The sequence below is a fragment of the Puma concolor genome, chromosome D4 (genome assembly GCF_028749965.1).
Source record: "Puma concolor isolate L17-30 chromosome D4, mPumCon1.1.hap2, whole genome shotgun sequence".
In the NCBI taxonomy this organism is placed as follows: Eukaryota; Metazoa; Chordata; class Mammalia; order Carnivora; family Felidae; genus Puma; species Puma concolor.
The window spans coordinates 50,580,429-50,652,517 of record NC_141679.1 but is presented as its reverse complement, the minus strand read 5'-3'; the positions used below and the strand labels follow the sequence as shown (position 1 = coordinate 50,652,517).

Below are 72,089 nucleotides of genomic sequence, written 5' to 3'. Positions count from 1 at the left end.
TTTTGAGGTGGTGTGTAATTAGTAAAATAAAAGAGCAAAGAAATTTTTAAGTTTGTTTATTTAGAGAGAGCCGGGGACAGACAGACAGAGAGAATCCCAAGCAGGCTCTGTGCTGTCAGTGCAGAGCCCAATGTGGGGCTTGAACTCATGAACTGTGAGATCGTGACCTGAGTAGAAGAGTCAGACACTTAACCAACTGAGCCACCCAGGCGCCCCAGCAAAAAAATTTTTGACAGCCTTACTTTTTTTATCCAAATTGAAGTGTCCTGATATCTGAGGAGGAACTTGACCCAAATCTTGAAAGATAGGTGTTAACCGATAATAAGGGGTCCTGAAAGATAGGTGTTAACCGATAATAAGGGGTCCTATGCATTAGGCCTTGAGCCAGTTTTCGATATTCCTACTAATTCACATGCACTCAGGTATAGATCTTAAAAACCTATGAGGGGGCACCTGGGTGGCTCAGTTGGTTAAGCTCAGTTCATGATCTCATGGTTTCTGAGTTCGAGCCCCGCATTGGGCTCTGTGCCGTGAGCTCGGATTCTGTTTCCCTCTCTCTCTGCCCCTCCCCCGCTCATGCTGTCTCCCTCTCTGTCAAAAATAAACATTAAAAAAAATTCAAAACAAAAAGTGGTTAATGAGCATATCAATAGGCATACAAATATATTGACTTGATATTTGTTATTTTGAAATGCACTGTGATGCAGAGTTGAGAATTCATAGCAGAGCAGTCTTATTTTGCACAAGAACTGTAAAAATGAGGGACATAAATTGTTAGCCAATATATAAGATTTCCTTCTGCTGTTATACTCTGTGATTTCAGTACAGAATACTATACAATTTGGTAAACTTATTTCTTAACTCTTCCCTTCCCCTTTCTACTGATTCAAAAATGAAGCAATCTGTTTAATCTTTTTTGTACTACAGTGTTGCTGCATATGAACAACAGTCCAGTTTTTGTGGTTTTTTTTTTCCCTTTTTTCCTTTTGCCTATTAGAGTCTTTATTGTCAGGATCTTTTGGTAAGTATACTGTCTAGAATTATTCAAATTGGTGCATAAACTTAAGTTATCCTTAATTTACTGTTTTATTTAATTTCAGGATAATAAGTAGATGATTTTTTTTTTAATTCTTTTTTTCAATGTTTATTTATTTTTGGGACAGAGAGAGACAGAGCATGAACGGGGGAGGGGCAGAGAGAGAGGGAGACACAGAATCGGAAACAGGCTCCAGGCTCCGAGCCATCAGCCCAGAGCCTGACGCGGGGCTCGAACTCACGGACCGCGAGATCGTGACCTGGCTGAAGTCGGACGCTTAACCGACTGCGCCACCCAGGCGCCCCTATTTTTAAGTTGATAAAGGTTTTTCTCCCTCAAGGCTTAAAAATGGAAAAACAGAGCTCTCCTTTCCTATTCTTTATTCTTGGTATTCTGAAATTTCTTGATGATGTGTCAGAGAATGAACCTTTTTCAACCTTTGAGTTAATCACTGGTGAACTTTTTTAGTGGGGAAATTCAGGTCATTTAGTTTGGGGAAAATTTTTATTTTATTTTATTTTATTTTATTTTATTTTATTTTATTTTATTTTTTATTTTATTTTATTTTATTTTTTATTTTATTTTATTTTATTTTAATTTAATTTTTTGACTTTCTATAATTTATTTTTTATAATTTACATCCAAGTTAGTATATGGTGCAACAATGATTTCAGGAGTAGATTCCTTAATGCCCCTACCCATTTAGCCCATCCCCCTCCCACAACCCCTCCAGCAACCCTATTTGTTATATTTAACAGTCTCTTATGTTTGTCCCCCTCCCTATTTTTATATTATTTTTGCTTCCCTTCCCTTACATTCATCTGTTTTGTATCTTAAAGTCTTCATGTGAGTGAAGTCATATGATATTTGTCTTTCTCTGACAAATTTTTCTAATTTTGCTTTGCATAATACCCTCTAGTTCCATCCACATATTTGCAAATGGCAAGATTTCATTCTTTTTGATTGCCAAGTAATATTCAATTGTATAGATATACCACATCTTCTTTATCCATTCATCCATTGATGGACATTTGGGCTCTTTCCATACTTTGGCTATTGTTGATTATGCTGTTATAAACATTGGGGTGCATGTGCCCCTTCAAAACAGCATACCTGTATCCCCTTGATAAATCTCTACTAGTGCAATTGCTGGGTCATAGGGTAGTTCTACTTTTAATTTTTTGAGGAACCTCCATACTGTTTTCCAGAGTGGCTGCACCAGTTTGCATTCCCACCAACAGTGCAAAAGAGATTCTCTTTCTCCACATCCTCGCCAACATCTGTTATTGCCTGTGGTGTTAATGTTAGCCATTCTGACAGGGGTGAAGTGGTATCTCAATGTAGTTTTGATTTGTATTTCCCTGATGATGAGTGATGAACATTTTTTCATGTGTCGGTTGGCCATCTGGATGTTGTCTTTGGAGAAGTCTATTCATGTCTTTTGCCCATTTCTTCACTGGATTCTTTGTTTTTTGGGTGTTGAGTTTGATAAGTTCTTTATAGATTTTGGATATTAGCCCTTTATCTGATATGTCGTTTGCAAATATCTTCTCCCATTCCGTTGGTTGCCTTTTAGTTTTGCTGATTGTTTCCTTTGCTTTGCAGAAAATTTTTATTTTGATGAGGTCCCAATAGTTCATTTTTGCTTTTGTTTCCCTTGCTTCTGGAGACGTGTTGAGTAAGAAGTTGCTGTGGCCGAGGTCAAAGAGGTTTTTGCCTGCTTTTTCCTTTAGGATTTTGATGGCTTCCTGTCTTATGTTTAGGTCTTCCATCCATTTTGAGTTTATTTTGTGTATGGTGTAAGAAAGTGGTCCAGGCTCATTTTTGTTCATGTCACTGTCCAGTTTCCCCATCACCACTTGCTGAAGAGACTGTCTTTATTCCATTGGATATTCTTTCCTGTTTTGTCAAAGATTAGTTGGCCATACATTTGTGAGTCCATTTCTGGGTTCTCTGTTGTGTTCCATTGATCTGAGTGTCTGTTTTTGTGCCATGGGAAAATTAAAAAAATTTTTTTGTTTATTTATTTTTGAGAGAGAGAGAGAGGGACAGAGCACAAACGGGGGAGGAGTAGAGAGAGGGAGACACAGAATCTGAAACAGGCTCCAGGCTCTGAGCTGTCAGCACAGAGTCTGACGCAGGGCTCGAACTCACAAACCGCGAGATCATGACCTGAGCCAGATGCTCAACTGACTGAGCCACCCATGTGCCCCAGTGCCATGGGAAAATTTTAAATATTACTTCTTAGATACTGAGTTCCTTCCCTCTATTTTTTTTTTCTCTATTCTCTGTTTTTGGAACTCCTTTTATTAAGATACTGACATCTAGCCTGATTATTAATTTTTTTACTTCTCATTTTCTGGTTTTCATCTTTTTTTTGTACTTTCATATTTTCTCAATATTCTTTTCTAGTTCTTCCATTGATTTTAAAGCTTTTTCTATCATTTTTAATATCTCAAAGATCTTTAAATTTTTTATTCTCCAAATATTTCCTTTTAAAGGTAGCATTATGCTCATGTGTCTGTAGGGCAGTGGCTCCACCCTGGAGTCCAGGTGACCTTGCACGTATCCTGGTAGGCCATGCAGGCAGAGTTTGTACCTCTGACCAGCCTACAACACAGGTGCAACAACCTGTGATCCTCTTATGAACATGGTGGTCTTGTGAAGAGTAGTCATAAGAACATTTTATTTGCCTTTCTTTCATGAGGAAGCCTCCGTGTCTTGCAGAAAGATGTCTTGAAGCAGTTTTCCCATCTGCCTCCTTGGTTTCTTTGAAACTTGAAACTTTCTGTCATGCTCCACTTAGGACATTGCTACAGGCTAGACAGTTGCTTAGCTACAGCATGGCATTAGCTCTTCAGCAATAGAGTGTCCCGTTAGTCCTCTTCCATCTGGTCCCTTTTTCTTTGGTGTCACCCTGCATAAGGGCCATGAGGAATTGGCCCCTTTTGGCCACTGTTTTCTCACTGTAAGTAATAACCTGCCTGAATCTAAAAAGAGCTCATTGTTTTTCTTAACTGCCTAAATTTGCCAGGTCTTATTTGGCCATTGCCTTGGCCCTTGGTGGACGTAACATTTAAAAAATTTTTTTAATGTTCATTCATTTTTGGGAGAGAGAGACAGAGCACAAGTGGGCGAGGGGCATAAAGAGAGGGAGACACAGAATCTGAAGCAGGCTCCAGGCTCTGAGCTGTCAGCACAGAGCCCAGTGTGGAGCTCAAACCCATGAACTGTGATGTAATGACTTGAGCTGAAGTCAGATGATTAAACCGACTGAACCACCCAGGTGCCCCAGTGGATGTAACATTTTACCTGACGATGTTAATGTTAGTATTGGTTGTTTTCAAGTCGTCTTCTGTTTTTTGTCTTGTATTTTCTTCAAGTTCATATTTTTCTTGTTCTCTCTGATGTTTTCTCTAATTTTCTTAAGTCTTTGGTAATGTTTGGCTACTCTTAAGACCCTAAAAAGCTGATTGGAAGTTCTTCTTATGGACGAGGCCCTTTAATGAGTGCAGTTCACTTTTTGGTGGGTTGGCTAAGGATAATCCACAGTTTACTCTCAAGACTCTTTATTTAATCCCCAATTTCGATAGGCTAGCCCTGTTCTTTTTTTTTTTTTTTTTTTTTTTAAAAAAAAAATTTTTTTTTTCAACGTTTATTTATTTTTGGGACAGAGAGAGACGGAGCATGAACGGGGGAGGGGCAGAGAGAGAGGGAGACACAGAATCGGAAACAGGCTCCAGGCTCCGAGCCATCAGCCCAGAGCCCGACGCGGGGCTCGAACTCACGGACCGCGAGATCGTGACCTGGCTGAAGTCGGACGCTTAACCGACTGCGCCACCCAGGCGCCCCAAGCTAGCCCTGTTCTTAACTGCTTGGTATGTCTGAGTTTAGATTTCGTACTTCAGCTTTGCTCATATATTCTGTGAAGTTGGTGAATCATTGGTTGCCTTTTGTGAGAAGATCAACATTCATGTTTCATCCCTTTGCTCTGTCTTTGGGTCTTTGTTACTGAGCTTTACTTGCGTTTGTATTTAGAATCAAGTTGCTCCTCAGTTTCATCTCTCGATAGGCTCTTAAGTTGCAACCTTCACCAGCAAGATCAGTGCCACTCATCTGTTTGTGCTCCAGCTTCCCAGATTTTTTAACCCATCTCTGTCTTCTCTGCCACTGTCTATCTGAATATGTTAGTGCTTTTAATCTCTGTACTTGTAATTTTAGTGGACTTTCATAAAGGAGTAGTGGCAAATGTGGTTTTTAGTAAATTTGTTTTAGCAGTTACTAGTTTTTTTTTATCTAGTTTTTCTTTTGTCAATCTTAAGGTTTTTTTGTTTTTTTTTTTTCTAAATTCCGTGTTTAGATTAATGTAGAATCTGAATTGATTGTAAGTGGGATGGCGTGAGAAAGAGAATAGACAACGATGAAAGCTGATTAGCATCAGTGATAAGGACTGAGGCTGGTAAGGACACTATTGCTTAAAGGTGGCCATATTTTCTTTCACTCCAGTAGTTTTTTTACTAGAACATGTGTGGGTGTTATTCAGTGTTCATGTTCTCAGACATTCAATGTGCTCTTCCGTTAAGTAATTTCACATCATTTCTTTTTCATTTCAAGAACATTTACTTGAAGTATTGTTGTGTTTGTCCTTTTGACTTGCTTTGGTTTTCTGCATTTCCTATGATTTGCATTGAGTCTTGTATATCTTCAATATATGTCACTTTTTTGTGAATTGTTTTTAATCTTCATTTTGAGTTTAAAATCTCCCTTTTCACCTATTTCTTTAAGGCATTATCTGTTGTGTTTATGCAGTCCTGTATTCTTCCTTTAGTTTTCATATCTTAAATTTTTTTAATTTCTAATTTTTCCCTGAATTCTGTTACCTCACATCTAATATTTTTTTCACTATTTCATTTTGAGAGAGAGAGAAAGCATGAGCAGGGGAGGGGCAGAGAGAGAGGGAGAGGAAATCCCAAGCTGACTCCACTCTGAGTGTAGACTGGATCCCACCATCATGAGATCATGACCTGAGCCAAAATCAAGAGTTGTTGCCTAAGCAACTAAGCCATCCAGGCGCCCCACCTCATATCTAATTCTGATTCAGAGTTGTTCTTTTATGGCTTTTGTCATTTTTTAAATGACTGTCATTTTATTTTATTTATTTATTTTTTTTAATTTTTTTTCAACGTTTTTTTATTTATTTTTGGGACAGAGAGAGACAGAGCATGAACGGGGGAGGGGCAGAGAGAGAAGGAGACACAGAATCGGAAACAGGCTCCAGGCTCCGAGCCATCAGCCCAGAGCCTGATGCAGGGCTCGAACTCATGGGCCGCGAGATCGTGACCTGGCTGAAGTCGGATGCTTAACCGACTGCGCCACCCAGGCGCCCCAAAATGACTGTCATTTTAAATACAAGTAATGGTTTTAATATGTTTTGTGTGTCTTTCTGGTGAACTTTTATTTCTATATGCGTGTTCTTCTTATTCTCTCTTTTATAACACTATTGCATAGGATATGACCTTGATGTTTTTGTTTCCCCTTTTTTTAATTAAAATTTTTTTCTAATCATTTTCTTTATGTTTTTATTTTATTTTTGAGAGAGAGAGAGAGAGAGAGAGAGAGAGAGAGAGAGCATTAGCAGGGGAAGGGCAGAGAGAAAAGGAGACACAATCTGAAGCAGGCTCCAGGCTCTAAGCTATCAGCACATAGCCCAACATGGGGCCCGAACCCACAAACCATGGTGGGATCATGACCTGAGCTGAAGTCAGATGCTTAACTGACTGAGCCACCCAGGTGCCCCTGTTTCCCATTTTTTTAATGTGAAGCTCACTTACTTTAGAAAGAACCTGGTTCAGATTAGCTTTTCTACCTTCGTGGCCCTTTGACTTTTTCTTGTTCCCTAATGTTCACTTATGGTGGCTTGTTTTTTGACATTTCCTGGTTCTGTTTTCTTCCTCCACTTTTACCTGGACTTCTCTTTCCATCCTGTTGATATTCTCTATCCTCATTTTGATTCCATAACCAGTTTATTTTTCTCCTTAGTGTGGAACTCTGTCCTGGAAGGGAGCCCTGGCTGGTCAGTTTCAAGAGTTCTTAGGGGTGAGACTTTTCCAGGTTCTTTAGACCTTCTTACATTTTGCCATCACCTGCTGTTATTAGAGGCAAAACCTCTTCCAATTTCAGTTGCTGTGTCAAATTGATTTGCCATGATTTCTACTAATTTTGAATTTCTCCTTTTATCAGGTCTATTAGATTCCCAACTGGCCTCCCTTCTCCTTCTCCCACGGAAATGCTGATACTATGTTTTTATGACTTGTTAGTGGTTTGTTCTCACCTGCTTCTATTTTGGGGTTGTGAGGATACCTATACTTAGTTGGTATATACCTATACCATATACCTATACCTTACCTATACCATGTTGTCCGTGGCTTTTTGTTTTTCTTTCTTTTGGTGAGCCTGTTATGTAGGGACTTGAAGAAAAATAGAAACTGTATTTCATACTAAGGAAAACTAATTTATATGTAAAATATCTTACCGAATTATTTGCAAAGTATTCATATTCTTAAAATTATTTGATTAATTTTGACAGGTCTGTTTTTTAAAATATAAAATGATACGAGAGTTTTTATTTTAATTCCAATTAGTTAACGTACAGTGTTATATTAGTTTCAGGAGTACAATGTAGTAAATAAACAGTTTAAAAAAATGAATTAAGTTTGACAAGTCTTTAAGATTTTAAAGTTATTCTAAAACTACCACCTGTTTATCTTACTGGATTGAAGCAGTTGTTAGCCCGAAAGTAAAACAAATCAGTATTGCTCTTTAGTAGTAGAGGAATTTAGGTTTATTAGGTGTATTTTCATACTTGATAGTTACTGTCAGTTGAAAGATTTTTTAAAATCTGTTAAGGTTAAAAGTAATTTATATAAAAATAAAAAGACATGACATTATAGAGTTAAAGGACCAATATTTTGATGTTTTAAATTTTGGGGGAATAGAAGAATTCACTGTGTGACCTTTATTTTTTTATTTTTATTTTTTTAAGTTTATTTCTTTTGAGAGTGAGAGAGTATGCACGTGTGAGTGGGGAAGGGGCAGAGAGAGGGGGACAGAGGATCTGAAGTGGGCTCTGTTGAGAGAGCAGAGAGCCCAATATGGGAGACTCAAACACAAAACTGTGAGATCATGACCTGAGCCAAAGCTGGGCACTTAACTGACTGAGCCATCCAGGTGCCCCAACTGTGTGACTTTTAAAAAGTAGTTTGTTGGGGCGCCTGGGTGGCTCAGTCAGTTGAGCATCCGACTGTGGCTCAGGTCATGATCTCGCGGTCCGTGAGTTCGAGCCCCACATCGGGCTCTGTGCTGACAGCTCAGAGCCTGGAGCCTGTTTCAGATTCGTGTCTCCTTCTCTCTCTGACCCTCCCCCATTCATGCTCTGTCTCTGTCTCAAAAATAAATAAACGTTAAAAAAAAAATAAAAAAATAAAATAAATAAAAAGTAGTTTGTTCCTTTGAACAATTTATATTTTTTTCACTACTCTTCTGTTCTAGTATATTTTCTTTGCTTGGAACACATTTTCTCAAAGTCCAAAAGAGAACTGCAAGTTTTGGCAACCAATTTTTTTCCCTCCAAATACATTTGATATAAAATTAAAAAAATTTTTTTTTAATGTTTATATATTTTTGAGACAGAGAGAGAGAGGGGGAGACTGAGCGTGAGTTGGGGAACGGCAGAGAGAGAGGGAGACACAGAATCCCAAGCAGTCTCCAGGCTCTGAGCTGTCAGAGCCTGACATAGGGCTCAGACTCAAAACCGGGGGATCATGACCAGAGCAGAAGTCGGACGCTTAACTGACTGAGCCACCCAGGCACCCCTGATATAAAATTTTTAATCAGCGGGGCGCCTGGGTGGCGCAGTCGGTTAAGCGTCCGACTTCAGCCAGGTCACGATCTCACGGTCCGTGAGTTCGAGCCCCGCGTCGGGCTCTGGGCTGATGGCTCAGAGCCTGGAGCCTGTTTCTGATTCTGTGTCTCCCTCTCTCTCTGCCCCTCGCCCGTTCATGCTCTGTCTCTCTCTGTCCCAAAAATAAATAAACGTTGAAAAAAAAAATTTAAAATTTTTAATCAGATTCTATCCTTAAGTGTGATATTTAAAATCACTAAATTAATGGAAATTTGGTATTGTTGCCTATCATGTGTATCAGTCTGTCACAACAGGATCACAAACAAACAACCTGTCTGCTGGAGATGAGATTCAGAAAGTATCTGTATACACTCTCACACAAAGTTTTTCTCTCTCTCCCCTAGTGGAAACGATATAGTTGATAGCTATGAACCAGTTTTGGTATTGAACACCTATGTGATAAATAGATTATGTATTGTGGGATTTTTTTGTGTTAGTAAACAAGGAAGAGGAGAATATAATATCAAGAACACCAAGATGCCAAATTAAAATGTGATTAGGAAATCCTTTGGCTTATCCATGCTTATTTCAACCTTTGTGGTTATTTCTAGTACATCGCAGTGTGTAAAAAGGAAAAAGTATGTGTTATGTTTATCTTATTTACAGCCAAACATAAATGTTAAAATGCCACATTTTTTTTTTTCTGGTCAAGTTGCATGTTTTATAGTTCTTTATTGCCATTAACATTAAAATATGTAAACAATGCTTTCACATTCTGAAGCTTGCAAACAGGTTTTTGCTGCACACTAGTTAATCAGACTGCTGCTGTAGTCACCGGAGAAGGAACTGAGACAGCCACTGTAAATACAGCATGGTTATGAGACTGGAGGACAAGCAAGTTATCCCTGTGTTTTTGTGTTTTTAAAAAATATAATTATACCATCAGCTATTCTCTTTTAAATCTACCCTAAGGTATCTTTTTTGACCTATGACAAAGTCAGTCTTACATAACTTAGTGTTTTCTATGCTGAATTAAGTGAAATCCATTCCACTTGTAGAACATGTTTGTATCAACATAGGACAACTGTAAGAACTCAGTATTCATATTTACCTTTCTATATTAATGTCAATTGATTTTTTTAAATGTTTATGTACTTTTGAGAGAGACAGAGTGTGAGCAGGGGAGGGGCAGAGAGAGAGGGAGACCCAGAATCCGAAGCAGGCTCCAGGCTCTAAGCTGTCACCACAGAGCCCAACGTGGGGCTGGAACTCACGAACCTGAGCCGAAGTTGGCCGCTTACCCAACTGAGCCACCCAGGCGCCCCTTAATTGATTTTTTGTTAAAAGCCTGCCAGCCATTAGTGAAGGATAGGAATTTCATTGATAGTTATTTTTTTAATACCCCAAATGAGCCTTTATTCAGTGCATTGATTTGGAATTCAGGAACCTTTAAATTGTAGCTCTTCCTCAAAGTATTTAAACACTGAGTTTTCTCTCTTAAGCGCATTTTCTTGTGAATTAGTTTGAAATTACGTGCCTTTAGAGGCTAGATGTTAATGGAAAATAGCGTTTTGGTTGGTAGAAAAGTGAAGTCTATGTTTGGAGCTTATGGAACCATGACATGGAGAGGAGGCAGAGTGATGCAGGTACCCACATTAGCTTGGTTGGTGTGTCTGCCTTGAACCAGTCCTACCTGACCTACGTTTTTAGTCAGTCTCTTTTGCTTCTTTTCTCCCCCTTTGCCCTTCCAACTCACTATTAATTCTTTCCTTTGCTCTTCTGTCATTTCCCTATCCTGCACTTTCTTCCTTAATCGTTATTTGACACAAAAGCTTTTTTATTCTTTGTTGTATTCTCAACAAATATGCTTTAAAAAAAAGAAAAATACATGTCAAAAAACATTGCTTAAAAACATGTTTTTCATTTTTAAAGTATATAATTGAGAATTTTATAATCCTAGAAAGCTGGAGAAACAATTTTCAGGTGGATGGGATAGTAAAGATCTAGTTCAAAACACTAACAATTAGAATGTTTATTACATAGGATTGTCAAGATTTATTTTTTGATTACTGTCTTTTTCTGTTACAAGAAAAGATTAAAGTTTTTGGTCATGCCGCTTCCTTCCCCCATTTCCCACAAATATTTCAATGCATATGTGACTCAATACTGATTCTCTTCCTCCTATCTTTCTCTTACAACTTCACTTTATATTATCAAAAGTACATGAACACTAGGCAATTTTGAGTTCAAAGGATTTTTTAAAATTTTGTTTCCTAATTTCTCATTTTCAGTTTTATTGCATTTGTAGATTTATTGCAAGTAACTTACACAGAAGAGGAAAGTATAGAGAGAAATGCTATAGATGTAATCTAGATGTAGCCTGTTAGCTGTTTCGCTTTGTTCTCCAATATTTAAAATCACCCGTTGATCAAATTAGCAGTAAACAGACACATACACTATATGAACTACACAGTGTTGCCAAGAATATAGGGGTATAAAAAGATGAAAGGCACCCAATCTGGGGGAAAGGCATTTGCACAAATATGAAAGCCATAGTTTTGATATCCTTAAGATATCAAGATCTAATACATATAATCAAGAAATCACAAAGTGTTAGTATCCTAGAATTATGGGTTAGCTCTCTATGGTGGCTGATTCTTCAAGGTCAGAAGGGAAAGGTGGGTGTGTCAGAGCCTGGAGTTGTGCGGGGGAGCATATACAACAGGGGGAAACAGCTCGCAGTGAAAGAATTTTGAGCTATGTGTATGTGGTCCTTGAAGACGGTTAGTGCAAGGACAAATAGCATCACACTCAGGAGTTTTTGTGTAAGAATCACATTACAATATGATAATTGGTGTTTCTTTTATTTTTTAATGTACTGATTTTGAGAGAGAACATGTGTGCAAGTGGGGGAGGGGTAGAGAGAAAGAGAGAGAGAGAGAGGGAGAGAGATCCCAAGCAGGCTCCTGCAAGCACTGTCAGTGTGGAGCCCATCGAGGAGCTCAAACCCATTTGAGATCGTGACCTAAGCCGAAATCAAGAGTCAGATGTTCAACTGACTGAGCCACCCAGGTGCCCCCCGATAATGGATGTTTCTAATGAATCTGAGCCTGCAAGACTTAGAGTTCATGTGCAAATAAGGTTTGTTGTAAAAGCGTATAAAAAAAAATGTTTTGGTGTAAGAACACTAGATACGCACTTCTTTTCTTGATTTACTGGATAAGTGAGGCATCATCTTCAGGCAACTATTTGAAAACACCCTAGTGTGTCCATGTATATTTAGCTTTGAGTCCTACCTGCAGTCAGACTCTTTAAGATTGCTGGAAAATACATAATTTCTATTCACTGAAACAATAGAATAAAGCAAATGTACTTGTGTACTTTGTGGTAGATGGCTAGTTACTGTCATTGGAAGCATAAGATATGTATATCACAAGAAGCTGAAATTAGCCCCAGAACTCGTGGGCTGTGTTTGACACTTTAAAGATATAAACTCAATGAGGAACATAATTAGAGATAATGGGCTTTTATGCTTGACAGGGGTAGGTGGCACATTTACTTAACATACATTGCCTAATATTACTCTCTTGACAGGTCTCCAAATATCATTTTTTTTTCCCCATGGCAACATGTGCCCCTATATGTCTGGTACTTAATATGAACAAGATTGTTTTTCACGGTTGATTGCAGTTAAATGATGAGACTCCTGTGCTGTGGTCAAAGTGACATACATATACTTTGTATGTAACAAGTATGAGCATTATAACTTATCTGAAACAGTTCAATTATACTAAAATAAAAAATAAAATCAGACTTATTAGCTGTGAGTTTGCCGTCTCTGGCTTCCTCACAATTCAAGGCAGTGTTGCAATGAACACTTTCTCTGAGTGCCTTGTTTTAAATTTTTGTGTGTTTGTAGTATCCTGAAAGGACAGCTTCCAAACTATATTTTCACATCTAGTCTCTGTAAACTTTTAAATTTAACTAGCGAAGCGATGAATAATCTTTGTTGCAGAATGTTTAATAAACAAAGCCCGAGTAAAAGAATAGGAACACAATAAACTGAAAATGTTCTTTTAATGTTTTAAATCTGTGTCATTTCTTTCTTTCTTTCTTTTAAAGATGGGGGTGGGGAAGAAAAGAGAACTTCGGATTTTATATTTAATTGAACTAACAGCATGTGCTGACAAGTATAAATAACAGCCGTTGGAAGTGACTAAATAAATTGGTTTTCACCAGCAATGATTCATCTTCTGTCTTTCATAGCCATCAGGCTAAGAGACAGCTTCTTTTTGTCAGCTTATAGGAAAAATAGTTGATAGTATAACAATCCTGTTTCTATTCCTGCAATAGAAGCTCATCATTTGCTATACCAGTTGCATTTTAAAATATTTAAATACAATAATCAAGTTTACATTTGGTTGGTCGTTTCCCTAAAACTTTGCGAAGCTATAATTATATTGCTCAGTCTTCGTGGTGTTTTACAATATTCTGGTAGGTTCATTTCCCTCTTGAGTTTTTCCTTGACTCGTGGGTTATTGAGAAACGTGTTACTTAGTTTGCTAACATTAGGGGATTTTCTAAAGATATTACTATTATTGATTTTTAGCTTAATTGGATTGTGCTCATAGGACATATTTTGCGTGACTTGAATCCTTTGATATTTATTGAGATTTGTGTTATGGCCCAATATATGGTCTATGTTGGTAAGTATTTCTTGCACAGTTAACATGCATATTCTGCTGTTGTATGGTGGGGTGTTATATAAATGTCAATTAGGTCAAGTTGGTTAATAGTGTTCAAACCTTCTGTACTCTTACTGATTTTTCATCTGTGTCTTTTTTACTTACTGAGGGAGAGCACATTAGTTTTGTATTGCTGCATAACAGATTACGACAAATTGGGCTTAAGGCAGCACACATTTATTACCTCACAGTTTCCACGAGTCAAGATTCTGGGGATAACTCAGCTGGATTCTTTGCTGAGGGCCTCAGGAGACTGCAGTCAAAGTGTGGGCTGCAGCTGTGGTGTCATCTGAGGCCTGGGGGCCGGTTCCAAGCTCATGTAGTTGTTGACAAAATTCACTTCCTTGTAGCTGTAGAACTTGTGGCCGCCGTTTTTTGTTTTTTTGTTTTTTTGTTTTTTTTTTTTTTGTTTTTTTCAAGTCCCGTAGGGTAGAGTCCCCTGGCTTCCATGTCTTACCTCAAGACTTTACTTTAAAGCTCCCACATGATTAGGTCAGTCCCACCCAGGATAATCTCTCTTCTAATTAACTCAAGGTTAATTGATAAGTGACCTTAATTACATCTTTAAAATCTCATCACTGGTGTCATATAGTATAACGTAATCAAGGGAGTGAAATTCCATTATGTTTACACATAAGTCTCTGCCAGGAATTATACAAGGCATCTGTAGCAGGGGGTGGGAATCTTGGGGATGGATTTGGACTTGTGTACCACAGAGGGGCATTAAAATCTCTAACAGTAGCTGTGGATTTGTCTATTTCTCCTCGTAATTCTATAGTTTCTGCAGCAGGTAATTTGAAGCTCTGTGGTTAGGTAGATAAATGTTTAGGATCATTATGCCCTCTTTAAAAATGCATCTCTTTATGAAATAACATTATTGTCCCTGGTAATGCTTTTTGCTCTGAAATCTGTTTTATCTGTTAGTAATTTAACCACTTCTGCTTTCTTTTGAGTAGTGTTAGTATAGTACATCTTTTCCAACCTTTTAGTCTATTAGTGTCTTTATACTCAAATTTTGTTTCTTATGGGTAGCATATGGTTGGGTCTTCCTTTTTCCAATATGACAGTCTCTACTTTTTAATAGGGTTATTCTGGCCATTTGCACTTTTTAAAATGTGTTTACGGTTTATTTTTTAAGCATAGTGTTTGTACGTAGCATATCATTTGTAACACTCTCTCACCTTTTAGGTATCTTCCACAATATTTCTGTCATTTATTTTGGCAGCTTTGTTGATATGTCATCCAGTTACCATAAAGCTCGCCCTTTTAAAGAACACAGTTCTGAGGTTTTTAGAATTGTACACCCATCAACACTATCTTAGTTCCAGAACATTTTTGTCACTTCAGAGAGAAGCTTGATACCCATTAGCGGCACCCACCATGCCCACGTTTCCTTGGCCTCTGACAACCAACCACTGATACAGTTTCTGTCTAGGGACTTGCCTATTCTAGACATTTCCTATAAGTGGGATTATACAATAGGTGACTTTTTGTAGCTGGGTTCTTTGTTTTGAAGTTTCATCCGATGTGTAGCATATGTCAGTATTTCACTCCTTTTTGTGGCCAAATAATTTTTCTGTTGTGTGGATACATCACATTTTGTTTATCTGTTCTTCGGCTGGTTGACTGTTCAGTTGTTTCTGCTTCTGGCTATTGTAAATAATGCTGCTATAAATATTTATGTACAGTTTTTTGTGTAGATGTATGTTTTCACTTCTCTTGGATACTTAGGAGTGGAATGACTAGGTCATGATGGGAACTTTATGTTTAACTTTTTAAGGAACTTGCAGACTTCTTCCCAAATGAATGCACCATTTGGCATTCCTATCAGCAATGTATGAGGGTTCCAGTGTCCTTGCCAACACGTGTTATTGTCTGCCTTCTTTCTTTTACTATTTTAAAGATGTTGCTTCACTGTGTTCTTACTTGTTTTCCACTGAGCTAACTCCTGTCATCATTGTTCCTCTGTTCATTCTTTCTCTGCTTTTAGGGATTTCTTTATTACTAGATTTTTATTTACTCTATTACTAGCTCCAGTGTGGCTTAATGTAGTTTTCTTCATGTCTTTTGTGCATGGAGTTCATGGTATTCTTAGATTTGTGAGTTTTTAATTTTTATCAAATGTAGAAAATTTTAAGCCATCATTTATTCAAATATTTATTACCCTTTTATCCCTTTGGGGTTTCCAGTTGCACGTAATAGCATACTTCAAGTTTTTACCCTAGCTCGTTGAGCCTCTGTTCATTTTTCTTAGTTCCCTTCCTTCTCTTTCAAATTCACTGTTCTTTTATTCTCTTAATATCTAACTTGCTATTAATCCCATCTAATACATTTCTCATAATATATATTGTAATTTTCTTTTTTATTTTTATTACTATTTTTAAAATTTATATCAACGTTAGTTAGGATATAGTGCAGATTGTAATTTTCAATTTAAGAAATTTGGTTTGCATCTTTATTATGTCTTCCATGTCTTTGCTTAATATTTTGAACATGCAGAAATAGTTATAATAACTTTTTAAAGTCCTTGTCTACTTATTCTGTGTCGATTACAGGTAAGTCTCACTTGATGAGTTTTTGTCCTAATGATGGATTATATTTTCCAGTTTCTTATAGGCCTGGTAATTTTTGATTGAATGCCAGACATTGTGAATTTTACTTTGTTGGGCGCTGGATATTTTTGTTCATATGAATAGTCTGGAGTCTTTTTTACTGAGACATAGTTAAGTTACTTGCAACTAGTGTGACCATTTCCATTCTGGCTTTTAAGATTTGTTAGACCCAAATGGAACATGCTTATTCTAGGGCTGAGTAGTCCCAACAACTGATGAAATACCCTTCTGTGTACTTAACGACCTGAGAATCCTGAGGCTTTCCAGTCTGGTTGTTGTGAATAGGCACTACTCCTAGCCTTGTGTGGGCACTGGGCGCTGTCACCTCCTGTCCTTACCATGATTCTATCCCTGCCTGGTAGTTTCCCCACATACGTGCCTCGTTCACTTCTTGCCTGAATACTGGAGAGGCACCCAGCAGCTCCCTAGAGTTCTCTCCCTCTGTTGCTTTCTCATCTCTGGTCAAGAGTGTACCTCAGAGTTTGTCTTCAAACTTGTCTTCAAGACTTTTCTTTGGCTGGTTTATTCTGCCTTCTGTTCTTTAGGGTGTTTCTCTAATCTTGATAAATTTGGGTCACAACATACTCTGTTCAGGAGATCCTTAGCCTGTCTCTCTCCTTCTGCTTACCTCTATTTTCCTCCATTCCTGCCTACATAGGAAAGAACTGTCTTTCTGTGTATCTTATATGATGTATTATTTGATTCTGGAGGCATATTCTTTTCTGTGTTTTGAAGAAGTAGAGAACTAAAATGCTAATTTGTTTATTTATGGTCTGTTATTCCGCAAGAAGATGCTTGCCTGTGTGAGAGTGTTTGTTAGTGGAACTGGCAATTGGTAGTTGCTCCTGTCATCCTAATTTATTTTAACAGTGTCAATTGTGAGTTGGAACATCAGCTTTTCCTCTAAACTATTTCCTCGAAAGGCGGTAATTGATGTTGCTAGTAAAGTTTTAAAAATCTCTTTAAGACCTTCTTCATTTACAATGAAATACTGTATTTTCATCTGTTTTTCTTAATATTGTAGGTAATGAACTTTAATTTTTTTAAATACTTTTATTTTATTTTTGAGAGAGAGAGACAGAGTGCAAGTGGGGGAGGGGCAGAGAGAGAGGGAGACACAGAATCTGAAGCAGGCTCCGGGCTCTGAGCTGTCAGTGTAGAACCTGATGTGGGGCTCAAACTCACAGACCACGAGATCATGACCTGAGCTGAAGTCAGACACTTCACCAACTGAGCCACCCAGGTTGCCTCTAGGTAATGAACTTTAAAAAAAGAATTGAAGTGATGGTAACTTTAGGCCCTTATTAAAGTGGCAAAGAAGAATTTGGGGGGAATAAATGTACAATTCTATGAATCATTGCTTTCTGGTTGTAAAATAATGTTTATTTGTATGATGTTTAAATAATTCAAAGGCAGATGGTTAGTAACTCCTATCTGAAGCCATGAAAGTAAAATAAATTTGTTTAATTTTTTTTTTTAATCAAATGACATGTGGGGAATTAATCTGTTGCTATCTTTCATTGGGAACAAATTTAAAATGGTATAAAATATTTAGAAAAATCTCAGTTGTGGAAAATAGTTTCTTATTTTGCTTCTCTTTCATACCTCTTTGTTCTTGTTGGAAATGCTGAAGTACTGAAATACTTCTTTTCTATAGAGGATGGTCCTCCCTCTTATCCAAGAATAGGTTTTGTAGCAAATCACTGCGTCAGCAATGATTTTGACTCTAACTGAAAGAGATAAAGTTCCTAAGAATTTATTATATATGTGTCTTGCCACTGAGTGAGCAAGAAAAATACATACCCATCAGTGCTGACTGGTTGGTAATTTCTGAAACACGATGCCACGGTTCCTCATAAATAACCGAATAACAGAATCACGGAGAATTTGGCAGAGATCAATCTCTAGATGGATGAGTTAGTCTACAAGCAAATAGCTACTCAACTTCTTTTGACTTTTAAGAATGTTCTATGCATTTTCTGATCCAGATCCTTGGATCTCACTGAGTCCCTAGAGATCAAGTAATTTTTATAGACCAGCAAAGACTTAACAAGTCAGCAACTGTGCATTGGTGTATGGAGGTACATTTTTATTTCAGTGGGAGACCTCCTGATGCTGCTTTTAGAAACTCTCCTCCTTAACTTGATATCACATCTATCTGCTGTGACTGGCCAGTGCACTGATTTGACCCTGATGTCATGGGCTGAGAAAGTATAGACTTCATCAATGATCAGCAAAGACCTGCCAGTAAAATATTTGTACTGCCTGGTTGTTTTATTTTTAGCATATTTGTGAGACTGAGTTAGACGCTGCATTTTCCATTTTGTCAAATGTCAATTAACATTTATAGAAGCATAACCTTGGTAGCCAAAGACATTTCAAGTCCTTGCCATATTTCTCCAGTCACTGTGCCCAGGGACTGTAAACTTGGAGGCGTCTGATGGGCATGTGGCTTAATACTCCTGCTTCCCTGTTTTGAACATGTGAATGTTTCCCGACTCCATAAATGAACAAGGAGATGATCTAAAAGCAAGCGAATATGCTTTGAACTTTCAAGTGAGATACGAGCCCAAGCACTCCTTTATCCTTCTCTGTAGACAAGGGACGTGGTAACAGGAGGTGCCTGGAAATGGCCTCCGAGGCCCCATCAGCCATCATCTCAGGTGTCTGGCAGGTGCAGCAGGCAGGGCGGTTACAAGTCTGAAGATGGCTTCAAAAATGATGTCACATTTTAAATAGTCTATACAGTGTTTGCTTCACTGTACTGCTTCTTCTAGCCTTTCTACAGTAGGACAAACTGAGGTATTTTTAAAAGGGTTTTCAAAAAAAGAAAAAAAGTGTTTTCATCTCAGTAGGTCATTTCGCAAAACTGTTGCATGGGGAGCATTAACTAATTTGGGGATGGATGACCTTAGAAATAAGCCAAGTGCCTTCCAGGCAACCCACTGCCTCTTTCAAAGTATTCGTCCTGCTGTCAGGACTTGTGGTATCTCTACTGGCCCCCAAAAGGGAAGAAATTCATTTATACAAAGGTAATAGGGACTTCATGTGTAGCTCATATAAAGAGTGACGTTTTAAGAGACAACCAAGGGAAATGGCAATGCTAGCAATAAAGGTAACAATAATAATAATAATAATAATAATAATAATAAATATGATGATGACGATGATGAATTCCCCGCTGTGCATCAAGCTCTGTATAAGAACTTTCTATACATTGTCTTCCCTCCTGGAAGCAACCTTATGACCAGTGATTGTTGTCTCTGTCTCATAGATGCCACACCCACAGTAACACTGGAAAATAGAGCCATGTGCGATGCCAGAGCCAGGCTCTTGCCTTTGTGTGACGATTTTCCATTATGAATGGCTGATAACTGGAATTTTGGACATCCCAAAAGGACATAATTTTAGAGTAGGAACTCTTTTCAGCTCCCTCAAATTATGGAGTGACAAAGTTAATTCTGGAATCAGCAGCGCTTTCACACACCATACAAATGTTTTGCTGGCTCTGAGGCTGTGGATAGATTCCAATGTATAATAGAGCTGTGAGCCAGTGACAGAAAATAAACAAACTAAATACCTTAACAGTGATAGGAGGTTTGGTCTGACCACTGGGAAGCATGGCACCCATGAGCCGCTGACGGTTTTGCCCCCTTGTACCTGAAAGCCCTCAGTGCCTCTCTGTGAGTATCAAGGGAACAGCATCTCCCTGCTCGAGTATCTTACACCAAGCATCTTATGCCAAGAGGGGTAAAATCATCTCTAATCATTGATGAAGGCAGTGTTTTCTAGCTCTTCTGATCCTGTAACATAGAGGTCACTCATCGTAGGTTGTCCATAAGAAGGTTCCAAGTGGGTATTCTCATGTACTTGGGAAGTAAAGCAACAGTAGGGAATTGACAGCTGTATACAGGTCTCCTTTTAGTCCCTTGTCAGTTTTTACCAAATAATGGGAAGGCTTGCTCTGAGCACTACCTAAAAATGGATTCTGAGCCCCCCACCTGGAGAGCCATGATCTATGAATGATTTGGCCAAAGGTGCAGGTAGGGGTAGTGAGTCATGAATTTGCCTTCTCTTGTTAGGTCATTAAAATACATTCCATAAAGACCCTCAGATACCAGGTGGTTTTCTCAGAATACTAATTCTGAGAACTGAGAAACCAAATACTAATAACCAAATACTAATTCTGCTCTGACTACTTGGGTTCTAATCCTGGCTGTGCCACTTTTGTGACCTTTGGCCTCAAATTTCTCTGTGCCTCAGTTTCCTCAGCTATAATGTGGGGAGTAATAATAGCATTTACCTCAAAGAGTTGTTAGTTTAAGTAAGTTAATACATGTAAAGTTTTTAAAACAATGCTTGACACATTATAAATATTCAATACATATTAATTATGATTAATAAAAAGACAGTTTTGAGTGGGTATTATGTATAGGCATATTCTGGGTTTATGCAACCCCTTGACCTTAACCCTCTGCCCAACTTAGGATAGTATTTATTGAAAGTGCTTTTTTTTAAAAAAAATTTCTTTTTAAGTTTATTTATTTTGAGAGAGAAAGAGAGAGCACAAGTGGGGTAGGGACAGAGAGAGAGGGAAGAGAGAGAATCCCAAGCAGGCTCCGCACTGTCAGTGCAGAGCCCGACGTGGGGCTCGAACTCAAGAACTGTGAGATCATGACCTGAGCTGAAGTTGGATACTTAACCGACCGAGCTACCCGGGTGCCTCTTTCTTAAACTTTTTTTAAAAATGTTTTTTATTTTTGAGAGCGAGTGTGAGTGGGGGAGGGGCAGAGAGAGGGGGACAGAGGGTCTGAAGCCGGCTCTGTGCTGACAGCAGAGAGCCCAATGTGGGGTTCAAATTCATGAACCATGAGGCCATGACCTGAGCCAAAGTCAGATGCTCAACCGACTGAGCCACCCAGGTGCCCCCCCCTCCATTCTTCTTTTAGGCAGCTAGGCAGATGACAGTATGCCTAAGATGTGTTTTAACCATCAAGTACTAGAGACTGTTTATTTATTTATTTATTTATTTATTTATTTATTTATTTATGTGGGAAAAGCAGTATTTAATTTGGGACGCTTACTTGGAGAACTCTGAAGATCTGAAGTCCTGAAGTAGAGCAATCTGGGTGTAGAAAGCATAAGGGAACAAAGAACTCTCTCTATGTTTTCATCTCTGTCTGTCTCTGTCTCTCTTTCTCTCTGTCAGAAGATTTTCCAGGAACTTTCCCCCTTATCTTTTGTGAAAAGGTCTGTGATAGTGTGATAGCTTTGTAGACCCATCTGGCTTCAAATCTTGGTTCCTCTACTGTTTGCTATAATGAATTTGGACAAAGTCACTTAATGTTGCCTGGGGTCGATTTTCCAGACTATAAAGTGGGGTTTATAACACCCACTTGGCGGAGTTGTCATGAACTCTAAATGAGATAACATGAATAGTACCTCATATGTAGAAGCAGGAAAATAAAAGTTACTTCCCTCGCCACCTTTTTGGAAGATCTGTTTGAAGTAGTTGAAAATTGAACAGGATCATAGATTCCCAAACCCTGGTTTGCTCTGAAATTACATGAGGACCGTTTTAAAAACTACTGACCTACTGAATCAGAATCTCTCAAGGGTAGCCAAGAAACCTGTATTTTTTAGGCAACTCTCAGATAATTCTGCTGCCTAACCAGGTTTTAGATCAATAAAGTGTATGAACTCTCGTTCTTTTTAAAAATGTTACTTTTTAACATTTTTAACATTTAAAAACATTTATTTAAGTTTATTTATTTATGAGAGAGAGAGAGAGAGAGAGAGAGAGAATGAGCGGGGGAGGGGGAGAGAGAGAGGGAGAGAAAGAATCCCAAGCAGGCTCTGAGATGACAGGGCAGAGCCCAATCTGGGGCTTGAACTCAGGAACCATGAGATCATGACCTGAGCCAAAACCAAGAGTCGGATGCTCAATTGACTGAGCCACCCAGGTGCTGCTGAACTCTCATTCTTTTGTGTTGCCAGTTTCATTGCTCAACACTGTTTAATTATCTTTTCTCCAATTTGTGGACACTGGGACTGTTTCTAGTTTTGGGCTGTATGAATAAAGCAGCTATAAACATCACAAGTCTTGTGGATGTGTTTTCTTTTATATTGTGTAAATACTTGTGTGGGGGCTGCTGGCCATAGGGAAGGTGTGTGATTCATTTTAGAAGAAACCTACAGACATCGTCCCAGTGTGGTTGTGTCATTTTACCCTGTCATTGATAGCCTTGCTCCAAGTCTGTCACCTCATCCTTGATTGGAGTCAGTCTCTTTAAATATAGCCATTCTGGTGGTTGTGTAATGTTGTCTCCTTGTGGATTTATTTATTTTTATTATTTTTTTCATTTATTTTTTTCTAAGTGGGCTGCATGCCCAGCATGCAACCCAATGCAGGGCTTGAATTCAAGACCCTGAGATCAAGACCCAAGGTGAGATTAAGAGTCTGCTGTTCAATTGACTGAGCCACCTAGGCGCCCCTCCTTGTGGTTTTAATTTGCATTTCCTTGATGACAAATGACACTGAGCAGTTTTTAATGTGCTTGTGGGCCATTCATTTATGTATACTTTTTGACTCTTCAAATCTTTTCTCCGTTTTTTTTTAAGTTTATTTCTTTTGAGAGAGAGAGAGAGAGAGTGAGAATGAGCCAGGGAGGGGCAGAGAGAGAGAAGGAGAGAGAGAATACTCAGCAGGCTCTGTGCTGACAGTGAACAGCCTGACACGGGGCTCGAACCCACAAACTGTGAGATAGTGACCTGAGCCGAAACTGACAATTGGACGCTTAACTGACTGAGCTACCCAGGTGCCCCTTTTGCCCATTTTTAATATGCTTGTTTGCCTTTCTGTTGTTAAATTGTCACAGTTCTTTGTAGATCCTGAATAACAGTCTTTGGTCAGATATATGTTTTGCCAGTGTTTCCTTCAAGTGTATAGCTTGCCTGTTTATTTTCTTAATTGTGTCTTTTGATGAGTAGAAGTTTTTAGTTTTTTTTTTTTTTATTTTTTTTTAACATTATTTTTGAGACAGAGAGAGAGAGAGCATGAACAGAGGAGGGTCAGAGAAAGAGGGAGACGCAGGATCTGAAACAGGCTCCAGGCTCTGAGCTGTCAGCACAGAGCCCGACGCGGGGCTTGAACCCACAGACCGCGAGATCATGACCTGAGCCAAAGTCGGACGCTTAACCGACTGAGCCACCCAGGCGCTCCTAGAAGTTTTTAGTTTTTTGATGAAACCTAATTATTTTGTATGGTTATTACTTTCTATGACCTAAGAAATCTTGACTATCCTTAGTCATGAATACATTCTCCTACACATTCTCTTTGAAAAGTGTTTAGAGGTTTACCTTTTGTATTTGGGATATTTATTTTGCCTTTCACAACTTTGCACAACTTCTCAAGGCTAGACCTTCTAAAAATGTGAAGTAATACCCAGTTAAAATTACTTTTATATATAAAAAATAAATGAGGCTTAATCATGTTAGGAGAAACCTATTATAATGGCTTTCCTGAGAAAATACGTGCAAATGTGGAATTATTCAAAACAGCAGACCATCTTCTATATTCATGTTTTGTTTCCAAACATATAATTTAAGAAGAATGGATTCTCTGATTATAAAGCAGCCTTGACTTAAAGAGGTGTTTTTTGGGGCGCCTGGGTGGCGCAGTCAGTTAAGCGTCCGACTTCAGCCAGGTCACGATCTCGCGGTCCGTGAGTTCGAGCCCCGCGTCAGGCTCTGGGCTGATGGCTCAGAGCCTGGAGCCTGTTTCCAATTCTGTGTCTCCCTCTCTCTCTGCCCCTCCCCCGTTCATGCTCTGTCTCTCTCTATCCCAAAAATGAATAAACGTGAAAAAAAAATTAAAAAAAAAAAAAAAGAGGTGTTTTTTTTCCCTAATATTTATTTTATTTTTGGGAGAGTGCAAGCAGGGTTGGGACAGTGAGAGGGGACAGAGGCTCTGAAGCAGGCTCTGTGCTGACAGCAGAGTCCAGTGCAGGGCTCAAACTCACAAACCACAAGATCATGACCTAAGCTGAAGTCCAATGCTCAACTGACCAAACTACCCAGGTGCCCTTAGAGAAATTATGGAAAGAGACTAAATGTCCATTAATTGACTAATGGATAAAGAAATTGTGGTTTATATACACAATGGAATACTACTTGGCAGTGAGAAAGAATGAAATATGGCCTTTTGTAGCAACGTGGATGGAACTGGAGAGTGTTATGCTAAGTGAAATAAGTCATACAGAGAAAGACAGATACCATATGTTTTCACTCTTATGTGGATCCTGAGAAACTTAACAGAAGACTATGGGAGAAAGGAAGGAAAAAAAAAGTTAGGGAGAGAGCCAAACCATAAGAGACTCTTAAAAACTGAGAACAAACTGAGGGTTGATGGGGGGTGGGAGGGAGGGGAGGGTGGGTGATGGGTATTGAGGAGGGCACCTGTTGGGATGAGCACTGGGTGTTGTATGGAAACAATTTGACAATAAATTTCATCTCAAAAACAAATTTAAATGTTCATTTATTTTTGAGAGGGTGGAGAGGGGCAGAGAATGAGGGAGACACAGAATCCAAGGCAGGCTCCAGCCTCCACACTGTCAGCACAGAGCCTGACAGGGGCTTGAACTTATGAACTGGGAGATCATGACCTGAGCCAAAGTCAGACGGTTAACCGACTGAGCCACCCAGGAGCCCCTAAGAAGTGTTTTAAATATACATTTGTTGAGTTCAAAGAAAATTGGTCGCTATATGCATCTGTACCTACTGGTAAATGGCAGGGAGAGAGGAGTAGCCTTACACCCCCCCACACATGGAATTTGAGAAGAAAGTGAAATCAGAAACCGTTTCCTCCTTGATAACATGGGAGAGAGAACCTTACTCTGCTTGTTCCCAGTTGCTTCCATCCATAGTTGTTCTCTTCTGTCCCACATGTTCAGATCTGATTGTCAGAAGATGACTCTGGCCATACTGCTTCAGGCAGAGAATAACTTGCGTTCTTTTGCAGGGCCTGGCTCCCAGCTATTACCTCCGTAGCGGAATCTGACACACTGATAGATGACAGGCCATCTGATACTCTATCCAACAGAGGACAGTGGCTCATTTCCGCTCTCACATAACATTTGCTCCAGAAATGGATTTTCTGAAACTTTCCACTTAAAAAGCTGTGGATTAACTTTAGTGAGGCCAACATAGTGGAAACTAAGCAGAGCATATAACCTCAGACCGTTGGACAGGCGCACTTTGTCACAGCTCTGCCTTAATTCACTGCGTATTACTTTCTTTGGAATTCGCAACCAGATTCTACACCATTCACTTTTAACATCTGGAAATATGCAAAGCATTTGGCTATTTGTTCACCTTGTTTAAGCTGTCCACCTACGTCAGGTAAGAATATATTTGCCAAAGCAAAGTGTACTTGACTAAAATATTAGACTGCTTCTCCTAACTTAGATAAGCCATAGAATGTTAGTGATCGTGTTTTTATGCAATCCTATGAGTGATAACATTACATGTTATCATGCCTTCCCCCAAAGTTTTATTTTTTTGTGTGTGAACTTAGAAAAGTTTCTAATATAAAGGTTATATTATCAATGAATGCTAGTTTGAAAGAACCAAATAGGATTTTGAAGATTACCCTTCTTTAACAATGCCTTAAATTTTTATCTCCTTATCCATTCCTCATTGCTTTCTTTCTCAAGACATTATGGTTTATTGTGTCTCCACTAGGTACCTTGCATGTGATTTACACAGTGAATGGCCCTGCTTTCGGAGCAAGTTAATGATATAATATCCCCATTTATATTCAGAGCAGTCAACACTTTCCAGCTCTCAGAATAATAAAAGCACCTGCATTTAATATACATGGAAGAATGGAAAGGCAAATAGCAGATAAGGCACAATCAGGTAAGTGTAATCAGATAAAATATCACAATATTATAGTAGATCAGCATCTGGTAATGACTTGAATTTTGAAAGACTGACAAACAGCCTGGCCTAAAGCAGCCAGGCATACCTCATTCAGAGCAACTCTTTCCAGAGCTGATTGCTCCTCTCATGTGTTTTCTGGCAGATTAAGCAGGTAGGGTGTCTTATTTTAACTCTTCTGGAACTGTTTTGTTCCACTGGAAAAACACTGGCAATCTTCCTTTTGAGCCCAGATCAGAAACAAAAACAAATGACGTGTCCAAAAATAAAGCCTTGCGTCTCCCGGCAGTTATCTCAAATTGATCCAAATCAATTGTATTAAAAATAAAAATAAAGCCCGCGGCGATAGGAAGAGTTTTCATTTCCATCTCTGCGCTTGCCTGCATGGCGTTGACATTTTGTGCTAATTTTTTTTTTTTTTTTTTTAAACAGGGGAAGACAGTTTATCAGAAACTGATGTCTCCGAGAACTTCCTCACTTTTGGCCACTGGCAGCTGGAAACCTAACTGTGTATCTTAGCCTTGTGTGGACCCTAACGCAACACAACCATATGGAGTCAAATGGAAAGCTTCGTATTCGCAAGTCAGAACTGAACAGACCTGGTTTGTAGAGTGGGATTTAGCACACTTTCTCTCCTTTTAAGTTACTCTTTGTTGGAGGCCAGTGATCTCCTCACTGAACTCACTGGGCCTCACCAGAGACCATGAGGACACGGGGAATATAAGGGACAAGGCACAGGGAGGGCCCAGGTGCGGAGGGGCTGTTGCACGAGCTCGGGCTGGCCTGCAGTCCACCCTGGTGTTGACGTCTTTGGTGGCAGGGCTCCAGCTCCTTCCCAGAGGGATCACAAAGTGCCTTTGCTCTTCCCTGCTGCAATTGGAGTGGGATATCATGTGTAGAAAATGCAATGGACTGCCCCATCTTCTGAGAAGAGCTGTAGTCACTCTCTTGTTCCTCCATTCTGACGCTTTCGTTTGCTTTTCTAGAGTAGTAGCCCTGGGCACTGGTCAATAGGTGTGTATTTACATGAAATTTTCCTAAGTATGAGCATGAGGGAGATGAAATAACTGTCCACTGCATTTAGAGCCACTCTATTTTTATGGAAACGACTCTTCCCAAAATATCTCTGTCTCTTCAGCTGGTTTAGTCAGCTCAGACTGTGATAACAAAATAACGTAGGTGAGGTGGCTTAAAGAACAGAAATTTATTTTCTCTCAGTTCTGAAGGCTGTACGTCTGAGACCAGGGTGCCAGCACGGTCGGGTTCTGGTGAGAGTTCTCCAGCTGGTTTGCAGATGGTGGGCATCTCAGTGTGTGCTCACATGACCTCTTCTTTGGAAAGAGGGAAAGCAAGCTTTGTGGTCTAAGATGTCTTCTTACAATGACACTAATCCATGAGACTCTCCCCTCATGAGCTCATCTAAACCTGTTTACTCCCAAAGGTCCCATCTCCAGGCACTATCACACTGTGGGCCAAGGCTTCACCATAGGAACTGGGGGGGCTATGGGGTACAATTCACTCCATAGCATTACCCAGTAGTAGCATTGTGGCAATGGTAGTAAGGCAGAGACAAAGAGAGTGACTGCCTGGCAAAAAAAAAAAAAAAAAAAAAAAAGGTTGACATGAAGAGTGTTAGTAGTTCACTCCACGATGGAACAAATGTGAATTATTATCCATTCTTTTTTTATTATTTTTTTTTTTAATTTTTTTTTTCAACGTTTTTATTTATTTATTTTTGGGACAGAGAGAGACAGAGCATGAACGGGGGAGGGGCAGAGAGAGAGGGAGACACAGAATCAGAAACAGGCTCCAGGCTCCGAGCCATCAGCCCAGAGCCTGACGCGGGGCTCGAACTCACGGACCGCGAGATCGTGACCTGGCTGAAGTCGGACGCTTAACCGACTGCGCCACCCAGGCGCCCCTATCCATTCTTTTCACACACGCCACCCCTCACTGGCCCACTCACCTACATACCCACTTGAGACTTAAAGAGATCACAGGAGAAGGCGTTGTGTCAGGGATTAAGTGGAAAAGTAACAACTTTCAGGATGTTTATGATGTCAGCATTCTCTTGTCTTTTCTACTATACTTTCTACCTTCCCCGTAACGGGGACCAATAACTGGTTTCAGAATGATGGATTAACCCACAAGGGGGCTTCATTCACCAAGACGGTTCAGTTATGTTCTAAATACCAAAGATGACAGAACTAATTTTCAGAAGATTTTTAATAACAGGAGTGAAAGTAAAGAGTTTGTGAGGAAACATGGGTTAATTACAAGCCCCTCTTTTCAGAGTGTCCCATTTCATATAATGTTCTCTTTAACGGAATTCATCATTGAATGCTTTTGGGGAAGTGGGCTGAGATTTACATTTTACAACTGGAAAACTGGAAGCTTCTTCAAGGTCATTAGAAGAGATCTGGATTCTCAATTTAAGCATGAACTACACAAGACTAAAAATTAAAAAAAAATTTGTTTGGGTTATTTTTTTGTTTTGTTTTCTTTTACATTTTAGTTGTGGCCTCAGAGGAGTAAGACTGTTTTAACTTGTCACTTTGTGAGTCTGGGCCATGAAAAGCCCAGCTAGTTGTGTTCAAAAGAGGTGTATCACTATCTGATTTGTGATAGAGAGAGCCTTAGATAAAGAACAAATGGGGATATTTCAGACACTACACTGAAGGCATTTCTACTTCTGCCTGAAGTCTCCTTAAGAGGTATTTAATAAATAGTAATGGTGATAATGCAACCAGATTATTTTCAGGTCCCATCTGCATTTCTCGCCCTCTCTTTCCTCAGCCCTCTTCGTGGAGGGTGTAGACACTACAGTAAGTAAGTAGTAACACAATATCTGAAGGATGGCATAAGCATTGACTCACCTGGAGCCTTTTGATATAGATTGTGCTGTATGTAATGGGGTATGATGCATAAGCCTTTCTTTAAAAAAAATTTTTTTTTAATGTTTATTCATTTTTTTTTGAGAGACAGAGAAAGCACAAGTAGGGGAGGGGTAGAGAGAGAGGGAGACACAGAATCCGAAGCAGGATCCAGGCCCTGAGCCAACAGCACAGAGCCCAACGCAGGGCTCAAACTCATGGACCGCGAGATCATGACCTGAGCTGAAGTCGGTTGCTTAACCAACTGAGCCACCCAGGCGCCCCTGCATAAGCCTTTCTAATTTAAGACTGGTCGATACATTTTGCCCCCACCATCCCATTTGGGGGCAGTTCATATACTGATCTCTTAGAAATGATAGTGGAAATAGATCGAGGAGAATAGAAAGGCTGGAGAGACACGTGTGTGATGGCAGTCACTCATGAAGAAGGATGCGAATCGTTCCCTGAAGAAGGGATTTGCAATTACTTCTTAAGGACTACGTGATTTGTTCTTTTCCTCTATACATAATTTGTGTTGAAGGTTTTGAGTGACAAGAAAAAGACTTCTTAGTTACCTTTGCAATTCTATGTAAGTCATATGCTCTAAGGGGAATACCTGAGTCTGCCTTTGTTCAATGTACACCCCAAGTGTAAATCTCAAGCTTCTGAAATGAGAAAAGATTAGATCTTCATACATGTTAGTTGTTAGAAAGCCGATTAACTCTTTGCTTCAGCTTTCTCATTTCAAAAGCGGGCACATATTATTTTCTGCCAGATTTAATAATCTATTCATTTTCTTAGCTGAACTCTCTAGATATTTGTCAGAAGATTTTGTCATTACGTGATGGGGCCCCACAATTGTTTAATAAATTGTTGCTATAAAAGACATTATAAAAAATACATATATAAATAGACTTCTAAGAAATAAGGGTGCATCGTTGGAGATGATACATTGTTAAATATCAGAAATGATTAGTGGGGAAAAAGCATCTGAAAAAATAATAACTTAGCTGAGTAATGAGTGCTGTGATTAACATATTCTACAAATCTATCAATAGTATGGCTCAGCATGTCCTTGTTAGTCTCTAAAATTAATAATGACAGATACCAAGACCCTATTGATATTTTAATAGTCTAATAGGCACAGGCAGGCATGTAGCAGAGAAGAATGTGAATCAGTGGGCAGGGTTGCAGGGCCGTCTCGAGAGAGTCTGTCAGGTAGGAGAGTGAAGTCCTCATGTGGCTTTCTTCTTCCTGTGTTCATTCTCCTATCAGCACCCAGGTTCAGAAAATGCACTAATTTTCAGCAGAGGGATGTGCCAGTACAGGGCAAAACCCACAGAGTATTTAGTAGTCTTTATACCCACTCTGTATTTTAAGAAATCCTAATGTTCCTGTCAGTGTGTATCCTGAAATGCCCTGTCATCTGAAAAATAGGAATTCTTACAAAGAATATATATTCTGGGAATTTGAAGAGATAGGTTTTGAGATAGGTCTTTCCCGGATTCTGGCATCATCAGTCTCCTTGCTCGAATCATCTCCAAATTCATCCTCAGTAGAAATGATAGAATGTGCACAGACTACTCTGAGGTACTTAAAAGAATAAATCTGAGTGAAATAAGGAAAAGAGGAAAGCAAAACATTAGATAACGCATGTAAAGTTCTTATGGTGGTGCCTAGCACGAAGGAGGTCCGCAAGCAATGTTGGCTTCCTGCTCTTTTTTTCTTCCTCTTTGGATTGAGGGCCCCATCTCTAGAGTGACCTTTACCTGACCTTCCTGTGTGGCTCACAACGTATTTTGCAGCACTCATAAACTTTTCCTCAGAGCTGACTTTGGATTTGAAAATGTAATGATATCTCCCTCTTGTAACAACATGTCCCTACAATTTGACACCCATAGAGAGGTGGTTCTTCAGAGAAGGAGGGTCTGCTTCTTGAAGGCTGTCTGTCAGTGCCTCATCACCAGGCAGTTTTGAAGGATCATTTCTTAGAGGCTACAGAGGACCAACAAGATCACATCACAAGAGACTGAGTATTTTCCAGTTGAAATTTCTAATCTAGGTACCACAACTGATTTCTAAAGCAAGAAAGAAAAAGCCAGAAGAAAAGAGGCATGATTCCAAAAAAGGAGGAAGAAAAAGCAATTTTTTTTTGGCCAGGAATTTGTACGCTCGCCCCAGGATTAACACCCTCAAAAGTAGGTTTGGTAGCAGCTGCCAGAATCTGTACGAGACCAGTACCAGTCTTGTTCTTAGAGTTTTCTTACAGCTCAGCTGGCAAAAATTCACTTTTTCTTTTCTTTTTTCTTTTTTTATTTGCGATGATTCAGTTTTTTTTTTTTTTGAATGTTTATTTATTTTTGAGACAGAGAGGGACAGAGCATGAATGGGGGAGGGGCAGACAGAGAGGGAGACACAGAATCCAAAGCAGGCCCCAGACTCCGAGCTGTCAGCACAGAGCCCGACACGGGGCTCGAACTCACAGACCTTGAGATCATGACCTGAGCTGAAGTCAGTCAACCGACTGAGCCACCCAGGCGCTCCCGCGATGATTCACTTTTAATCATCTGATTCTAGTTAGAGTGCAGAGACAAATTCATTTCTTCTCTCTCTCTCTGTTTTTAAAAATATCTCCTTACAACTTAAAAGAGGTTGGTTTGTACTTTGGTCTTGGACTCTGCTGCCAGCTTGCCCGACTGGTTTTTCTCTGCAGAAGTCCAGCCCAACTTCCTCTTCTACCTCGTGCTTACCATATTTTCTGGTAATTTTCCCTAAGCGATTGTGCCTGGCACAGACCAGAACTGGCCACCTTTTGTCTCTGCCTGTTGACCAGCTATTCTGTCTCCGGCTCTCTTCCCACATCACCTGGCAGTGAAGTTTCCTTTTCCTAACCTCCCTCTCTAGGTCTAAAGAGTTTTATTCTCTTTAATATCACAGCACATCGACCGTGACAGAGTGTACTTAGAGGATTATGCTTATTTGTAAGCATGTTTGTCTTCTTTGGATTGTCGGCTCCTTGACCACAGGGTCTGTGCCGTTCACCTTTATATGCCTGGCCATAGTGGGTGCCGACGGAGCATTTACTGGACAAATGTTCAATACATTCTCTTTTGTTACATGCAACAAGATAATTTGAAGTTAGTAGGGAGCTTTTGATGTGAAAGAGATTAGTGAAAAGAATAGAGCTTGTATTTTCCTGTTCATTCCAAGACATGGAGAGCAACATATATTTAAGAAATATGGGTAGGGGGCGCCTAGGTGGCTCAGTCAAGCGTCAGAGTCAGATCATGATTTCAGCTCAGATCATGATCCCCGGGTGGTGATATCAAGCCCTGTGTCAGGCTCTGTGCTGACAGTGCTAAGTCTGCTTGGGATTCTCTCTCTTTCCCTCTCTCTCTGCCCCTTTCCTTGGTTATGCTCTCTCTCTCTTTCTAACAGAAAGAAAGGAAGAAAAAGAAAAAGAAAGAAAGAAAGAAAGAAAGAAAGAAAGAAAGGGAGGAAGGAAGAAAAGGAAGGGAGGGAGGGAGAAAGTAAGAAAGAAATATCGATGAAAAGAATTGATTTGGTGATCATGGGACAAACCATCTTGGAGGATGGCATAATGAGGTACAACCAGTTCTCTGGCAGAGTTCTAGACAGAGTTTTCCATAGAACCTGACTATAGTACCTGGAGCCTCCCCTTTCTGGATGTAATTTTCTCTTTTTGTAGAATGGAGACAGGGGAGGAGATCATTTTACATGAATTTCAGGTGATTCAATCTCTGAAATCCTGTCATCCATCATACAATTACAATTGATTTATGGCCCATCTCTCTAGCCCCATAAAAAGGCACCTAAACATTTCTTATACCCTATCAGTCCTCTAGGTCCTTTTTCTTAGTTTCCTCCATTCATGCTCTTCTTCCCCTTCCTCTAGACCTGGTAAGTTTTGCCCTGAAGCTACAGGATTCTTTGAACACGGTTTTACATGGCTCTCCCATTTTTCTAGAGGGGGACCCTATTCACCTCGCCCCTGCCCACCTCCGCTTCATGACACCAGACAAGCCTTACCTCTCCAGCTAGCCCTTACCTCCAGCTGGCCCAAGTAAGGTTTGACGGCCTCTTTGCCTTTTGCCCTGTCTTCATTTTTTTTTTGTGAAGAAGCCATATTACCATAAAACTCTGCAGCCGCTTCCCCATCAGCATACCTCCTTTCTTCTCTTTTTCAGAATGCCCCCACCTTTAATATGACAATAGTGATAAGTGCTGATTATAGAAGGTTTACTGCTGCCAGGTAATTGTGATAGATATTTAATCACATCACTGTCCTTGCAGCGTTCCCAAGGGTAGACGTTTTATGTTAATTTTGGAGGTGAGGAAACCAATTCTCAGATTGTTTAAATAACTCGCCCAGATTGTCCATTTCCAAAGCCGGTGCTATTTCTGCTGCACTGTGTTACATTTCAGCATATGGAGGCCCAGATCAATTTTTGTTGTTTTGTTCACATCAGCTCTTTATGTGTCTATGTGTTTCAGAAACAATGTTGTATCGCCAGAAAGAAAAACATTCCACCACACTTTACAACATATCAACTTGCTATTTTATTTTTATTATATACTTTTCTACTCCGTTTATCTTCACACATATTTTAAAGAGTTAGGATCATAATATGAATATAGTCCTTTTTCTAAAAATAATCCTATAGCCACTTTCTTTGTTGCTTTTGTCCTCATTGTCATCTTTTTTTTTTTTTTTTTCAACATTTATTTATTTTTGGGACAGAGAGAGACAGAGCATGAACGGGGGAGGGGCAGAGAGAGAGGGAGACACAGAATCGGAAACAGGCTCCAGGCTCCGAGCCATCAGCCCAGAGCCCGACGCGGGGCTCGAACTCATGGACCGCGAGATCGTGACCTGGCTGAAGTCGGACGCTTAACCGACTGCGCCACCCAGGCGCCCCTTTTTTTTTTTAATGTTTATTTATTTTTGAGAGAGAGTGAGAGAGAGCGTGAGCAGGGGAGGGAGGAGAGAGAGGGAGACACAGAATCCAAAGCAGCCTCCAGGCTCTGATCTGTCAGCACAGAGCCTGACGTGGGGCTTGAACTCACGGTTCATGAGATCACGACTTGAGCCAAAGCCGGATGCTCAACCGACTGAGCCACCCAGGTGCCCCTCGTCCTCATTGTCATCTTAAAGGCTGCATAATTTTTGTCAGATTGGCTTATCATAGTTTTTAAAGAGTGTTTTCCTGATGCAGAGCATTGAGGTTATTTCCATTTTGTGCTGTGATCAATTATGTTATAATAATGATATTTATGGGGGCGCCTGGGTGGCTCAGTCTGTTGAGTGTCGGACTTCAGCTCAGATCATGATCTCACACTCCGTGGGTTCAAGCCCCGTGTCGGGCTCTGTGCTGACAGCTTGGAACCTGGAGCCTGCTTCAGATTCTGTGTCTCCCCCTCTCTCTGCCCCTCCCCTGCTCATGCTCTGTCTCTCTATGTCTCAAAAATAAATGAAAAAAAAACATTAAAAAAATAAAAAAATAATGATATTTGTATACTTTTTAAGATTAATGGTAATACATTGGTTTTTAAAAACTATTTTATTGTGGAAATTTTGAAATACTCACAAGAGACTAGAAGGGACCTGCCTTTATCTGTTATGCCGCTTCAATAATAATTAACATTTTGCTCATGGTGTCTCAGTTACTCCCCCACTTTTTTCTTGAGAACATTAAATTTGTCATTTTGTGTCAGGATAGACTTGTAACTGATGAGGACTTTCCCCAGTGTCATCTAGAAGTCTATGTTTAAACTTCCCTGATTATCATCAGAGTGACTTTTCACACTTGGTTTGTGGCAAGTTAGGATCCAAATACAGTCCAGTTGGTTGTTACATCATTAAAGTTTTATTCATTCTAAATCACACACACACACACACACACACACACACACACACACACACATTTAATGCCATCAGTTTGTTGGAGAGATGATGTCAGAATTTCTGTAGAATGTCCAATGATCTAAGGTTGGTTCTTTCTTCAAGGTAGCTTTTAACTACCATATATGTCTACTATATTTGTTTTAACTGATAGATGTGAGAGCTTAATAAGATGGTGGTTCAATTCTTTTTTATTTTATTTTATTTTTTTGTTTTTTAAAATTTACATCCAAATTAGTTAGCATATAGTGCAACAATGATTTCAGGAGTAGATTCCTTAGTGCCCCTTACCCGTGTAGCCCATACCCCCTCCCACAACCCCTCCAGTAACCCTCAGTTTATTCTCCATATTTATGAGTTTCTTCTGTTTTGTTCCCCTCCCTGTTTTTATATTATTTTTGTTTCCCTTCTCTTATGTTCATCTGTTTTGTCTCTTAAAGTCCTCATATGAGTGAAGTCATATGATTTTTTTCTTTCTCTGACTGACTAATTTCACTTAGCATAATACCCTCCAGTTCCATCCACGTAGTGGCAAATGGCAAGATTTCATTCTTTTTGATTGGTGAGTTATATTCCATCGTACATATATGCTGCATCTTCTTTATCCATCCAAACACTGATGGACATTTGGGCTCTTGCCATACTTAGGCTATTGTTGATAGTGCTGCTATAAACACGGGGGTGCACACCTTCGAAACAGCACACCTGTATCCCGTGGATAAATGCCTAGTAGTGCAACTGCTGGGTCGTAGGGTCTATTTTTAGTTTTTTGAGGAACCTCCATACTGTTTTCCAGAGTGGCTGCACCAGCTTGCATTCCCAGATGGTGGTTCAATTCTTAAGAAAGAATACTTTGTAAATGCGGTCCTTTTCACCTTGAGGTCAAACTTAGCATACCTCTTAGAACATTTTACTACATCATAAGCTTCTTCTCTTTCTTGTTCTGCCAAAAAGCCTCTTGTAACAGGCAGTTTATTCATATACAAGCCCATTCATATCAGGTACATATAACTGGATCCCTGCTAATCCCAGTCTCTTCTGCCCCAGGTACTGGACCCAGTGTTAACATTAACCAATTTCCTTATAGTCCTTTCAACCTTACTAGAAAACTAGGAATTGCCTGAGATACTTTTGAAAGCAGTTAGTGGTCCAAGAAAAACCTGGATTTGAAAGAGAAATAATTGAGAATTGAGGAAGGATGCCTCACCTGTAGACACTGAACGTTCTGTTTCACAGATTAAGTCCAAGTAGATCAGGCATGACTATCATAATGATGCCTTTACATGTTAAGAGAAGGGTTGAGACCTACACCTGTCTTTATGCCTCTATCCTCTTTGAGCTTAGGGTAGTTTGAGGTTTCTTTTTCTTAAGAGTGTTAATTAATGTGAAACACCATCATCATAAACCACTAAGTTCTAATGAGTTTGGTTCCATCATACTGAATCCCTGGTCTAGAACAGAGGAGTAGGACACTTGCTTTTCTCCCTAGAACACATTCCTCCTTGTTTTATTTATTTATTTATAGTGTGGGGGAGGGGTGGAGAGAGAATCTTAAGCAGGCTCTACACCCAGTGCAGAGCCTGACATGGGGCTTGATCTCAGACCATGATATCATGACCTGAGCCGAAATCAAGAGGTAGATGCTTAACTGGTTGAGCCACCCAGGCACTCCTCCTCCTTCTATTTTTAGATAGTGTTTGAGGGTCTCTTCAGGGCCACACATAATAAATACCCAGAGTGCCACCAAACAGAACAAAGACATGTCCAAGGTCTGAGATTCCCATAATTGTTCAGGAATTGGGAGAGGCAGAGTGATTTCTCCTTTCTTTCTGGTCCCAGGAAATTATAAGGCATGTGTAGCTTACCCTTTAGGTCATTAGGCAAAGTGAGATCTTCCACATCCTGGTTTGCCCAACTGTTCCAACCAACTACATCTTTACACTCCATAGGTAAAGCCATAGCATTACTGGGCAAGAAGACGTAAGGTCCCACAGCAACCCTCTCTATCATCCCTGCAACTAGAAATGCAGATGAGGTGCTATTACATTTCTCAAACATATGCCAAAGGCAGTTATGTTACTGTGTTAATGGAAACATGGGTGGAAACAGCTCATGACAATAGCCTCAGAGAGAGGAGGGCTGTGTGGTGCTTTATCTAATGGGGTGACTTTTCTTTGGGGATTAAATTCAAGGATCTGAATGTTTTTCTTTTATCTTATCAGGCAGGCTGTGGACTGGAGACTGAATTTTGAACTTGAGTTGTAGGAATACATAGCCTTTCTTCATTCTTTTAGCTTCTCGTTGCTCATTTGTTTTATTCACTAGCACTGTATGATCCAGGGAGCCTCACTGGAAGGTCAGTCACAGAAATTGAGAATCTGAAAATGGGGGGGGGGGGGGGATGATTCAACATTAGGTCATCTAATCCTGTAAATCATTGTTTAAAATTATTTTTGGCAACTTGATCTTTCCCCTGTTAAGTTTAAGCATTAACTGTTTTTTCCTATTTAGGTTTCTTAAGAAATGACTCTGCTGTGTATTAGGTATTAACTGAGAATCCCCTTCTTTCTTTTTCTTAATTGTCGCCACATGTGCCTCTTTGGGCATAGCAAACAATCCTTTCTCTTTCTTAATTAACCTTTAAAATATTTAGAGCTTTAAAAATGGACACTTGGGTACTCTGCAGTCTATTTCCAGCATCTGTTCTTTGACTATATGATTCTTATTACTCTTTGATAGTTCCATAATGTGTGTGCAAATAGTAGTGTGAGTACAGTGAGTAATGTGTGTGCCCTGTTGGAAAATTGCCATCAATGAGAGGAGAAAACAGTGTCCTACCTCTTTTGGTTCTGAACAAATCACGTAAGGAAAAGAAGTAAAATTGAAAGGGAAATGTTGCTCTAATCTTGAGTTTATATAAATAACTAATCTACGGATCCCTTTAAATGTTAGTATTTAGTATTTCTCAGGGGTAGCAAGACCTAGGCTAGAAAGGGTACTGTTTTCTTAGACAAGCCAGTAATTTGTCAGTTAAGCATACTTGGAAGTTGGAAATCTATTTTAAGGATCTGAACTCAATGGAAGGCCATAGTATCATGGCGGGTGGAGTCAATCATAGTATGCCCTAAGAGATCACACTGTTTAATACTCTTACCTTGTACATGATAAAACTGAATGAAGCTCCTGAGTTTTTCTAGAGCAAATGGCTGTTAGTTGCTGAGCATAGTCAAGTTTTTTCCCCTGATATACTCAAGTTTCCCCCTCCCCAGTTGTTATGTCTAGTCAATACTAAGAAGGAATGACCTTAGGAATTACTAGCTCTCTTTTGCATCTTTATTTTATTAAAAAAATTTTTTTTTGTTTATTCATTTTCTGAGAGAGAGAGACAGAATGTGAGCAGGGGAGGTGTAGAGAGAGAGGGAGGCGCAGAATCTGAAGCAGGCTCCAGGCTCTGAGCTGTCAGCACAGAGCCCGATGCAAGGCTCGAAACCATGAACCGCAACATCATGACCTGAACTGAAGTTGGATGCTCAACTGACTGACTACCCAGGCGCCCTGACTCTTTTGCATTTTTTTAAAAAAAACTTCTTATCATGGATTATTTCTCATTTTACAATAAATGTTAGTTTTATGTTCAACATTGTCACTTAGTAGTATTATTTGGCAAATACCAAAGAATCAATGTGGTAAGGCCCTCCAAGATGATGTCAGATATGTGTAAATCCTTTTTCTGGTCATTTTGAAATTGCAAAAACAGTGACCAGCTCCATTACATCGTTCTGCCTGACTTTCCGTCAGCATCGAAACTATATGTGTTCACTAATGCAGGGAGGACAAAAATCATTCAAGTAGTAAATGAAGGATGCTGGTAACTATTTCCAAGGTCAACAACAAAAATTTGCCCCTCACACTTTCCAATGGGAAATATAAATAAGTTGGCACCAAACATGCATAATCCATTTTTGCCTTGAGATCAGGTGTGGACATAAGTCTTTGCTAGAATAGGAACATCTCCCTTCCATTCTTCTTCTGTGTGCTTATCCAAATTTTGTCTTTTCCTTTCAGTGCCTTCCACTTATTTAATTCTCTTGCTTCTTTGTTGTTGTTACAAAAACACTTTATTGTAGAATGATTGACATGTAAAAAAAAAACTGTACATATTTAATGTACGCAACTTGAGTTTGGAGATAAGTGTCTGCCTGTGAAACCATCACCACACTCTATGCCATAAAGCTGTTGATCACCTCCAAAAGTTTTCTGCTCCCCTCTTCACTTATTTTTTTCTCATCTATTTAATTCTTATCTTCTGGCAGTCTACTTTTGAAAAGAACCTTTCTGTTATCCATGGATATCATTTGCTCTTTGTTTTATCATGTTAACTTGCTGTCTCCTACTCTTTCCTTGTGAATATGTACAACTAGTAATCTGGGGAACTGGAATGTCCTACCCAGGAGTGCCCAGTCTATATTCATTTTCTCCTATTGCATAAGCAATTCTGGCTTCTAAGCAAACAAAGGAGTAAACTTCTGTGTATATGGATGCAACTAAAATAAAAAAGCTTGACTATCAGACATGAATCAAATGTGCTATACAGACTAATCCATTATTTGAGTATATCTGGGACTGCAGGAATTAATCTTAATCATGTTTATTCTTTTAAAAACATCAGCAGTTAAAAATTGCATATCTCATTATTAAAAATGGTTTTGGAGCTGAGATGTAATCTCCTAAATTAAAGAATTAAAATAAGAGCAGGATGATCCAGCTAACCATTTTTCTTCTTAAAACTTGAAATAAATGGAGATCAAGAATGTTAGACATCTTTAAATAAATCAGAGGTCTTATGACACTTCTAATATTTTATTAACAAAGTTTTGGTTTGATTTATTGGTGTAAAATAACTAGCAAGGTATTCTCTAAGTGCTGAAACGTAAATTACAAACACGAAACCTTGATTTATGTTAATGGCGGATAATATGTGGGACATGGCAAGTTAGCACAGATTTTACACTATTCCCTGAGTTGGGGGATGGAATCAGAGAAAAGTGCTGGAGAAAGGGCTGCCTTAGGCTCCATTTGTTGATATATGGGTGATGGCTGTCTTCTAAGAAATGATATAATCCTGATGATGGGAACTTTCACTTCTATTCCAGCCACCTCCAGATTTTAGTGAAATCTGCTCAACATTTCCGAGTCCCTAGGAAGGGTCAAAGGCATTCAGATCTCTGCAAGAATGGCAGAGTTCTGAGAAAAAAACAAAAAAGTGTCTGCATTGGTAAATATTGGGTCTCTCTGATCTCTTGCAGGATGTTAACATTTTCATATTTCTCAAAGTACTTTCATCTCCCCCACCTCCTAGACCCTCAGTGACACCCACTGCCAATTTCCAATTCTGTGTCATTCCAAAATAGGCCCTCTGTGTTGTTCACCTGGACTGCTGATCATTGCCAGGGAGAAATTGCATGGTTCTGCAAATCGGCGCCAGTCCACATTTTCGTTTGTCAACCTCAATACTGTTGTCTGCCTCATGTGTCCTTGTTCCTTGCCTGGCTGGCCTCTCCTCATCTTTTAGGTGTCAGCTTAAACTTAACAGCCTCAGAGAAATGCTCCATGATCTCCTCATCTGATAAGACTCCCCCCTTGCCCGATGTCCTGTTCATCTATTTCATGACACTTTGGACTTTATAATTCTTTATGTAGTCTTTGCCTGACTGATTGTTTGTCTCCACAACTAATTTCTTGTGCATGGAGACAGCATCTGTTTTATTAATTCCTGTAGTGTAGCTCTTCTGGCATACCATAGGTAGTCAGGACGAATTTTTGTATAAATGAATAAATTGTAAGATTGTGCTTGAAGGAAAAGCATTCCTTAATTAAAAAAAACAACAAAAAAACAAGTTTAGGGGCACCTGGGTGACTCAGTCGGTTAAGCATCCAACTTCGGCTCAGGTCATGATCTTGGGGTTTGCAGGTTCGAGCTCCACGTCAGGCTGTGTGCTGACAGCTCAGAGTCTGGAGCCTGCTTCAGATTTTGTGTCTCCCTCTCTATGCCCTTCCCCCGCTTGTGCTCTGTCTCTCTCTCTCTTTCAAAAATAAATGAAACATTAAAAAAAAAAAAAAAAAAACAAGTTTGAAGAGCATCTCTTTCAATGAATGTGGCCATAGCACAAGAGATATCCTTACCGATGTCAGGTTGCGTATACGTGCCACATAAACTTCTTATTTGTGGTGACACAAATGGACTCTTGTGTTCTGACTTTGGAACACGCGGCAGTTGCTAAGCCTTTGTGACAGTGGTTGTCAGCCTCCTTTTGTCTGCAGGCACACACGGGCTGATGCTCTGTGGCTGTGTGCCACGAGAACCCAGACAGCCAGTGAACGTGGCTCCCAGGACCCTGCCTCTCCCTGCACTTCTTTCTCCCTGACTTGAGAAACTGTTTGGGGATGCAAGTGAGTGGGTGAATGTGAGTGTAAGGCTGTTAGAAGGATTATCTCAAATCTGTTCTAATTTATATTAAAAAGCAAAAGATAAACCAATTATAGATTTGGAGTTTTTAAAAAAAAATAGTAATGAGTCACTTGCTACATATCTCACAGCCAATCAGGGCACATCAGTGTGGCATGACATGTGTTGGTGTTTTAGAAATTAATCCCAAGCCACTGGGGAGAATTTTATTACTCGTAACTTTTGGAGAAGAAGAAAGCACATGAGTTGAGATCATAAGATAGCCAGCCCTATTAGGAGAGGAGCTCATGGAAATAAAAATTGCATAAAAGTGTATAGTGTTACTTATAAGGTATTACCCCTGATGCCCTCCCTCAGTGACTAATGTAAAATACTTATTATTTAAGTTGAACCATATGAATGGAGATATGGGACATCTTTAGCTAAAAATGCAATTTCATATGGTTCGAACTAATTAGTTTGTTAATGTTTTCTATTCATCTAAAATGCACTTGGAAATGAGCTATAAGCACTTGCAAAAATGAGAAAAGCAGCATAACGCTGTTTTTTTGTGTGTGTGTCCCTTTTAGTGACTTTTTTTCTCAGAACAAGTATGCTCATCAATGAGCCTGTTGATCTTGTTTGCACATCCTTAGCCCAGCACTGGTTTGTTTAAGAGCTCTCTTGGGGATACGGAGATGCCCGGGGTATCACTGGGCAGTGCTACAGTCCAGATGCAAGAATAAGATACACCTGGAAAAGAAAACATTTGATACTTACTAAATTATGCAGTCCTGCGCAAAAAGAATGGCTTGTCTGTCACTGTTGTTCCTCTTGTCTGGCCATATATGTATTTTGAAAAGCTTTGTATTTCAAAAAATAATTTTATATTTATGAAAGAGTTGCAATGATTGTACAAAGATACACTCAGCTTTCTGTGATGTTAACATCTTACATAATTATGGTACAACTATCAACCTAAGATATTACCGCTGGTACATTTACTATTAACTAAAGTACAGATTTTATTCCAATTTCATAAGTTTTTCCATTAATATGCTTTTTCTGTTTCAGGGTCCAATCTGTTGACAGTACAACATTACATTTAGCATATATGTGTTTTAATAATGATCCTATATAAAAGTAAGAAGGAAAGCATTTTACCCATACTCAGATATCACTGCTGTTAATATTTTGGTACATTTCTTGCTGACAGCGTGCACATAACCACACACATCAGGATCAAACTACATACCTGTTTTGGTACTCTAGTTTTATCATTTAACAAATCATAAATATTGCTCTATGTTATTAGTTACTGTTTGAAAATATGTTTAACGTGTATATAATTTTTTATCATATTGATATGATAACAAAAGCTATGTTCACATTACCAGGTTATTGAATGCTCGTGTCCATTTTTGCTCTTACAAATGTCTCTGTGATGATTTGCAGTGCACATGAGCTCTGGGCAGTTTTCATATTTCTGCAGGGTGATGACAAGGAAGAATATATAATGTGAATATCTATGGATTTTCCCCTTTTATTATTTTTTTATTGAGACATCTTTTATTGTATTTTTAAATTCAAGAGCAACACATTTAAACTACACTGAAATCTCTAAAATTGAAAATGAAATCTTCTCTTACTCTGGTAGACTGCCTTCCCTGAGGAAAACAAAGTATCATGAGGTCTCTGGCTTTAACTTGAACCCGTGTGCCCAAAATTATTAGGGGTGTTTCCGGCAACGGTGTAAAAATGCAGCTTCAAACCTGAGCTTTTCGTAAGTGTGCAAAGTTCCCATGGGCTCTCAGGAAGAATATCCTAGCCCCATTATCTTTTGATTTGTGGCCAAAGGCGCCGTGCATTGGACATCCCCTGTAGTTCTGGAAGACCATTTTTATTTTCAGGATTTTGCTGCTTATTTGTTGCTGAGGAGTCAGTTTCATTACTCGGTAACAGAACGCAACACCAGGGAAAAAGGATCCCCTGACTGTCCCTGCCTTCTGGAATAGATAATTCATCCGTTCCCAGGACGCTACGGCTTGCAGGGGGACGAGGCCAGGAGCGGCCATCAGCTGACACTGTTGTTGGCCACGAGAGTATCAGGGAAGCATATTGGGACCCCTGGCTCCTACAGGCACTAGCCATGGTGACTAGACACTGGAGCACATTGTTGATGTCAGGGCTTACTACAACCAGGGAACAGAGCACAGGTAATGAAAAGGATGGCCTCTGAAGTTAGACAGCCTGGGCTCAAATCCTAGCAGGTAGGATCTAATGCCTACTAGGGATTCTCAGCTTTAAGCAAGTAACTGAGCCCCTCTGAACCCGAGCTTCTCAACTGTAAAGATGAGATTGTTATACAGGCTGTTATATAATTTGAACAAGATGTGAAAATGTTTGGTGCAGTGCACTGGGCACATAGTATGCCATCAAATAAAAGCTTGTTAAATGAAGAGATGAATGAATGACTCATGGAGCCAGTTGAACACCCTACTTTTAAAATAGCATTGTGGTTGGGGCACCTGGATGGCTCGTCCATTAAATGTCTGACTTCAACTCAGGTCATGGTCTCGCGGTCTGTGAGTTTGAGCCCTGTACCGGGCAATGCGCTGACAGCTTAGAACCTGGATCCTGCTTCAGATTCTGTGTTTCCCTCTCTCTCTGCCCCTCCCCCACTCGTGCTCTGTTTCTCTCATTCTCAAAAATAAATAATAAAACATTAAAAATTTCTTAAAAATTAAAATAAAAACAATAGCACTGTGGCTATTTGTGATAGACAGCATAAGAAATATCAATGCGATGAGTTAAGTGTCAATTTCTTTTCTTCCCCAGGGTTGCAGAAAACAGAAACCAACTCCAGCTAACTCCCATGAAAGGAATTTATTGATAGGACACCCGGGTCCTGACATCTAAGAGTTAAAATAACCAGTCTTTGGATGAGCCAGAGCCAGGCAACTCCAGGGCCCTCAGAAAAGGACAATTATGGACTTCTCTAGAACACTGACATCCATATTTCTCATTTTTAGTGACCTGTAGTGTCAGATGGATGAGCTCTGGCCAGGAAGGTAGGGTCCATGATTGCTAGAGGACCCTTGTCTGTATCAGGGGCAATTCCCAAGGCAAGGGGAATATTAGGAGCTAGTAAATTTTTAAGGCTTTAATGAGGTGTAATTGTCATATAATAAACTGTACCTATCTAGAATGTACAAATGGATGTATTTTCATATATACACAAAATTATATACAATTATATTTATGTTATATATTATATCTATTTATCAGGAAAACTATAACTGTGATGAAAATAATGAATATATCCATCATCCTTGAAAGTTTCTTTGTGCTCCTCTGTATTCCCCCTCTCCTACCTCTCTGTGCTCCTCTACCTGTTCCCAGCCAATCACTGATCTGCTTCTGTCGCTATAGATTAATTTGCATTTTCCAGAATTGTGTATAAATGGGATCATATAATATGTGCTCCTTCTTGTCTGGTTTTTTTCACTTGGTATAATTATTTTGAGATTCATCTATGTTGTAGCTTGCATCAGTGCTTCATTCTTTTTCAAGGCATGTAATATTCCATTGTATGGATATACCACAGTTTGTTTATCCATTCACTTCTTCATGGGCATTTATGTTGCTTCTGATTCGGAGCTCTTACCAATAAACTTGCTATGAAAATTCAGGCACAAGTCTTTGCTTAGGTATGTGTTTTCACTTTTCTTGAGTAAAAACCTAGGACTAGAATGGCTGGGTCATATTCTAAGTGTATATTTAATTTTTTCAGAACCTGCCAAGCAGTTTTCCAAAGTGGTTGTTGCATGTGTTACATTCCCACCAGCAATGTAGGAGAGTTCCAGCAGTTCCATATCCTCACCTCCACTTGGTATGTATCCAGAACTTATTTTTAGAAAACTCTCAAAACTTAATACTAAGAAGAACAATAACCCAATTTTTAAAAATGAGTAAAAGATTTCAATAGATAATTTGCCAAGGAAGATATACAGTGGCAAACAAACACATGAAAAGATATTTAACATCATCAGTCATTAGAGAAATGAAAATTAAAAGCACAATGGCAAGCTTATTCAAATAGCTAACATTCAAAGGAAGCTAATAATTTTACATTATTCTGCTGCCCATTTTATAGATGAGAAAACTGAGGCTCCAGGAATTAAGTGACTTGACCAAGCTATCTAGTGATAGAATTTGAATTTGAACCTGGGTCTGCTAACCCCTGCTTAATCTTGATGCTATGCCAGCAGTAGTCCTTTGAAGTAGGCTTCACAAGCAAGATTGAAAACAGGGGAACTCACTTATTACTCAGGAGTACAATTTCCATTTTCTCTCCTGATGAGACAGGCTACCACCACTCATAGTGAACTTTATGGAACTTCAAGTTTTGGTGTCTGTTTTGCCTAAAGGATAGATTTTGTTTTTCTAACATCCAGCTTCGTCTAGGTGCCTCTGAGGGAAGTACTCAAAGTATGGGGATGCCCACCAAAGCTTCTTTGGTCCAACGAAGACAGAGGTCTGTTTAACCATGATCATTACGAGTATGAGTTTTGTTTTGTTTTGTTTTGTTTTGTTTTGTTTTGTTTTGGGGGGGTGAATTCAGACATATCTTAGTTTGAACCATAGATCTACTGTTTCTTAACTATGTGATCCCAAACAAGTTACTAAATACTTCGAGTTTGATTTCTTTGTCTGTAGACTGGGAATGATACTGACCTTACAGTGTTTTAAGGGTTAGAGGAGCCCATGTGTATACAGAGTTTGCCACAGTGTCCTGCACTTAACAGATGCCCAAAACACTATTACCATGTCACAAATAATAATATATAACCCCACTAAGAATAGGCGTGTTAAGCTTCTCACTCACTACAAAACCTACCTAAACCACAAGCTCATCACTAGCTTACGTCTCACATTTCTCTGTAGACTTGCTCCTTTCTTTAGGAAATGCTAATCCACCATTAGAGAGGATGGTATTTAATTCTATAGGAATCACTAAGTCTTAAGAAATAGTTATTCTTTAATTGTAAATGTATCCTTCAGTTAGAAATATTCTTTGAAGGGAGTATCTGTGGTTGCCGTTGGGCCACATCAGCAGAGTACGTGCATGGATGCTCTAGAGTTCAATGATCAGATATGCAGGAATCGCGTGGTGTAAAGAAATCAAAGTAAATGTAATAAAGAGCTCTGCAGAGCACCGTTACTCACGCTCAGGTTGCTTGGCTTACAAACCTTATCAGGCACTCACACTCTGTACACTTCCTTCATCCTTTACCCGCTCTGACGCCACCAGCTCTTTTTCCAGGCCCCTCGAGGTGCTGCTTTAGCTACCAATGATCTGTTTTCCTCTGTGCTGTTATTTTGTTTCTGAAATGCAATCAGTGTTTTCAGTCTGTACTTGGGGACTACAGGGAGCTTCCTCCCTTGGATGTAGAATTATGAGGGGAGACAAGCCAGTTTCTCTGGTGGACACCTCCAGCCTCTTTCTCTCAGGTAGTCCAGTAACGAGCTGGCCCTGCAGAGAGAGCCAGAGATTGTACTGGTTGGCACCAATGCGCGTAATGTGAACTTCGCAGAAGATGGCCTCTGAGTGTACAGGGTTTTTCACACTGGCAAGGCTCTTGTGGTATGGGGTGGCAGAGTACTGGGGAGGTCTTTATCCTAGAACACGACTTAAATGGTCTCCAGCTGTGCCAGTTTAAGGACGACACACCTAGCTTAAATCTTGGGATGGCCGGAGACTAGGGGACTGCCTCCAACATGTTCCTTGAGCCCAAATGTTGATATTTTCATCATTGTGTGTCATTGTGGTGTTTGACCCTATCTCTTTTGCAACAGAAAAATACTTTATACTTTTTTTTTTTTTTTTTTTTATAATTTGACTTAAAAACAAGCCTATAACACTTTAGAGTGGAGATGCTTAGATTCAACCCCAAGGCCTACAAGATATACTCATAACTCATCTGGTAGATCCATTTATTCCTTTTTTTAAAAAAATTGTGTAAAATACAGGCAACATCAAGTTTACATCTTTCCCATTTTTGAGTATGTGGTTCAGTGGTATTAGATACATTCATACTGTTGTGCAACCATCACCACCATCTGTCTCCAGAATTATTTGCATCTTGCAAACTGAAACTCTATACCCATTAAAGAATAGCTCCCCATTCCCTTTTATCCGCCCCTGACAGCCACTGTTCTTTCTGTCTCTGTGATTGTGCTTACTCTAGGTACCTCATGTCACTGGAGTCATACAGTATTTGTCTCTTTGTTCCATTCATTCTTAAGGTACATTGATAGACTCAGAAGGTAGGAGATTTTCTAGAATGCTTGGCAAGGAAATCCATATAGAAAGTTGAGTAAATCGTGCTATCTACCTTGATACCATTAAGCACTTGTGTATCTGGTTTTCTTCATTCCAATTCCATGTTCACAAAGCAATCCTCTGATCATGTTATGGTTTCTCACAGTAGATCCAATTAGTTGCCTCCTCTCCCAACATCCATTCCATCCCATTTACACTGTACAGCATTGTGTCACAGTTTGGGGGGTATTGACCTCCCTTAACTCCAGAGGTGAACCATAAACCAATTCTCAGGAACCCATACTCTTTTTTAAACATTTAATTAATTAATTGTTTAATTTACATCCAAGTTAGTTAGCATATGATTTCAGGAGTAGATTCCTTAATGCTCCTTACATATTTAGCCCATCCCTCCTCCCACAACCCCTCCAGTAACCGTCTGTTTGCCCTCTACATTTAAGAGTCTCTTATGTTTTGCCCCCCTCCCTGTTTTTGTATTATTTTTGCTTCCCTTTCTTTATGTTCATCTGTTTAGTATCTTAAATTCCTCATATGAGTGAAGTCATATGGTATTTGTCTTTCTCTGACTAATTTCACATAGCATAATACCCTCCAGTTCCATCCACGTAGTTGCAAATGGCAAGATTTCATTCTTTTTGATTGCTGAGTAATGCTCCATTGTATACATATACCACATATTCTTTATCCATTCATCTGTTGATGGACATTTGGGCTCTTTCCATACTTTGGCTATTGTCCATAGCACTGCTATCAACATTGGGGTGCATGTGTTCCTTCGAAACAACACACCAGTATCTCTTGGGTAAATACCTAGTAGTGTAATTGCTTGGTCATAGGGTAGTTCAATTTTTAATTTTTTGAGGAACCTCCACACTGTTTTCCGGACTGGCTGCACCAGTTTGCATTCCCACCAGCATGACAAAAGTGTTCCTCTTTCTCTGCATCCTCGCCAACATCTGTCGTTGCCTGGGTTGTTAATTTTAGCCATTCTGACAGGTGTAAGGTGGTATCTCATTGCAGTTTTGATTTGTATTTGCCTGATAATGAGTGATGTTGAACATTTTTTCATGTGTAGGTTGGCCATCTGGATGTCTTCTTTGGATAAGTGTCTATTCATGTCTTCTGCCCATTTCTTCACTGGATTACCATTTTTTGGGGTGTTGAGTTTGATAAGTTCTTTATGGATTTTAGATACTAACCCTTTATCTGGTATGTCATTTGAAAATATTTTCTACAATTCTGTCAATTGCCTTTCAGTTTTGCCAATTGTTTCCTTCACTGTGCAGAAGCTTTTTATTTTGATGAGGTCCCAGTAGTTCATTTTTGCTTTTGTTTCTCTTGCCTCCAGGGACATGTTGAGTAAGCAGTTGCTGTGGCCGAGGTCAAAAAGGTTTTTGCCTGCTTTCTCCTCTAGGATTTTGATGGCTTCCTGTCTTACATTTAGGTCTTTCATCCATTTTGAGTTTATTTTTGTGTATGGTGTAAGAAAGTGGTCCAGCTTCATTTTTATGCATGTTGCTGTCCAGTTTACCCAGCATCACTTGCTGAAGAGACTGTCTTTATTCCATTGGATATTCTTTCCTGCTTTGTCAAAGATTAGTTGGCCATACATTTGTGGGTCCATTTCTGGGTTCTCTATTGTGTTCCATTGATCTGAGTGTCTGTTCTTGGGCCAATACCATACTGTCTTGATGATTACAGCTTTGTAATATGCCTTGAAGTCTGGGATTGTGATGTCTCCAGCTTTGGTTTTCTTTTTCAAGATTGCTTTGGCTGTTCTGGGTCTTTTCTGGTTCCATACAAATTTTAGGATTGTTTGTTCTAGCTCTGTGAACAATGCTATTTTAAATAACAATGTTATTTTAATAGGCCCATACTCTTTGTCACAGCCATTGACTTGGCTATGGACACTGACCTAGGCCTAAACCAATCCTCTGGCTATAGTAATTAATTAACGGACAGGTACCTACCTAAGTTGGCCCAATCAAAGTGAAGTTTAAGAACTTTGATAGTTAGACAGAAAGAAGCCATCCTTATTTTACTGAAGTTGAATTAAAAAAAATGTGCATACATTTTATTGCTGTAAGCAGCCACTTTGTAACCATGAGAAGAAGTAATCCTAGGAGGGTCTCAATATTATGGAAAATAGAGTGAATATATGGAAAGAAACTTAATCCTTGGTGACAGCCTTAAACTGCTGGATCAGGCCTTACCTGAAACACTCCCTACCACAGACCTTTTGAGCTCTTGAGTTAATAAATTCTCTTTTTGTTTAACCAAATTTGAGCTGGGTTTTACTTGTTTTTAGGTACACTTTAATAGATTATCCATAAAAAGCTGTGTACAGGGTCAGAAAACAATGATTAGATGGACTTTATACATTCCCTTTGGTACTAATTTCTCATTGTGAAAAAATAAAGTGGTATTATAATTTGACACATTATTTTCTTTAGCTTGTTTAATGTGAGATATGGATTCTTCCCCAGGAGGCTGACAAATTTTAATTTCTGGCTTTGTCCTACAAGGGACCACAGTAATACTGTCAAGGTAAGGAATAGTATATTAAGGGGGTGTCTTGGGAGAAGACCTTAATGACCATATATGGTCTGCCTTGAAAGCTCTCCTTGAATTTGAGTTTCCATTTCATCCCTTTGAACTTCTGTAGCCACTGGAAATTCTTCTGAATATCTGTGATTGCTCTAAATTAGTGACCAATGCCAGCTGTGCTGTTGGCTACCTGGTCTCTCACACTTGGTTCCCCAATCCTGAGAGTCTCTTACCTTAGGTCCTATTGCATTCTCTAGTTACCAAAGGGTAGCCAAGTCTGCTTTCTACAAAGCTGTGAGCCCTTTGCACGTGGCCACGATGGAAGTGATAACATCCAGCACAACGCCTAGTATATAGTGCGTTGACTCTGCATCTGAGGGCCCTTCCTCGTTCTGTCTTTGGCAGCCCTGAGAAGGTTAGAAGATACCAAGTTCAGTGAAGGCTCAAACTTTTTCCCCTCAAACTTGTTAGACACTCTTCCCAGTTATCCAGAGGTACTGGATGAGAATTTCTTTGTGTGGTAAAATTGTGTGTTCTCAGTGTTTCCCTCCATCCTACTCCCCTTAAAGAGATCTGTGTATCAGTTCCTCTTTTGCTGGCCCTGGGTAAAAATATACTACACATAGAACAGGAGGGTTGTTTCCAAATGGTGTACTCATGAAACATTTCTTTCTAAAGGGACTCAAGATTAAAAAAAAAAAGGTGGTACTGTAATTATACAGAAAATCTGAGTGTTTTTTGCTTTTAATTTTACTCTAGAAGTTAAGGGCTCTTTGAATGAAGGGAGAGTTGTGGATGAAATTCTGTTCAGCCTGCCTTTGGGAAATGTTCATGGACATACGCTCCATCAGTTGTAGCTAAATGCAGAGAGGCTTGTCCTGTCAGCATCAAGACAAGACATACTTGGAATTCCAGTCCATAAACATTTAAATGTGGTCACTCTAAACCTATTGTGGCCCTGACTTGTATTTTCTCATTTCTAGTGACGGGACCATTTTTTAACAGAGCATTCTGTGTGAACTGGTTGAATGGATTGCCATGAAAGTCTTTAATAAATTATAGGTGGATTTATGGGTTCTGCTCCGGGCCAAGGTAGGTTGGCTGAGTTGAAGTGAATTGGGACATATTCATCCAGAAGGTCCAGTGGGGCCTTAGGGAAAAGAGATTCACGAATGGATGCGATGTTTTTCACCTCATAGGCTTCCTATTGTACATGGGCAACTGTTTCTAGGATTGAATAATCCCATCGCATTAATGTGACACATTGTCTAGTTGGTTATTTAGAACAACTTCTTCAGAGTAACCCAAGTTACCTTTTGTACAATCATAGGAGTGAGCAAACTCTCAAAATCAGCCCCATGGTTAAAACAGCAAAGCATCAAAGCAATCCAACATGGGTGGTCCTTGTTTACAGGCTTCACATCTTTAAGAACAGATACTTCACATCCGTGTTTCCCAGTGTGTATTATATTTTCTACCTCCTGTGCTCCCATTAGGAGGAAGAGATGACTATAGATGACGGGTCAGAGCTTTGCTGAGCTCGGCCACTTGGAGGGATGTCATTGACTATGTCAGTCTATTTGATTTTCCATACTTGTTTATAAGTAAACCTCCTGTGAACTGTGCTTGTGAGAAAAATGTGAAGATGAGAGGGAGCTAGGTTCTAAATTAGACAGCAGTGTTTCCCTAAAAGTGGGGCCAAAGTGGTAGCAGAAGCTGTGTGTTTGGACATACTTGCTGGAATAACTGGGATTTTTGAAGGAAAGTTCAGAAATCCTGAAGGTTATGTATGTTGAACATGCATATTGAAAAGGAGAAGGTGCCTGGGTGGCTCAGTTGGTTAAGCAGCTGTCTTTGGCTCACGTCATGATCTCATGGTTCGTGAGTTCGAGTCCTACGTCAGGCCCTGTGCTGACAGCTCAGAGCCTGGAGCCTGCTTTGGACTCTGTGTCTCCCCCCTCTCTACTCCTCCCCAGTTCGCACTCTGTCTCTGTCTGTCTCAAAAATAAATGTTAAAAAAAAATTAAAATAAAGAAAAGAAAAGGAGAGAGCTGTTCCATTTCCTGCCGAAAAGAATCACATGGACTTAATTCCTACCTGAATAAAGGTGTGCATTGTGCCTCCCCTTTTCTTGACATGAGTTTCTCTTCATCTCTTTCGGATGGTTGATAATAAGAGGGGATGTCTGGTATCTGTCTTCACTGAACTTGTGTGGTCACTTTCTGCTGCTCAGGACAGCGATACAGCCAAGTGACACCGCTCGGCTAATGACTGATGTTTCTGAAGCAAAACAAGGGCAGTTTTATCTAAAAGAAAATTTTCTTCCCTTATTTTCCTCTTTCAGAAGATCCCTGGGAAGGCTAGAATTTATATGCTGTGTGTGCACTTTAAGAGCTCCTGGTGGATGGTGCAAAGGACAAGATAAAAATAAAAAAGGGAAGATAATGAGCAAACTCCTCTTTGTTGGCAAAAATCTTTGTTTTTCTGCCTCCAAAGTTTTCGGTAACGTTTCCATTGACCTAGAAGCTATTGTGCTTTCTGGTGAGTTTCTGTGAAGGCCCTACTCTATGTGGAGAAAGGCCAGCAAAAGAGCAATTCCTGATGCATGGGATGGAATTGTCTCTTCTATAGAATCAAGTTGTAAAACGAATCTGGACATTTGTCTGGGGGTGTCTTAACACTGGAAGCAGCTTTACGCAAGTAAGAAAGAAATGGAACTAGTGATCAAAGTGTATTGATATTTTTAGGATCTTGGTACATATTGCCAGTGTGAACCCAAGAGAGGTCACAGTAGTTAATACACACACTAGCTGGGTCGGAGCACTCAGCAACATTATTACTACCTTTTACATCTTTACTAATGTGGTAGACTGAAAAAGACGTTGAGCCCGATTCAATAGTCTGCTTACTGTATGGTTCTATTTATGTGATATCCTGGAGAAGGAAAAGCTATTGGGGGAATAATGTTGGGTCAGGGTTTGGGTGTGAGAAGGAGTGACAGGAGAGAGATCGGAGGGAATTTCTTGGGGGTAATGGAAATGTTCCGTATCTCGATTTTGCTGGTGCTTTCATGACTATATGTATTTGTCAAGACTCACTGAACTATACACTTGAAAAGGGTGAATTTTACTGTACATAAATTATACGTCAATAAACCTGACTTTTAAAAAATGACATTGCCTTGTGGTTTTAAGTCACAGCTCTTTGGCTTTGCAGTGAAATTGAACAGCTTTATATTTATTTGCCATTTATAGTCCTTCTTTGGAGAATTGTCTTTTCATCCCATTGCAGAATTGTCAGCAGGGTCTGAGACTTTTTCCTACTAATGGGGATAATCTTTTAATATTGCCTGTCAAACTTGCTATTTTTTTTTCCTGAATTTCTTTTACCTTTATTTGTGACTATTTTATTTGTTCTAGCCTAATTTATTGACTTTTACTCTAGTGGTTGCTTTACTTTTCTAGCAGAACTTGCTGATAGAAACTCTTGAAACACTGAAATGTTTCAGTACATGCTACTTCAGTTTCCCTTGGGAATTCACCAGGTATGGTGTGGGGAGTCTTTTCAAAATAAAAGAAGAAAATAGGGGCGCCTGGATGTCTCATTCTGTTAAGCGACAGACTCTTGATTTCGGCTCAGGCCATGATCTCGTGGTTCTTGAGATCTAGCCCTGAATCTCTTTGAGTGACATCTGCACCGAGTATGGAGGCTGCCTAAGAGTTTTTTTCTCTCTGTCTCTACTGCCCCCATCCCCTCTCGTGCTCTGTCTCTTAAAAAACAAAACAAAAACAAACAACAAAACCTCCAAGAAAACCAGAAGAAAGAAACAAAAAGAAGAAAACAACTCCTCCACGCATCACTGTAATAGTTGCCCTCCTTCAAAGTCACTCACTGGGCTCATCTTGTCCTCCTGGCTCCACTGGGCTGAGCCCTGAGCCACAGCCGTGGCCTCCCAGCCTCATGTTCTCCCCATGGCGTCAGCAACAGCAGCTTGGGCACAGGGCGCTGCAAAGCGATTTATACTGACAGAAATCGACCAAAGCCTCAATCAGTCGAAAACCTCATTTAACATTTCCCTCTGCTCTCTGGTTTTTGGAAGTTCTGCTTTGTCCTGATTTGCTCCGTAATGGGATTGAGGGAAAAAAATATTACCTCGCTTTTACATTTCAGTAACTACTGAATGCTCACTGTGTGCCTGGAGCTCTGCTGGGTGGGTGCTAGACACACAAAGGTGGGTGAGATAGACGAAGTTTCTGTCCTCATAGAAGTTACAAGCTGATTACGCCATCGCCAATGGATGAGTACCAAATTGTGACAAAATAGTTGGAAATTAGGGGCACCTACGTGGCTCAGTTGGTTGAGCCTCTGACTCTCGGTTTTGGCTCAGGTCATGATCTCACAGTTCTTGGGTTCGAGCTTCTCATCAGGCTCTATGCTGACAGTGAGGAACCTGCTTGGGATTCTCTCTCTCCCTCTTTCTCTCTGCCCCTCCCCCTCTCGTGCACAAGCATGTGCTCTCACTCTCTCTCTCCCTCTAAATAAATAAGTAAACTTAAGACAAACCAGAAATTATGATAGGTGCTGTGATAGGTACAAAGATGTCCCCCTATCACAAGTGGGTTTGTAGAGAGTGGCAGGGCTCCCTGTCTTCTCCGGTCTGAAAAGATTTATTTGGCCCCAGGCTTACTGTATTTTAACATGTAGGAAGACTTCAGCAGAAGAAAACTGTCTGCAAAGCCAGTGCCCTGTGGAATTATAAACAAATGTGACAAACTGAGTGAGCTTGGTCAAGGCCAAATTTCTTCATCGTGGATAATCTAGATGATGTTACCTGTCTTGGGGACTGCTGTGAGAATTAGCAAAAATAAATGTAAAAGAGGCAGAAGGGATATGGCTGGAGGCTCTGGAGGCAGACAGCCAGGGTTCAAATCCTAGTTCCTCCATCTAATAGCTACTGCTGTCTCAGCTTCGTTTTCTCACCTCTCTGTGCCTCAGTTTCCTCATGAAGAGAATAGGGGTAGTAATCATGTCTCCTCATAGGGCTGATCTGAGAAGTAAATGGGAGAGAAAATATATGGCTTGTACAGCAGTGCTTGCTGTATGGAAAGCATTTAATCAGAGCCAGCTTCCACCATTACCATCCTATCATCATTGCCACCTTCATCACCAGGCTCAGGTCCCAACACGAGAATGAACAAATCCCCTCATGTACTGTAACCATGTAGTTAGGTTGCTCTGGAACCGCCATGCCCCGGGACTGTGAGGAATAGACACACAGAATAAAGAGAATTGTGAGGAGCACAGTGGCTATAGACTCTGTGTGAAAAGGGTCAGGGATCTTATCTCACTTCCAACCCCATCTCCTTTTCCCTGCTTTACTGGGGAAATGACCTTGAAGGAGGAACGAGTGCACTCTGATAGATAGAACGGCTTTGGCCACAGCCCAGCCCCACCACCCAGGCACAGAGGAGAGCTCTCTGATGTCTCTTGAATGATTTAGCTTTATTGGCTCTTGTGTCTCTCTCCAAATTGCCTTCAGGATGAATGTCGTGGCCAGAACCCATAGAGGACACCAGCTTCCCAAGCAGCTCACAAGATGCGGATACTCTCTCCGTTTATGAAACAGGCTTCAAATTGGCCATTAGTGGAGGCTGTATTTTGCACCTCGTGAAGAGGAAATGATACTGCATTAGAAGTTCTGCACTGTGGCTTAGGCAGTGCATTAGAGGTGGGCTACAGGCCGGGTGGTTTCCTACTGGGCATAATACCCAACTTATTTTCATTTACATTACTTTCTCTACATCACTGACTGCACGAGGCATGAAACTGTTAAATGCACACAATTCCCAATTGCTTGACACAAATAGAAATGTTTAATGAATAATAATAAAGAGGGAGCCTATGGATGAAACCAATATGCAAAAACTGTGAGTGCGTGTTAACCAATTTTTCTCACTGCACAGAACTCAACAAACTTTCTCTTTTTCTCCCTCCCTCTCTCCCTTCCTCTCTCTCTCCTCCCCTCCCTGCCCCCTGCTCCTTCTTCCTTTCTACATTCTTTTTGAAAAGGCAAAGCAAATACATTTAAGTGGAACAGAATAGAGTAGTGTAGTATTGTTAACACAACAAACAGAATTCATGAATGTGAAAGGCTTTATCTGGAGGATTTTAAGGTGAAAGAAAGAAAGAAAGAAAGAAAGAAAGAGGGAAAAAAGAAAGAGAAAGCAAAAGAAAGAAGGAAAGAAAAGAGATTTCATTTCCCTTCAGCTCTAAGGATGGGGGCAGTTTGGTTGCTGGTATGAAAGGGGATTTTAATTTACGCATCTCATCTCAGTATCAGTTACATCTAACTAATGTTTTCCCAGCCCCACTGGCCCGTTAGGAGAGTCAGAGTGGGAAAAAGGAAGCCTGGCTTTGATGGGGAGTTTCATCCGCACCACATTCCAAGGCTTCTGCTTCTCTTGTGGATTGCCTTGAGCAGGACTGGATTCTTAAAGCCTCCATCAAAGTTGATGGATCTTCCCCCCCACCCCCATAGTTTTACTCTCATCTCATAACTTAACAGTGTGCTGTGGTGGAAGAGGTGTGTTGTTAACCGAGACCTGGATTGGAATCCAGACTCTGTCTTTCACAAGCAGTATGACTGGGCAAAATGATTTTAACCTCTTGGGTCCTCAAATTCCTCGTTTACAAGAGGAGCAACAAATATCTGTTTCTCATGGTTATATCCCACATTCTGATAATAGAAGCTCAAGTATATAGACATATACACAGAAAAGAGACTGGAAGGAAGAACAACACCATGTCAACAATGACTGTTGATTTTTCCTCTTTGTTCAGCATTTTTCGACTTTCTATGTAGGCAAGCATTGTCTTGCAATAGGAAAATCATAGTTTACAAAAGCACATATTTTCTTGTTTGAGCAAACATGGATTATAACAATATTTATTGATTTTCCTTTCTCTTTTTTCTTTGTTCCATACAATCTGCCCTTCTCTCTTTCTCTTTTGAAAGGAAAACAGATATGGGGTGTATTGGTTTCCAATTGCTGCTGAAACAAGTTACAAGCTTAGTGGCTTAAAACTACCCAAATGCATTCTTTTCCAGTTCTGGAGATCAGAAGTCTTGAAATGAGTCTTAATGGGCTAAGTGGGAATGTAGGAAGGGCTGGCTCTTCAGAGGGTGTGAAGAGAGAATCTATTTCTTTGCTTTTTTCAGCTTTTTGTAGCTGCCTGTATTCCTGGCCTTGTGGCTTCTTCTCCATCTTCAAAGCACATGACTGCAGTCCGTCTGCTTCTCCCTATACAAGGAGACATCCCCCGGATAATCCAGCATTATCTTCCCATCTCAAGATCCTTTGTGCAAAGGATCCTTTTTGTCATCTAAGGTAAATACATGGAGATCTTGTGGGAGGCTGTCATTCCACCTAACACACAGGGTTGATGTAAGAGGTGAAGGATTAAATGAAAACTGAGCAAGAAAAAAAAAAAAGCAACAAAGTTTCTGATAATGTGAAATAACAAACCAAGTACTTTATCTAGAATATCAATTCAATTCTTACAGCGTTTAACTGTACTGGACCAAGTGCCCTGGCAGGAAATACAGGGCATTTGGACCTGGTATGAACACAGAAGCTGATATATTCCATTAGAAAAACAAAATTATGACACACAACAATAAAGAAGTATCAAATCCCTTGTCCCCAAATCTCCAAAGGGCCAGAAATTCAGTCTAAAATTATTATTGTTGTTATTATTATTGTTATTGTTTCTTTGAAATGTCAGTTCTTCCTGTTGAAAGGCATCAGAAAGACCCAGGTCAGGGATTACTCCTTGATTCCAAAGCAGCCTGTTTTCTTCAGCTTGGTACCCAGATGTGCCAAGAATGATTTTGTTTTTAAAAGGCAAAAAAGTTCAAATTATTATTTGTTGTTGCAAAAATGCCACAGGTTATTAAACTAACATCAAGAATAGATATAATCAGATCTCATCTATTATTAATGAGGTTCTGTCTTAATGCGATCATTATAGGTATGTGCCTCATACCTAGCAGCTACCATCTAACATAATAACAACCTGAAATAATGAGTTGCCAGCATGATATTTTTCTTCTGTGAAGGGTTATACCTATAGGGTTGCCTTTTTCTTTTCTTATAACAACAACAACAATAAACTGTAACATTTTAGACAGAGACAGGTGTAAGTTTTATTTGAAATATAATGGTTACTGCTTAACATCTTTACAGTTAAGATTTGTTACACAGCCAACACAAAAATGTTTTGAAACCCATGTTATTACTACTTATAATGATGATCCAAGAGCCAGAAAAGCTCCTATAACTTTTTATAACGTCTACTGTGTGTGTGCTTGGGTGTGAAAGAGACAGAGACAGAGACAGAGAAAGAGAGACACATACACACACACACACACACACACACACACACACACACACAGAGTTCCAAGATATGACTGTACTTATAGGCCAATGTACTAAAAAATTTAAATTTTTTCTCATATACAAGCCTTTCAACTGCAATCCTTTCCTTTCTCTAAGGCATAGGCTCAGAAAAGACATAAATTAAGTCTTTGTGAACAGAGGCAGAGCCAGAGCCAGACCACGTCCTGAATAGTTTAGCTTCCTCTGCAGCAGGTTATTACAAATAGTTGTGCTGAGGCTTGCTCACAAAATCCTATTTAATCCTTAATGCAGTTGAATTCTATGGGGTGCAGTTACCTAGAGACCAGATTAGGCAAACTTAAGCATCAGGAATGAGAGTGAATGCAGAAATAAGGGGCTGAGACCCAAGAATCTGAGCACCTGACAACAGCAAAATCTGCTGAGAAAAACTCAAGGTTGGCCAATTCTGACTTCCCTATCTCCGATGGTTATTCCATAGTCCTACGGCTCTCTCCCTTTACTGCTAGACTCTGCTTCCTCACAGTCTACTCTCTTCCAGCTCTGCAGTATGACTTTTGCTCTTCTGGCCTGGTTTTGGGGCAGCCTCCAGGATCTCCCCACATTAATCCTCAGACTTGAGCTCCCTGCAGCGTTAGCGCTACAGCCCAGTTGTGGCAAAATCTGGAAGCTCTCTTTGTCTCGGCTTCCTCAGCACCAGGCTTTCCTGGTTCTTCCCTGGCTCTTTGTCCCCCTGTGCTCTGCCGGCTCCCATGGCTCATCTGCCCTGGAAACATTGTCATTCCCCTGGAAACATTGTCATTCCCCAGGCTTATTTTCTTACCCAGGTGCCATGATCGGACCTTTAGTGGTAACTTCTAAGTCTGTATCTCTAGCCCTGTCTCTTGCTAATGAGATCCGGAATGGAGTTTTCACCCACTCACCACGTGGCTCCACACCAATGTTCCAACAGCCTCACAAACCATACGAGTCCAGTTTTGCTCATTAGCTACAGTTGTCTCTCCATCTTCTGTCCTCACCTACCCTGTTCTTACTGACCCTTTTGGTTAAAAGCCTCACCTGCCTCTGACTCCTTGTTTCTTCCTTTGCTAGATTCCCTAATTCCTCAGTTCTGAACTTTCTTGTTTGGTGAGAAAACATGTCTTCCCTCATTCCCAATTCCTGCCTGGATGATTATAGAAACGACTTAACTGATCTCTCTGCTTCCAAACCAGCTTTCATTCTCCTGTTAGAACTAACTTTTAAAAAAAAATGTTTTTTTTTTGATGTTTATTTATTTTTGAGACAATGCAAGAGACAGAGTGCAAGCAGCGGAGGGGCAGACAGAGGGAGACACAGAATCTGAGGCAGGCTCCAGGCTCTGAACTGTCAGCTCAGAGCCCGACACGGGGCTCAAACTCATGAACCGTGAGATCATGACCTGAGCTGAACTGGGACGCTTAACTGACTGAGCCACTCAGGTGCCCCTGTTAGAATTAACTTTTTTTTTTTAATTTTTTTTTTTTCAACGTTTTTTATTTTTATTTTTGAGACAGAGAGAGACAGAGCATGAACGGGGGAGGGGCAGAGAGAGAGGGAGACACAGAATCGGAAACAGGCTCCAGGCTCCGAGACATCAGCCCAGAGCCTGACGCGGGGCTCGAACTCACGGACCGCGAGATCGTGACCTGGCTGAAGTCGGACGCTTAACCGACTGCGCCACCCAGGCGCCCCTAGAATTAACTTTTTAAAACACTGGTGGACTCATGATACTGCTAGCAGTACTAATATACATAGTAGTTTCTCAATAAATGCTATTTCATTGCTTCCTTGGCTTCAGTGACTTTATCTGGCAAATTGAAAGATTTAGATTAGATAGCTCTAAATCTAGCCTTCCTCAGATATTGTACATGCCTCTAAGAAATAAAGGATGGGGTTTTCATCTGACTTCTGCCTGAAAATCTTATCATGGATGAATCTGGGCCTGTACCTGAAGAGTGATCCCAACATTTGAGAGCTTTTTTCATTTCTTTTCTTTTCTTTTCTTTCTCTCCTCTCTCTCTTTTTTTTTTTTTTAACTTGGAACCTCTTTCTCTCTGCTCATGGATTTAACCAATGTCAGAATACCTCAAGCTCTATAATCAGTGATACTTAGAATATAAGAAGTAGTCTGCTGAGAAATAGGACACTGGGCCATTTTCTATAGGGTAGACTATTTGAAATACCTTTTCATATCTATAAAATAAAGAGGTTGAATTAGTGAGCTCAGTGTCTCTTTGGAACCTCATTTATATGCTGAATTGGCATTTTTAAAAATGTTTATTCATTTTTTGAGAGAGAGAGAGAGAGACAGAGCACAAGTCAGTGAGGGGCACAGAGAGAGAGAGAGAGAGAGAGAGAGAGAGAGAATCCATGACAGGCTCCAGACTCGGAGAAGTCAGCACAGAGCCTGACGTGGGGCTCGAATTCACAAACTGTGAGATCATGACCTTAGCTGAAGTCAGATGCTTAACCAACTGAGCCCCTGAATTGGCATGTTTAAAATGACTTACCTCATAGGATCACCACTTTCATGTGTGTATTCTTTATGATTTTCTTTGGGGTGACCATATGAGGACACATCTGTCGGACCTCCAACTGTAAGGTGTGTAATGGCTCAAGGCCCCATCTGCTGGCCTTGGAAACCCATCCCTGCATTTTCGTGAGGCCATGCGTCCCCTGGACTGCTGCCAGTTAGTGGCTGCGTGTGGCTGGGACACAAAGCACACCTGTCGCTGGGAGATGCCAGGCTCTGCTCCTGAGCACCTGACTCAAGAGCTCCCCCACCTGCCTCGCCGATCTTTTTTCGGAACTGCAAGGCATTCCTCTGTTTTTCTCCTCCACTTAGGGTCAGACCTGTAGAACCAGCCTCTCACCCCCCTCCTTTTCATTTTCTCTCACTAGCGTGACCCACGTCTTGGCTACTGCTTCTTGATGACCCGGATTGATACACAGCCTATTTTTGGTATCATAAGAAATTCAGCCTCCATCCATGGAAGAAAATAGAAAGTTGGGTCTGGTTTTACTATCACCCAGACAACTGCAACCAGCCCCCTAGACTGTTTTCTCCATAGCAAAAGCATTCATTCACCTATTTCTTTAAAAAAGTTTTCTCCCCTAAATTACAACCACCCCCTAGGATTTGCAGGAGATACACATATATAAAAAGAAGAAAATGAAACTATCCATAATTTTTCCATCCCCCAAATAACCACTGCTTTCAGGTCTTGTCTGTAATATACAAGTAATTCTTAGAAAACAATAACAGAGAAACGTTGATACAAAGATATGGTTTAGTGGAGGAGTTGGCAAACGTTTTCTGGAAAGAGCCAGATTGGTGAATGTGTCCAATTTTATTGGCCATACAGACTCGGTTGCCTGATGCCTCTTGACTCTGCCAGATTGGATGAAAGGGGCCATAGACAATATGTAAATGAGAGTGTGGCTGTATTCCAATAAAACTTTATTTAAAAGTGGGGGGGGGGCTGAATTTGGCCTTCGGGCCATCGTTTGCTGAGCCATGATTTAGTGAAAGACGAGATCTTGTAGGAAGACCTAATCTATGGCTGAATGAGGCTATTCAGACCTTACTTAAAATGACCCATCAGAGCCAATAGAAGAAATCTGCTGGAGACTTTTCTGAAGTGGCAGCTGTAGCAGAGGATCCCAGGAGCGCCTGGACAGGAGTGTGCGGCTGCGGGCGTGGCCAGCTTACCTCTGTCCGGGGGGGCTCCCCCCAGGCAGGCTCCAGGATGTGTGAGAAGCTGCTACTTGTGTGGAACTTTCCCAGAAGGATGAGCTATGGCTTAAAGCAGGATGGGACGAACTACTGATCTGACAGCTACATTGTGGTCTTTTGCTGTTGTCAGGCATGAGTTAAGTAGGTTTCAAACCTTTCTTAACGCACTTCTCTCATTTATTTTTGTGGCTGCATAAACTTTCATAGCAAATAATGAGTCGGGGCTGCAGCCCAAATGTTATGGACTCTTGATGTATTTGGAGAGCCTGTGGAGTGTGGCTCTGCATTCTAATGGCGTGCTTAACCCGGCGCCGGCTGGGCCCCCCCTGGGCTTGTTTTGGCTGGAAGAGGGATTCTGCAGAATGTGAGGGAAACCCACCAGAGAGCCCCTTGGCTTCACTCTCTCCATCCCCTCTCCACAGAAGTGTTTTTCCCCAAGACTTGACAGCTGTTCCTCTTGGGTCAGAGTGAATTTGTCCCTCAGCTAGAATTCTGACTGTGTCTGTCTTGATTTGAGTGTTGAAGGATAAATTCCTACCTAGGAGTCCTGTTTTCAACATCCACACTTGCTACTCCTATTTGTCCACGGAAATCAACACTGACTGCCTATTCTCCAGTCCATCTGCTGAGATGGCATGGTGCCTGATTCTTGGCAGGGTGGGAAGTGCTCCAAAGGGCTGGAGTTTCAGGGCACTGTATTTGGAGGGATGGCCTTGAGGGGTGGGGAAGCGAGTGAGGTGGAAGGAGAAGAGCTGTGGGAAGCTGCTTTTTTCTTGCATTGCCTCCCGTCTCAGGCTTCTGGCCCCTTATATCAACAGACCTTGGCTTACCCTCTAGGGATCAGGCCCTATAGAAAACCTAGACATGCTTTGCTTGTCTGCATGGGGAAGGTGTAGGAATCTGGCTTCAACACTGTCCCCAATCACAAACGTCTAGAGGAGTCATCCCCCAAGATAGATCATAGTGAAGTGGAAAAAGCAGATTACAAAATCATAGCAGAGTGTTACCCTAGACAATGTGTGTGTGTGTGTGTGTGTGTGTGTGTGTGTTTGCAGCATGCATGTACACACACTGTTAGCGTTTCTCTGGGTGGGTGGTAGGATTATGTATGATTTTTATTTTTCATTTCTTTTTTTAATCTGCTTTTGTATTTTTCTGTGTTATAGATATATGGATGATTTTTTTTAAAGGAAAGCAGAACAAAAATAGCTTCAGAATATTCTGTTTAGGAAAAAGACCTTCATGAAAAGACCTAACTGCTCGCTGAGAAAGAATTTCTAAGCCCTCTGTAAAATGACAGTCAACTGGTGCTGGTAAAGTTCCAGTTGGGACTTTAGGACACAAGACAAAAGTCCTGAAAACAGAGGGAATCGTGCGGTGACTGGAGTGGGGGGGTCAGGTGTGGGTGCATGTGTTGTGAATTCTCGAAAAGCTGGGGCGGAGGGCTGGAGAAGGAGAGCCAGCCCGTTGGAGGACACTCATGGTGTCTGTGTTACCTTCCCTGAGAGGTCTTCAGTTGTCCCCCACTGTCCCCGTACCCAGGCTTCTCTGGAGGACTTGAAGGCTCCCTTTTTTCTGTACCATAGAAGGCTATGCAGGCTGCTCTTGGAGTAGTTTTTCCACTTAGGTGGGTTTCATCCATACATTCCAATCCCTTTCTCACTAAAACATCAAGGGCATATGCAACTCGCCTTCAGTCACATGGTAATGTACACCTATCTGTATGTATGTAATGACATATCAGACATTTAGGGTTTAAAGGAAATCCAACCCAATGCCCTCATTTTCCATAGAGGCTAAGAGGTGAAATGTCTAGCAGAGGACCCATGCTGGACAGAACTGGAATCACAAGTCATATATCTTCACTGACTCTCTAATGTGTCTGTATAGATTCACTCCCTTGAAATTTTTTTGTTTTTTTCCCAGCGAGGCTGTGAGTTTCTCATAAGAATGATCTCATTTTATACCTCAGCATCCAATTGTGCGTAGGAAGGGGCTAGGCCTGTAACAGGGGTGACTGGGTGAGAGGAAGACGCATGTGACATGCAGAAGATTTCCCCCAAACGCTATAATTTATATCCAGTTCCTATTCATTATCTACGTAGTGGGAGAGGTACGTGGGATTCAAAAGACTTGGATTTTAATCTCATTTCACTGTTTACTACTGAAAAGGATCAGAACATGCCACCCCCAAATGTATCCCTTTTGTGTCAAGATTATTTTAAGTTGAAGTTGATGGAGAATCGACAGATGCAGGAGGAGTTCTCTGTCCTCTAATTTTTTTTTTTTTAATTTTTATTTATTTTTGAGAGAGAGACAGAGTGTGAGCAGGGAAGGGGCAGAAGGAAAGGGAGACACAGAATCCGAAGCAGGCTCCAGGATCTGAGCTGTCAGCACAGAGCCCGACGAGGGGCCCGACGAGGGGTTTGAACTCACGAACTACGAGACCCTGACCTGAGCTGAAGTCGGATGCTCAACTGACTGAGCCACCCAGATGCCCCTCTGCCGGCTCCTTAAATTGTCTAAAAGCAGGGTGTAAATTTCCCTTTGTGACAGTGTTCCCCTTCTACACGGAAGAGGAGAGCACTCTTATTACCAGAGATGGAGGGTCGACACTGAGACAAGTCTGTGTAAACAGACCTTACTAAAATAACCCTGATCTTCCATTAGTTCCTCCATACATTTCCTAATCACTTCCCCACAATTTATTGTCTCTTGAAGCCCCTTTCTTTTGTTAACATGGTATATAAAACCCAGAGTCTCACTTCTGTGAACTCCTGTGCATGTACATATTGATAAAAATGATGTGCCTGTTCTCCTGCTAATCTATCTTTTGTTTAATTTGTAGGCCCTCATACATTCACTTTAGAAGACGGAGGAAAAGCTTTTCCTCTCTGATACTTTGAGATCGTGGGCAAATTGTTAAACCCTCAGCCTCAGTTTCTATCTGTAAAATGGAGAGATTAATATCTACTTGAAGGTTTATTAGAAATAGAAGTAAAAGCACACTTCACAGAGCCTGACACATATTGGACACAGTACTTATTAGATCTTTCTCAACTTCTTTCTAGGAGAAAGCACATCCGTCCTAAGAAGAAGGCTGGTTCATAATCACGAGGGTATGCATTGCCTATGCAATTGAAGCAATTGGAAGTTGAAGGAAGGGTCAAGTTTTTGACACTGAAAATGTGTCTGTGTATAGCAAATCAACAGAGGAGTTCATGTTCACAGAGCAGTGTTCACATATCCAAAAGGTGGGAGCAATTCAAGTGTCCATAGACAGATACATAGATAAGCAAAATGGGGGATATGTCTACAATGGAATATGTTTCAGTCATAAAAAGGAGGGGAATTCTGACACTTGCTACAACATGGATGAACCTTGAGGATATCATGCTAAGTGAAATAAACCAGTAACAAAAGGCAAATACTATGCAATTCTACTCACATGAGGTAATTAGACTAGTCAAAACTACAGAAACAGAAAGCTGAATGATTTGACAGAGGCTGGGGGCAGGAAGAACAAGGAGTTGTTGTTTAATGAATGCAGACTTTCAGTTTTGCGAGGTGAAAAAATTCTGGAGATTGCTGCACAACAATGTGAATATACTTAACACTACTGAACTATACACTCAAAAATGGTTAACATGGTGAATTTTATATGTGTATCACAATTACAAGTAAAAAGGAGTCCAGGAACAGTAAATATTATTTTATTGCAGCAGCACATAAAACCACATCTTCTCTTTCTGAGTCCAACTTGCGAATCGGAAGCCATTTCTGTGGAGGCAGAACTCCATCCATGATGCAACAGGTGAGGAATAGCTTCATAATTTTCAGATTAGCAGACTTTCTCTGCTAATGTCTCACTAATTACCATGTAGACTTAGCATTGAACCATAATTATTATCAGTTAATTAGACCTTAAAATGTATCTTTGATAACACCTCTGGCATTTAATTATGTAACTGGTAACTTATGAATGTTATTAAGGGGATATATGACTACACTAACGTGTAATTAGATCTCGTTTTTGTTTCTTGATATCATATTGATTCTGATAATAGGGTTGGAGTTTTTACAGCTTATATGAAAATGGTCATATTAAATTGATAGTCTATAAAACAAATGCACATGTTAGCAAATATTTAATAAGCATATTAAAAGAAAGAGTCTGTGGGAGAAAGAAAAGTGGAGATTATTCTTGGTATCATTTTAAAAAGTTCATAGCAAATACATTGCCTGTTTTCAAGGCCACTTTCTGCCTAAATACAAATAGCATTCAAGAATTTATGTAATAAAAGAAATTAATTCCTACTGTTGGAAAACAGAAAAAAAAACCTACCAAACTGTTTTCAATATTGTGAGAGTAACAAATACGTGTCCCCAAAGCTTTATGCACCTCGACTCATTTTTTGAATGTCCTATTGTCATTTAGGAAATGTTCAGCAATCTTTTTGTAAAATGAAGAATCTCTTTTTAAAATAATGTGGCTAATTTCCTCTCTTTGTGGGAGAATTAAAGTCAGCTAAAAATCAGATTGTCTAGTTAGATTTTCTGGTAGATTTCAAGCCCCTTGAGGGCAATGTTCTGTCCCTTTTACATCTTATTATCATTTACAATTCCTAATGTGGTGGTTTGCACAGCGTAGGTATTTTTTTCAGCTTTACTGAGGTATAGCTGACAAATAAAATTGTTAGATATTTAAAGTATACATCGTGATGATTTGAGATACATACACATCATGAGAGGGTTCCTCTCATCTAGTTAATTAACACATCCACTTCCTCACATATTTATCTTGTTTTGTTTGTGTGTGAGAACACTTAAGGTTTACTCTCTTAGCAAATTTCAATTAGACAATACAATGTTAATGAACTTTTGTCATCATGTTATCCATTAGATCTTCAGAGATGTTATTCATCTTATAGCTGAAAGTTTGTACCCTTTTGCCAACCTCTTCCTATTTCCCCATCCCGGCAGGCCCTGGCAACCACTTTTCTACTCTCTATGTCTTTGAGTTTGGCTCTACATACGAGTTTGATTCTACGTATCAATGATACCATGCAGTATTTGTCTTTGTGTTATCTCACTTAGCATAATGTTCTTAAAGTTCACTCATGTTGTCAAAAATGGCAGGCTGTCCTTCTTTCTCAAGGCTGAATAATATTCCATTGTGTGTATATACCACATGTACTTTACCCATTCACCTGCTGTTGGACACTTAGGTTGTTTCTATATCGTGGCTATTGTGAATAGTGCTGCCATGAACACGGGAGTGAGATATTACAATATTCTGTTTTCATTTCCTTTGGATATATACCAGAAGTGGGATTGCTGGATCATATGGTATGAATATTCATTGCCTGTTGAGTAAGAGAAATTGGAGGGAATTAAAGAAACTCTGCTATATCTACTTTCTCTCCAAAATGTGGATGATGAAACATGCCTTAGGAAAACAAGTAAAGATTCTGATGTGGAAAGGGTACTCAGAGCCTGGTGAGCTGATGGATACTTAGTCACAGAGGAGATTGTGGGATTTAGAATAAATCTAAAACAAATAGATGGATTGGTTGATTTATATAGTTTTAACTCCATATCCTGATTTGTAATAAAAATGTAATAAATTAGCTGGGATTGTGGGTACTATTTGACATAACATAGAGTAAAAGTTATTATCAGAGATAAAGTTTTCTCCAAGTGACCCATCTGTATGAACAAACTTCTAATTACCAAACATTTGCTCTTCGTATTGCCCTGTGAATTGCCCTCTTCTTCTTTCATGCCCCAAGCCTCTATCCAATTCCTTAGCTCAGGATAGTATATATAATTCCTTTGATCTTTCTGTCTTTGAACCTCTCATGCATGTGGGGTTCCCACGCACACAAAATTAAATTTGGTTTTTTCCTGTTAATCTGTCTTATGTTAATTTGATTATTAAACCATCCAAAGAATCATGAAGAGTAAAAGAGAAAATTCTCCTCCCCAACATCTCCAAACCAAACATCCGTGTGCATGATCTAGACAGGAAATGTGAAGTTTCAATCTAGAGACCATCTGAGCATGTTAATTTGTAGCAGAATGACTTTACCGTTTAATAGCAACTAATCCATTTCTGAGAAACCATTGCAGGCAATTGGTCCAATTGAACTTCGTCTTTAACATTTTACTATGATTTGTGTGATTAGGCCACTGGAGGAAGTGGTTTTCAATAGCATGATTAAAGCACTTTGAGGAAATAATTTCTGTCTTCAAGCACCTTGCGTACATTTTTGTTTTCAAGTGTTTGTCCTTTCTCATTAAGAGGGAGAGGCAGGAAATGGAGAAATATTGACTTTTAAACATTGTCTTGGATTGGAAAAGAAAGATCAAAAAATAGCAGAGTCAAGTCAGGTCTTTAGCAGATCTGTGCAGCATAGTTTCTTGTCTGATGAATCCTGGAACTTGAGGTATAATTAATTCAGCATTCTGCAGATTTGAGAATTTCACCCCTTTACCAAGGATTTTTTTTTTTTAAATTGAGGACACTGATGAACTTTTAAATTTACTAAGCAAGGACATAGTAAAATACAAACAAACATAACCATCACCTACTAAGAATCAGTTTTATAAAAGAAGAGACATTTTAATGTCAGAAATAGAGGAAGGAGTTAATTTTATAATAATGGACTATTTTATCCAAGAAAATACAGTTGTTGCGTTAGTCTCAATTTGCCAGGAGGTGAAATTGGGTCACAGACGAGGGACAGAGTTCCCGGTTCAGATGACTTTCTCAAATCCAGCTCAGACTAATTTTACGCCAAAAATATTCGACTCTCTTTCTGTATGTGCCACAGTGCCTGAAATTATGTCCAGAGGTCCCCAAGTAGTGTCCAAAATCAATAAAATTTATAGCCAGTATGGATTGTTCCACATTTTGGGGAGTAGGAAGGAGTGTTGTCAAAATGTAGTAGACGTGGTGAGATTTGCAAACCTCAGAGTCATCATTCTGAACTCTTCCTGCCCTTTCCAATTTATTTTGAGAAACAGAATCTTGTGCCCCTTCCCCACGGTGCTTTACATCTCAACCAAAAGGAAAAGAAGAAAAGTTCTTTATGGAGAGAGTAGGTTGTGGGTGACCTATCTGAGTTCACCGGCTCACTGAACAGTGATTAACATTTAAAATGTATGCAAACTAGACTCCTAATTAAAGTCCAATAATGTAAGACTTTGAACCTATTCACTGCCTTTGGAAATAATCACAGATGCTGGCTGCTTATCATGAAAAAGTCATTATGGTAAATGACCAACTCCCCCACCTTCTCCTTTCCATCAAGTGCAAAAGTGATTCTCCATTGCAGGGATTTGCAAATGGTGCATGTTGCAGAGTCAAATGTCTCCTGGTGGCTGTAATTGTGATGCAAATTATCTTGGTTACAGGAAGAATGAAATTTATAGAGCTCCTGTCATATGTGAATTTGCAAGCATGTACCAAATTTGAAGAGGGTGGACACTCATGTTGATCTGAGGGGACCTCGAGAACTCTTGATGGCAATTTGGACATGGCAGTGATGAAGGATGAATGACCTTCCTCCCACTCTCTATTCTTCCTCGCTTGCTTTGCTGATTCTTTTGTGGGAGGATGGATAGGAGACACAGAGAGGGAATTGAAAAAGAATGATGAAATCAAAAATAGGTCAGAAGAAAGAAATACTCAGGAACCAAATATTAGTTGCAGATCTGAAGAACTAAAGTTGATTTGTTTGTCAAAGGTAAGGAATGCAGGTAAGAATCAAACTCAGCCACAGAAGAGAAAAAAGGGAAAAGTGAGAATCAACATTTATTGTGCACTTGCTATGGGCCGGAGATGCCAGTGGGTGTTAACCGTTTTTTCATTTGACTTGTATGATAGCCTGATGAACTAGGCTGTATGATTTTACAGGTGAGGAGTCTGGGGTTCAGAAAGTTGGTGTACATGACGAATAAGGTTCTAATGCCTCAGAGCTAAACCTCAACTCTAAGTCCATCTGATTTGAAAAATTCCTGGCCTTCCCCAGGTCCATGTTGCCTCTCAAAATTACTGAAAAATACACCTTCAGAAATGAAATTCCAGGAAATGTGATTTCAGAGCTGGGGTTTCACTTTCTTATTCACCTGGCCTTCAATACCACAGAGACAATGTGGCTCCCATAACTGTTTGTGGCAGATGCAGTTGCTGCTGTGACCAATGCACTGTGGTCCTGGGATGGAATGTGATAGAATGTGTAACTACTGAAGGAGCTCCGGGGAGCTCTTCCGTTTGCTTCGTCAAGCCCTCTTAACCGTACTCTGTGTGGTAGATGTGGGTGGGTAATTTAATGTTTACTTGCTTGAAGCAAATATTGATATGTAGTCGGCAAATGAAATCATTTTCACCTTTAGTAAATCATTTATTTGATGGAGACATTTAGAGAATACAAGTTGTCTCTTTGAAGATTTATGAATAGGAAAAGTGATGACGAGCTGTGAAAGAATAAATTTTTCCCTCTATTCTTCTCTTTTTCTTTGGTCTGGCAGGCTTTCCCAAATATTTGTGAGGCTCAGGACTGAGTACAAATAGAGGCCTAGATACCATATGTCTATTTATTTATTTATTTATTTATTTATCATTTTAGAGAGAGAAAGAGTGTGTGTGTGTATGTATGAGCAGGGAAGAGAGGCAGAGGGAGAGAGAGAGAATCTTAAGCAGATGTCAGGCTCGATCCCATGACCCTGGGATCATGACCTGAGCTGAAATCAAGAGTCAGACGCTGAACCAACTGAGCCACTCAGGTGCCCCCACGTGGCTAAATATTTAAGGCTGTAGGGGCATCTGGGTGGCTCAGTCGGTTGAGTGTCTGATTCTTGATTTTGCCTTGGGTCATGATCTTACGGTTTGTGATTTGGAACCTCTAATCGGCCTCTGCACTGACAGCGCAGAGCCTGCTCGGGATTCTGTCCCTTTGTCTCTGCCCCTTTCCTGCTTGAGCTCTCTCTCTCTCTCTCAAGATAAACAAACAAAAAAAAGATAAATATTTAAAATTTTCAATCTATCTAGCAAACGATTAAATATGTTCCATCATCCTATTTTACAAATATGCCTATGACACGGAAGACTCTGCGGTGCTCCACTGTAGAGTGGGTGAGTACAAGGAGGGCAGGCCCCGATCTTGGACCGCAGTCCACCCTCTTCTCCCACGCTCACGTGTTCCTGCACTGTAAGAGGCCTGAGAGGCACCCGTGAGGACATCCCGGGCTACATGTGCGAGCTCTTCCGCAAGCTCCAGAACAGTTACCCTGTCTGTATTCACCTCGGAGGCTTAGGACTGTGCATCCTGGGGGCACAATAAGAGGGAAGGCATCTGGCTTTGGTGGGCTTGTCTTCTCGGCCTTAAAGACTTCTCATCTCAGGGAAAGGGTGTGGCTGGAGAAGGACCCTAGGGTGGTGTCTTTTAAGCCTGGGACCCAGGGCAGGCGCCTCTCGCTGGGTCTAAGAGTGAACGGGAGACAGGAGTTGCAATTTGTCCCAGGGAAAACATTCTTCAACGTTAA

General features: G+C 40.1%; 2 long non-coding RNA genes across 2 annotated transcripts; both read left to right on the top strand.

The window, feature by feature from the left end:
- The first annotated feature begins 24,733 nt into the window (after positions 1–24,733).
- On the top strand, positions 24,734–53,540 carry LOC147574867 (uncharacterized). The gene is made up of 7 exons (XR_015243587.1): positions 24,734–25,692; positions 26,035–26,211; positions 26,665–26,834; positions 45,267–45,365; positions 45,941–46,035; positions 50,306–51,458; positions 52,711–53,540. It is a non-coding gene; the product is annotated as an uncharacterized LOC147574867 (long non-coding RNA).
- Positions 53,541–54,959: 1,419 nt separating this feature from the next.
- LOC147574866 (uncharacterized) lies at positions 54,960–66,714 on the top strand. The gene is made up of 4 exons (XR_015243323.1): positions 54,960–56,094; positions 57,586–57,754; positions 65,612–65,794; positions 66,263–66,714. It is a non-coding gene; the product is annotated as an uncharacterized LOC147574866 (long non-coding RNA).
- The last annotated feature ends 5,375 nt before the right edge of the window (positions 66,715–72,089 follow it).